Source organism: Glycine max, chromosome 1, assembly GCF_000004515.6.
Source record: "Glycine max cultivar Williams 82 chromosome 1, Glycine_max_v4.0, whole genome shotgun sequence".
In the NCBI taxonomy this organism is placed as follows: domain Eukaryota; kingdom Viridiplantae; phylum Streptophyta; class Magnoliopsida; order Fabales; family Fabaceae; genus Glycine; species Glycine max.
The window spans coordinates 4,717,359-4,789,072 of NC_016088.4; the positions used below are offsets into that span (position 1 = coordinate 4,717,359).

Here is a 71,714-nt window from a genome sequence, read left to right on the forward strand (position 1 = left end):
CGAATTGCACAAAAGTTAAGGTGAAAGGATCACATTTTTTTTAAGACTAACTGTTGATAAAAAGCAATTAAAAAATGTAAGGTGAGATTCGACGGAAATTAAGCTTCGTATGAATTTTACAAAGAGTTCGTAACAATTAACATTTCTGTTTTCCTAAATGCTGCTACTCATTTTAGTCAATGTATAATTTCATATGAAAAAAATAAAATAAAAAAGTCAATAACTGCCTTTTATATGTAGGTGACAAAATGGACTATTTGGTCTAACGCAGGCCGACAACATGCAGGTTGTATGGTATAATGGGCCGTACAAAAAAGTTTAAATTTAGTTCAGGTCTACAAAATGAAGTTTAAGTGATTTTTTTGAGTTTCTGCCACCTTACCTCTGGCATAGGGTCATGATTGGAGGGACTTTTATAAAAGGGTGTAAATTCTTTTCTGTTTTTTTTTCAATTTTTTTTAGTTGGGATCCATCTTAAATTATTATCTAAAATAAGATAAGTCATAATCGATATTATGACTTCTAAATTAAAATCATACGATCTGTTATGATTTTTTATTTTTTTTAATTAAAATTATAAAAATTTTTACGACTTCAGATTAATGTTTTCTATTTACGACTTCAAAATTATATATATTTTTATTTATTTATTTATGTACCATCTTCAAATTGTAAGTTTTTTTTTACTAAGTAGTATCTTTTTTAGTTTTTATTTTAGGATTTTTTATTTATTTGTATTTTCTTTTCTTTTGCTTTCAATTTTTTAAAAAAATTGTAAATAATTTTATTTATTTAATTATTAAATAATTATTTTAAGTTATACTTATTATTGTTTTATTTAATATTTTTTATATGATTTTATTTAATATGTTATATATTTTTTAATATTGTTTTATTTAAAATATTTTATATAACTTTTGAATAATGTTATATTTAATATATTTTGTATATTTAAAATTTAAATATTTTTTAAATAATGTTATTGAATTTAATTTTTTTTATAAATGAAAGAAATAATATAAATATTTAAATTTTTTATAAAAAAATTAAAACAAGTAAATTTAAAAATCCAAAACATTTAAATAAAAATTACATATTTTTTTAACATAATCATAGTAAATATTCATACAAACAAGTAGACGACTAATATAATTTCTACTTTTTATGTTTCTCTTCAATTTGTATTGTAAATTTTATATTCATATATTATGTTGTTTTTAATTTAATAACTACTTTTATTACTAAATTATTAGATGTTGTTAATAGTAAATTCCTTTATATAAAATAAATATATTATTTCATAAATTATAAGGTAATATTAGTAACAAAATATTTTAATATTTTTTTTTTAAATTTAAGTATTTAAAATAAAACAAAATATTCAAAAAAATATTAAATAAAACAATATTAAAAATACATAAAATATTTTAAATAAAACAATATTAAAAAAATATATAAGATATTAAATAAAACCATATAATAAATATATACAAGATATTAAATAAAACTAATAACAAGTAAAATTAAAAATATTTATTTAATAATTAAATAAATAAAATCATTAATAATTTTAAAAAAAACTTAAAGCAAAAGAAAAAAATACAAATAAATAAAAAATCCTAAAAAACAAAAAATTTTAAAAAAAATATGACTTTAAAGTCATAAATAAAAAAATTAAACTGAAATCATAATTTTTTTTACAATTATAGTTAAAAAAATAAAAAAATAATAAGTCGTAACAGATGTTATGACTCCTAATTCAGAACATCACTTATTCCATTTTTTATAATAATTTAAAATAGATCCCCAAATGAAAAAATGAAAAAAAAAATAAAAATTACACCCTGTTGATAAAAGTCTCCATGATTGGATCACGCCAAAAAAATCCCTATTTAATTTGGACTAAAAGAATTAAGGCCGAACTCTATATTTTATCGGATGGGTTTGCACTGATCGGATTAGTGTAATCTATTTTGTTACCTCTAATTTTACACCGTAAGATACGTGGGCCATTGGGCTTAGGGGTCAATTTTGGGCCTGCTAAGTTTGCTGGAGGTGTTTGTTGACGTGAAGATCAGAGGTAAAGAGTAAGACACGATCAAAACGGTATAGTGCTTCATGGAATGAAAAGCAATTAGCAGTTAACAAATGGTTCAACCAGCCATTGACACATTTCCTCTAACAACACTTGGCATTGCTAGAAACACCCAGCAGTCATTCAAAAAAACCACATATAACTGCTTTTTACAATAGACCACAGAATTAAAACTCCAAGGGTCTGAATCTGTTGGCATTCATTCACATACTGATAGGTACGTCATATTCTATCTATCTCCATTCATTTATCTTTTCATGTATAGTTTCATGGTTCCAAATCAAATTCTGTTATTCATGCATCATAATTTCAAGCAGTAAGTTCAATCGGTCTCCATTTATTTATCTTTTCATGATGATTTCATGTTTTCAAATCAAAATCTATTGTTCTTGCATTACAATTTAGAAGCATTTCATGAAACAATTTAGAAGTGTATTATTATTTTTGTGGTTGACACAATCATTTTATGTTTCCTATGATAAACAATTTCTCAACCAAATTATTGTAATTTAGATTCATCCGTTTATGATACACAATTATTTTGATTTCGCCATACCAATCAAACATCATATTAGGGGGAAATGCCAATTATGGCCTATCGTCCTATATGATATAGGAGATGAGTAATTATGAATACTAGTTCCTCTAGACGATGAATAGATCGAAGAGTTACATAGTTGAATCTTGCAGGGGTATCATACCAAGTCACTTTCCAATATGAACAGAGTATGACCTCCAACCAAAGAAAATGTAATACATAGAATTGCCACATGAAACCATGCTATCAAGCCATCTAGGATTTTCAGTCACGGGTCATTTCATTTTGATATTCGAGAGAAACAAAATCCAGGGGGAGATTAAGATCTGAGAGATGAATGAACCAAAATGACAATAGAATCTGTTCAATCTTAACAGTTCAAAAGCGTTGTGTTGGGTGTGGTCTCAAAAGCTGTAAAAAAAATGTAAGAACATCCCATTATTCCTGCTAACTTTTGACTCCAGAAAGCGATAGCTTTATTTTTTATGTAAACCATGTAGAGGGTCTAGATATTTCTACGTCTACAATTCTGTAATTTCAAGAAAATTATTGAAACATCAATCAATACCAATACGTGTCTTTAGTTCCAGATATGGCGCAAGAACAAGAGTTCAGAACAAGCACCCCACTTCCAAAGTGTGATGCCTATTTCGAAACCATACAATCCAGAAAGAAGCTACCGCTGTCACTGCAGGAGACCTTGACAGATGCATTTGCAAAGATTCCTGTTTCTTCTTTTCCTGCAGTTCCTAGCGGAAAAGGTAAGGGGTTAACCATAAAAAAAGCATTCACTCCATCACTATCACCTTATGCATTTAATGTGAATCAATGATCTTCATGGCCAAAAGCACTAACATGTAAAAAATACTTTGGTAGTAATTGAAATTCTAGCAGACACACCCGTTGGTGAAGCAGTTAAGATTCTATCTGAAAGCAACATTTTAGCAGCTCCAGTTAAAGACCCAGATGCATCTAATAGTTCAGATTGGAGAAGTAGGTATCTTGGCATCATAGATTATTCAGCCATCATTCTCTGGGTGCTGGAGGGTGCAGAACTTGCACAAGCTGCACTATTGGCAGGTACAGCAACAGCTGCTGGAGTTGGTGCAGGAGCTGCTGGTGCTTTGGGAGCACTAGCATTGGGACTGACAGGTCCTGCAGCAATTGCTGGGCTAACCACTGCTGCAGCAGGTGCTGCACTGGCAGGTGGTGTTGCTGCAGATAAAGTGATGGCTAAAGATGCACCTCAAGCTGCTGATAACCTGGGAGAGGACTTCTACAAAATAATACTGGAAGAAGAACCCTTCAAGTCAACAACGGTAAGCATGATAATGCCAGAGATTCTGGAACTAACTGCAAGTTCTCGGCTTTTATGCTTATGCTAACATTTTCTCTAGGTATGGGCATTTTTGTCTTGCTTGGTTGGGAAAAAATCTTTTTAAGTTAGGATATCTCACTAATAGAGGAGGCCAGTGCCAGCAGAGCTAGGCTAGTTAGCTATTAATTTGGCTTTTGTTGTGCTTGAGTCAATCATATCCATTTAACAGAAAAATGATGGTTGTATTCTTGCATAATCCATTTGGGAATTTTATTTTTACATAAATTGAGCTAATTATAGGTCAGTAGAATTCTTTCCATACCTCCACATTGGAAAGAAAAAGATACATTTATGTTGATTTTTGGTTTCAGGTGCGATCAATAATTAAATCATACCGATGGGCACCTTTTGTTCCAGTTGCAAGAAACAGTGCTATGCTGACTGTCCTGCTGCTTCTCTCAAAGTATAGGCTGAGGAATGTGCCTGTGATAGAACCAGGTAGACCTGACATTGTAAATTTCATTACTCAATCAGCAGTTGTCCAAGGGCTCGAGGGATGCAAAGGAAGAGATTGGTTTGACTGCATTGCTGAAAAGTGTATATCTGATCTGGGACTTCCATTTATGTCTACCGATGAGGCAAGGATTCATGTTTTAAATTTTTAGCTTCCTTTGGCATGAAGGTTTTGAAGTCTTCATTTTTCTTTCTGTCCAGGTTATTAGCATCCAGAGCAATGAATTGATTCTTGAAGCTTTCAAGCAGATGAAGGATAATCGAATTGGTGGTCTTCCTGTAATAGAGGGGCCAAAGAAGAGAATTGTTGGAAACTTGAGCATACGAGACATCAGACACTTGCTTCTAAGGCCAGAGCTTTTCACCAATTTTAGGTAAGACAAAGTAAAAAATCTTGAACCTGCATGGGATACTTCTTTGACAATAATTAGTGAGACATATATGCCACTCCGTACCAACTCCAAAATCAGATGAAAATGTATTTTACAGTTTCAACAATAAAATTCTCTTTGGGAGAAGGCAAGAAGCACATAAAACTGGTGATGAGGGAAACTCAAAAATACAAGATACTAGCATTTTCGGTAAAAACAAAAAAGAAGATAACCAAACAAATGAGAACAAATTTAAAAAGAATATATAATCAACCAGGGCTATATGATTATCTACCTCATATAAATGGGTATTAGTGAGTGTATGAGGTGATTTTTATTTTTTAAATTTAGGAAAACAAACAATTAGGGTGCACTTGGATAGAGAATTTTTACTGAGGAAAGTAATTTATCAGAGAATTTAAATTTTTTTGATCTAAAATTTATTATTTGGGTGTTTTTTTATGAAGAATTTAAATTTTTGGAATTTTAAAACAAAATTTTAAACAATAAAATTTGTGGAATTTTAATTTCCTTCTAAAAGGTGAGAAATTGAAATTCATTTCTTGACAAAAAAACTCTTCAAAACGTTCCTTTATTTCCATTATAACCTTCATCCCTTTTTCGCCCACACAATTTTAATTTTTTTTATTCAAACATAAAATTTTGAAAATAAAAGAATTTCAATTGAAGTAATTAAAATTCTTAGAATTTAAAATTTCTCAAAATTTAAAATTCTTTCATCCAAACACATTCTTAGCGCATCTCTGATCATTACAGAAACTTGTAACTTGTAAGTGAACTAATTACTTAACTGAAATGTTCTCCTTCACTGCTCCTCTATTTTGATTTTCAGGAAGTTGACTGTGATGGATTTCATGAAGAAAATTGTCTCGTCATCCCTTCAAACTGGAAAAGTTACCCAACCCATAACATGCAAGCCTGACTCGACACTACAGGGGGTGATCCATACTCTTGCTTCTCAGTCTATTCACAGGATTTATGTGGTAGATGGACATGATGAAGTAGTTGGAGTCATTACACTAAGAGATGTGATCTCTTGTTTTGTCACCGAACCTCCTTACAATTTTGACGATTACTATGGATTTGCGGTGAAAGAGATGTTGAACCAGTGATTTTTATGGAAGTTTAAATAAAGGAAACACTCCAAATGTAAGAAACTCTTATGTTATCTGAGAAAACATTTCATTTGAATTTTTATTATTTAAGTATTTCTCATGCAAGTTCTATCATGCTAAAGCCAGAGAGTTTGTCCAGTCCCTTATCCGTGATCATCCCTCTTATTCTTTCCACTTCCTTCCATCTTCCCAGCCCAACATATATGTTAGACAATACCACCAGAGGAGCAGGGTTTTCTGGTTCTATATCTAGAAGCTTCTTGGCCATTTCTTCCCCAAGATTGGAATCTAGGTAACACCTACAAGCACCAAGCAAAGAAGCAAAAACAGATACAGGAGGCTCTGCTAATTCCTGCATCAGGTCTTAAGCTTCACCCAATCGACCAGATCGACCTAAAAGATCAACTATGCAACCAAAATGCTCAGGCTTTGGCTGCAAGCCATACTCTTTTCCCATCATTCTGAAAAAATGCAACCCTCTATCAACCTGACCCATGTGGCTGCAAGCAGATAAATCACTAACAAATGTTGCCATGTTTGGTTGAACCATTTCTTCCAGCATTTCATCAAAAAGATTTCAGAGGCAGACTCATAGTCTCTATTTCTTCCATACCCACCAATCATTGCATTCCAAAATGCCGGATCATCTGGTTTTGCATCAAATTGATCAAAAACTCCTCGTGCCCAAGAAGGATGCCCAGATTTCATGTATATATCAACCAGAGCAGTTGCCAACAAATCATCCCTGTTGATATCAGTTCTTAAAGCAAACCCATGTATCTCTTTTCCACGCCGTAACATAGATGAATTTGCAGATGCTGACAAAAGGCTAGTAACAATTTTCAAACATGGAGCCACACCAACATACTGCATTTCCCTAAAGTACTTAAAAGCTTCTCCACACACCCCTAGTTGTGCGAACCCACTGATCATGGAATTCCAAGTAGCTGAATCAGGCTTCAACCCTTCAGATTCCAGCCTCTGAAACATATCAACTGCTCTCTCACTCTCTTTATTCAACATCATTCTCGCAATCATGGAATTCCAAGTGATCAAATTTCTTCTATTCCCTTCCACCCCCTTGAAAACCTCAAAAGCAAAATGCCAAAAACCACACTTTGAATATGTTGTATGTTGGTTCATTAACAACCATTAGTTAGTCTCTCTTAGATTTTACCAGCTTAGTTTCTTTTCTGTTTTTTTGTTATTTTGTTATAACAGTTAACAATTAGTTAGTTTTAAGTTGGTTAAGTTAGCTAGGCTTGAGTAGTGCTTCTATTCTTTTTCTGCATAATAGAGAGATTGTACCCAGAGGAGGAATCTGTAGAGTTTTGAATAAAAGTGACTGTCGTGAGTTGATTTAGTGTGGCATTTTTTACTCTAGTAAAAAAACACAGTTATGTGCAGTTTTTTTGTTCATCTTTTTCTGCATTTGCTTATTCTTGTTCAAACAAAAAACTCATATCTCTTATGAGTAAAATCTGATCTTGGCACAACAAATTAGTGCGGTGAGCGTGGAACGATTTTGAGTTCGATTCAAGAAATGGGCTCGGCCAAGTATGAGGTTGAAAAATTCACAGGGCAAAATGATTTTGGGCTATGGCGATTGAAGATGAGAGCCCTTCTTGTTCAGCACGGCCTGCTAGAAGCACTTGATGGAGAAGCTAAACTCAAAAAGATGATGGCTGATGGGGATAAGAAAACACTACTGCAGAAGGTACACAGTGATATTATCCTTAGTCTTGGAGACAAGGTGCTGAGGCAAGTCTCTAAGGAAACAACTGCTGCTGGGATTTGGTCAAAGCTTGAAGGTTTGTACATGACCAAATCTTTAGTTAATCGTCTTTACCTAAAGTAGTCTTTCTATTCGGTTAAAATGCATGAAGATAGATCAGTAGGAGAATAATTGGATTTATTTGATAAATTGATTCTAGATCTTGAAAATATCGATATCACCATTAATGATGAGGATCAAGCTTTACTATTGTTGTGCTATTTGCCTAAGAGTTACTCTCATTTCAAAGAGACTTTACTGTTTGGAAGAGACTTTATTTCTCTTGATGAAGTGCAGGCTGCTTTGAACTCAAAAAGAATTGAATGAAAGAAAGGAAAAGAAGTCCTTAACAAGTGGTGAAGGGCTGACATCAAGAGGCAAGATCTTTAAGAAAGATAGTAAATTTGACAAGAAGAAGCAAAAGACAAAAAACCAGAAGAATGGTGAAGGAAATGTCTTCAAAATCAGATGTTATCACTGTAAAAAGGAGGGTCATACAAGGAAAGTTATAACAAAGAATGACGCGATAATTAAAGTGCACAGTGGAAATTAAAGAGTGCAGGAAAGAAGAAGACAAACACAAGAGTTTTATACTGGTTCGGAAACAACCCGTGCCTACATCCAGTCCCCAAGCGACCTGCGGTCCTTGAGATTTCTTTTCAACCTTGTAAAAACCTTTACAAGCAAAGATCCACAAGGGATGTACCCTTCATTGTTCTCTTTGAACAACCAAGTGGATGTATCCTCCACTTGAACTGATCCACAAGAGATGTACCCTCTCTTGTTCTCAGTTACAACAATCCAAGTAGATGTATCCTTTACTTGTACCACAAAGGATGTACCCTCCAATGTGTTAAGACAAAGTTCTCAGGCGGTTAGTCCTTTGAAACTTTGTGAAGGGGAAACAAAAGATATCTCAGACGGTTAGTCCTTTGAAATCTTTTGTTTAAGGGAAGGGGAAGAATCAAAAGAATTCTCAGACTGTGTCGTTTTGAATTCTTTAAAAAGGGAGAAGGGAGACACAAAAAAATTCAGGTGGTTAGTCCTTCGTTCTTTTGGAAAAGGGAGAAGAGAGACACAAAAAGAATTCAGGCGGTTAGTCCTTGGCGAATTCTTTTTGGCAAAGGGAGAAGAGAATGAAAAAGATATAGCACACTTTTGTTTTCTGTGAAAGAACAAGGTTTGGAAACCAGAAAACTCAGAAAACTTTTGGCAAAGGAAGAAGAAAAAGAAGTTCAAGAAGATGTTCAAAAAATTGCATAAAAAGTTATTGAAATGCAAGTCAAGGTCTTGCTTTTATAGACTCTTCATGTCTGGTCAAGAAAAACCATCGTAAGAGTTATATCCTTGAGAAGAACCTGAAAACCATTGAAAGAGTTACATCTCTTGATTTTTATTCAAAACTTGTCACTGGTAATCGATTACCAAAACCATGTAATCGATCACACAAAGCATTTTATGAAAAGATGTGACTCCTCACAATTGAATTTGAATTTCAACGTTCAGATACACTGGTAATCGATTACCAATATATTGTAATCGATTACACCATTTAAAAATCAATTGGAACGTTGCAAATTCAGTTAAAAGCTTTTGAAATCAAACTTTGCCACTGGTAATCGATTACAGGAAACTGGTAATCGATTACCAGAGAGTAAAAACTTTGGTAACTTAGAAAATTTTGAGAAAAACTCTTTTGAAAAACAAAACTGTGCTATGTTTGTTTTTGAAAAATCTTTTCAATACTTCCCTTGTGAAGTCTTCTTGATTTCTTCTCTTGAACCTTTAATTCATCTTTTCTTGAATCTTGAAATCAAACTTCTCTTGAATCTTGAATCTTCTTGATTTCTTTTCATGAAACTTGAAATTAATCTTGATCTTGAACTTGTTGACTCAATCTTGAAATCATTCTCTTGAGCTTTTTGTCATCATCTTTGTTATCATCAAAACTACTTGAATCAACTTGATTCATCATCATGAAGCTTGCTTCTACAGTCAAGTGCATTTTTCTAGGATATCCTGAAGGAGTGAAAGGGTATAAGTTGTGGTGTTTGGAGACTGGTTTTAAGAGGTGTTTAGTGATTCGTGATGTTGTCTTCAACGAAGTTGAGATGGCCTACAAGACCAAGCTCAACATGGTTCAGTCCAGCACTGATCAGAGTAAGGAAAATGATTCTGAAAAATTAAATTTTGAGGTAGAGATTGAGGATAAACATGTTGAAACACAAGCTGTTAATTGGCCTCTTGATGAAGAGAAATCTGAAGAAGAAGAACAAGAAGAAGCTGGCTATGTGCTAGCTCGAGATAGAACCAAAAGGGAAGTCAAACAACCTAAGAGGTATGAATATGCTTATCTAATAGTATTTGCTCTGGTAGCTGCCAGTGAAGTTTTAGAGGAAGATCCAAAAATGTTGAAGTTGTCTTAGCTAGTAAGGAGAAAGAAAAATGGCTAAGTGCCATGAATGAAGAGATTAAGTCTCTCCGTGACAACCATACATGGGAATTGATTAAAAAAAACCCTGGTTCTAGAGTGGTCAGCTGCAAATTGATCTTTAAGATGAAAGAAGGCATCCAAGGAGTTGAACCAAACAAATTTAAAGCTAGACTTGTTGCTCGAGGATTCACTCAAAAGGAGGGAATTGACTTCAATGAAGTTTTCTCTCCTGCAGTGAAACACAGGTCAATCAAAATTCTTATGGCTATGGTGGCAGAATTTGATCTTGTGTTAGAACAAATAGATGTGAAGACAACATTTTTGTATGGAAAGTTTGATGAGGTGATATTGATGAAACAACCTGAGGGTCTTGAAGTCAGAGGTAAAGAGGATTATGTTTACAAATTAAACAAATCCCTTTATGGTCTAAAGCAATCCCCCAGGCAATGGAATAGGAGATTTGATGAATTTATGTCTCACATACAGTTTCATAGAAGTCACTATGATAACTGTGTTTACTTCAAATTTCCTTCTAAAGATGAGTTTGTGATATTGCTATTATATGTTGATGATATTTTGATAGCAAGTAACAACAAGAGTGGGTTGAAAAATTGAAATATGAGCTGAGCAGGGAATTTGAAATGAAGGATTTGGGAGCAGCCAAGAGAATATTAGGAATAGAAATCAAATGGGACAGAAAAAGGAAATTGTTGTATCTGTCCCAGGAGTTATATCTCAGAAAAGTGCTTGAAAGTTTTGGAATGTCAAATTCCAAACCTGTAACTACTTCTATGTCACTATAGTTTAAGCTCAGTACAAGTCAAGCACCAAAGACTCATGATGATATAATTTACATGGAAGGTATTCCATAAGCTAATGTTGTAGGGTAACTGATGTATGTTATGGTATGTACTCGCACTGACATAGCTCATGCAATGAGCCTAGTAAGTAGGTTCATGGCAAATCCAGGCAAAGCACATTGGCAAGCCTGAAATGGATACTCAGATATATCAAAGGATCACTTGGAAGAGTTTTGGTTTATGGTGGAGCTAGGAATAGCAGAAGAATAACGTTATTGAAGGTTTTGTAGATTCTGATTATGCTGGCTGTTTAGATTCAAGGAAATCCCTCACAGGATTTATGTTCGTTGCTTTTGGCACTGCAATTAGTTGGAAAGCTAGCCTTCAAAAGGTAGTGACTTTATCAACCACTGAAGCTAAGTACATTGCTCTTACAGAATCTGTGAAAGAATCTTTGTGGCTTGAAGGCATTGCAAAGGAGCTGAAGATACAAAATGAAGTGATCACAGTACAGTGTGACAGCCAAAGTGCCATTGATCTATCCAAAAATTTTGTGCATCATAAGAGGACAAAGCACATTGATATTAAGTTGCATTTTGTCAAAGAAGTTATTGGTCAAGGATCAGTTATAGTCAAGAAGATTTCAACTGATCACAATCCTTCTGATATGATCACAAAGGTTCTTCCAAGCAACAAATTTTTCCATTGTTTGGACTTAATTCAGCTAAAAGGTGATTGAATCCTGTTTTTGCAACCACTATTTCTGTTCTTGTTAGTGTTGTTATTGAATCAAGGTGGAGAATTGTTGTATGTTGGTTCATTAACAACCATTAGTTAGTCTCTCTTAGACTTTATCAGCTTAGTTTCTTTTTTGTTTTTCTGTTATTTTGTTATAACAGAAAAACAAAAAAGAAACTAAAGGGAACGGAGGAGCCCGAAAGCGCAGCATTGAGAGAGGCGTCGCTTGGTTGGTGCATTTCGTTGAACACCTTGAGTGCGTCAAGGAAATGGCGAGGGTTCGCAGCGTAGGCGGATGTGAGGGCGGAAGAAGCATAAGGGTCGGAATGGAAACCGATTTTGAGGAGATGGGCATGGAGGGTTTGGGTGTGGGAAGGGGAACGGAGGTTGGTGCATGCTTTGAAGAGAGTGGGGAATGTGAAGGAGTGAAGGGTGGGGGAAGGTGAAGAGAGGAGGTGGGAAAAGAGGGAGAGTGCTTCTTTGAAGAAGCCATCTGATACGAGTTTTGCTAATGTTATGTGATCTCTCCTCATTGATTTGTTCGCGTCATTCTTTGATAGGTTGCATGTTTTGTTGTGTCCATGCAACTCTGATTTGACTCTGGTCGCGACTAAATGAATGAATCAAGGGTGCATCTCCTTAAGCTATGCCTTTTGGTAAAATAGTCTTGCATAAAATAAAATAAAAGGAAAAGAAAAATATTTGACATCCTACACATTAAAAAAACGAAAATGAAGAGAGATGAGTAATTAATTATACTATTTGTAATATACTATAAATTTTGGATTGCAAAACAATATTTTTTTTTCTTGAGTTGGATATTTTTCCTAATCGAGGAAGAGATTATTGGCCTATGAGAATTGAACACATATTCTCTAACTGAATAAATTGTTCTTGTACATGTAAATCCAGATAGATTTTACACCATTGCGCCAAATAATATGCGTACTTGTTAATATTTTTTTTCACATCACATGTTTTGTTAATGTGTTATTTTTTCATATTATTCCTTTCATTTACCTTTCGCAGTGAATCTAATGACAAATTCATTCATAAAATTTCCAACTTAATATATAATTTATCCTTAAAAAATATAACTTATTGTTAAATTGGTTCTTAAACATTACAATTTAATGATAAAATAATTTCACAAATTTAACGAAAAGACTAATTTGTTATATTTTTTATACATTGAGAAACTAAAATTATATTTTTTATCTTTTAGAAACCAATTTGTCACCGTATCACACCTTTAAGGACAAATTTAACTATTTACCTTTTACCTTTCATACAAACTTCACCCCACTTCTAATAAAACTTATTTAACTTTAAATCTTTTGTAATTCATGTCTCCACAACCAATGCCATTACACTCATGCTTAAGTGTTGTAAATCTGGTTTTTGCAATTTGGGTGTTATAGTCATTACAGTTTGTTGCAATTGACATCGCGACAGGATGACAAAAAATATGTTAAAATCAAAGGAGTCATTATCATAGTTTATCAAGGAAAATTACAGAAAAAAAACCTTTAAAATAAAATGGTCTCAAAACCAGATTTTGGATTCAAAAGTCAATTATATGTAGGGAAAGTATTAATACCAAGGATGTCCATCCTTAGATGATTACCTCTAAGTAAATGTACAAAATTTTGAATAACTTTAAAATTATTTATTTTACCCCTCATAAAGAAAAGAAGAATTTTGGCTATTTTATTTATTGCTACTGGTATTTTTAAAACATGAGAATTTTTATTATCACAGAGAAAATTATTATTATAAAAAAGATTAATATTATATTTTTATCTTTTCAATTTATATATATTTTTTAATTTTTTTAGCTTGATAAAATTAATCTCATCTTTCTAGTTATCTTTAGGTATAATGGTATAATGGAGAATCAGAGTTACGTATTTCTTTTGTAAGAATATTTGTCTTTTGATATTTTTATTTATTTTAATCTCTCTTAATTTATTTTATTTTAAAAGTTTTGATAATAACCTAATCGGAAATACATATCAAAAGTGATTACTATTAACTTTTAAATAACTTTAAAATAACCAAATTAGAAGTACATTCAAAGTGACTATTGCAAAACAAAATTACTATATTTTTATTTTTAACTTAAAAACTGTTATGATAATTAAATCAAAAGTGTATCTAAAGTGATTATGATTAACTTTTAATGATATCCAAATTGGAAGTAATTTGTGACTATTGCAAAAACTCTTATTAATTATATTAATCTTTTTATGATTTTTTTAATCAAATTAGAAGTACATTTAAAGTAGTTATTGTTAAACCTTTATAGCTTCGATAGTAACTGAATAGAAAGTGCATCACCATAGGATATTGTATTTTTATTTTCTTTTTTAGAAATTTTAGCATACGTGGAAACTTATTTATAAAACATATTTTTTAACCTAACATTTCACTCAATAAAATAAGACCAAGGGAAACTAGCAAGAAGATCACATCACATTTTTAGCTTAACGTCGTGCATTATCGAGGAAAGAGAAAATAACAAAAGCAAAAGTAATGACAGACCCTCACATAATTTTATTAGGTTCAATTCATGAGCAGGAGGAAAAGATAACAAGAAAATGGCAGAAAACAAATCAAATCAGATCCGTAACATGCACATTATAACAGTCACATTCTGCATTTGTTATTGCAACTAAATGAAAGTAAACATATATAGTAAAAGAGAGAAAGGAAAGACGGCACCAGATACGGGACATAGGCTCGAGGTTGCTCGAGATTGAGTCTTTGCCAGTGCGTGAGTTGATGTGTTGATGCGTTGCTGCAGTTTCAGATTAAGGTGCTTGTTGTTGATGTAATGGAGGGGATGAAGGTTGGTTTCAAGGCAGTTCAAACTTCAAAGGTTTAGTGCCATGATATGTTTGATGCGTGAAAGGGTGTCGTGTGGTGTTGTTGAGAGAACGTGAGTTGGGTACTGGTTTTAGTGGGGTTGATCATTAATTTGGCACAAGGTTGTGTGTTGGTTTGAGATGATGTTCAGAGGTGAGGGAAAGAAAGAAGGTTTTGGTGGTGTGTGAGTGAGAGGTTGCTGGGACGTTTGTGATAGTGAGCGAAAGATGATGATGGTATTTTTTTGTGCTCGAGTACGAGAGTTAAGAGTGTCTAGGCTTTTGTGTTCTGTTAGGTATGTATGTGAGTGTTGTGATGGAAGATGGAACTCTCATGGAGAGTGATCACTGGGTGTTTGATTTGGTGCTAGAGAATTGGTTTTAGGTACACAGTTAATTTTGAATACATTTTTAATTTCATTTCATGTTGGAGAAGAATTCAAAATTGATTTTGGATCCAAAAGAATTTGAATTGAAATAATTTTAAGTAATTTTTATGCTGAATCCAAAATTTTATATTGAATTTTATTCATAACTTGATTTTATGATAAAACATCAAAACATAAATCACATCACTTCAAAATTAATTTTTACCAAAATCAATTCTATTCAAAAATCAATTTTACCAACATCCATTCAAACATACAACAAGTGAATATGGTTGTCTATAGTGAATGCAAGGGGTCATTTTTCTATGATTTGTTGGAAATAAATGTGTATGCCCAAGATCAAATTATTATGTAATCAAATTTAGCTTTTATAATAAAGTATTATGTTTCTTTATCATATTTGTACTAGTTGATAAAATGGTTATTAGGGCACACTATGATCATAATAAAGTATTATGTAATCAAGGGATATCCTCAAAAAGAAGGCATAGACTATGACAAAACTTTTTCTCATGTTGCAATGCTCAAATCAATTTGGTTTCTACTTGCTATTGTAGTACACTATGATTATGAAATATGGCAAATAGATGTAAAAAGAACTTTCCTTAATGGTGAGCTAAAAGAGGAGGATGTGTACATGACACAACAGGATTCAAATCTTTGCCTTTGTCTGATCATAATAAAGTCTGTAAGTTACAACAATTCATTTATGGATTCAAACAAGTTTCTAGAAGTTGGAACATTCACTTTAACAAAACAATTGAAAAGTTCAATTTTGTTAGATATAAGGAAGAAACTTGTGTTTAGAAAAAAGGTTAGTGGGAGCATAATTATCTTTTTTGGTGTTATATGTGGATGGTATATTACTCATTGGGAATGATGTACCAGTAATCCAAAGTACAAGATTTAGCTATCAGAACAATTCTCCATGAAAGATTTAGGAGAGACAACCTATATTCTAGGAATAAAGATTTATAGAGAAAGATCTAAAAGGTTATTTGGACTCTCCCAATCTATGTACATTGATATCATCCTAAAAAGGTATAACATGAAAAACCCCAAAAGAAGTTATTTGACAATAAGAACTAGAGTCACTCTTAATAGGGAGGATTGTCCTAAAACTCATGAAGAAAGATAATGCATGACTAGAATACCATATGCCAACGTAGTGGGAGCTATCATGTATATCATGATTTGTACACGTTCTGATGTTGCTTATGCACTAAGTGTAGTCAGTAGGTATCAAGAAAACCTTGGTGAGGACATTCGAAAGTGGTTAAGATCATTCATAAGCACTTGAGAAAAGCTAAAGACCAATTCCTCATCCATGGAGATTCAAAATTAAAATTAAACGGTTATACTGATGCAAGTTTTGCATCGGATAAAGATGATAGTAAATCTATTTTTGGATGTCTTTTCACCTTGATTGGTGGTGCAATAAGTTGGAAAAGTTCCAAGCAAGCAACAATTGCTGATTCATCAACTGAGGCAAAGTACATAGCTGTAAGTGAGGCCGCTAAGGAAGCAATTTGGATGAAAAGGTTCATTTCTAAACTTGGTGTGGTTCCTTCAATAAGAGAACTAGTTCCAATGTGTGAAAATAATGGAGCAGTTGCTCAAGCAAAAGAACCAAGATCGCACCAAAAGTCCAAACATATTCTACGAAGATATCATTTGATTAGAGAGATCTTAGAACATGGTGACATTAAGATTGAAAAGGTAGAAGGGAAGGAGAATGTGGTAGATCCATTCACCAAGGCACTTGGCATAAAGGAGTTTGATAAGCACAAGTGAAAAGTAGGAATGAAGTACATGAGTAATTGACTCTAGTGCAAGTGCGATATTGTTGAAAATAAATGTGTATATCCAAGATCAAATTATCATGTAAGCTCAATTCTAGCTTTTATAATAAAGTATTATGTTTCTTTATCATATTTATATTGTTTGATAAAATGGTTATTTTGATAAAGTCCTTGATTATAATTAAATATTTGTTATCATAATAGAGATTATGAAAATGAAAAATGGTTCCTTTATAATTTTAATTTAAAATGTTCTTGATCATAGAATTATTATGAATAGGACATAATAATATGCATAGATCAATATATGTGTGATAGTATTCATTGGATGAATATTAATAGGTCTCATTTATTAATTTACACATATAGATGATGCACATAAGAATGTAATCATTAAATTGACTCAAATGAGATTTCCTAATGGTACCTTAGATTCTCAAGAAGAAATGTAATTTTTTTTTACCTAAGTTTCTTATAGTAATTAATAAGTCATTTGTTGTATTTTAAGTCCAGACACTTAATGTTTCATAGCACTAGTTGAATGAACATTGGATATAATTAAATACTTATATGATTAATGATTATTCAGGAAGGGATCCATCTACTCTAAGTAGAGCTCTATAATAAAATTAAGATTTGGAAGTAATATATATATATATATATATATATATATATATATATATACACACACACACACACACACACACACACATTATTATTTCATGTTATTCCAACGTTAAAGACTATTGAACCTATGGATCACACAAACGAGAATTTTAATCTTTATTAAAAAATTATTTAATATTTGATGATTGATTAAATTAGATAATTTAATTTATTCAAATAATTAATTAATTTTTAAAATGAAATATTATTATATTCTTTGCTAGCACTAAAAATATAAATAATATTAATGAAAATAATTTTGAAAGAAACAAAAGGTGTACGTACTGTAGTGAAAAACATGTCCAAATATTGGACTTGGTAAAAATCGATGTTAACTAACTCACGTTAACATCGGTTTTTGGAAGAAAAAAATCGATGTTGTATTGTTCTATTTATAATTTTTTTCGCACTTCTTGTAGTTCACTTGTCTCTCCCTCACGAACCCTCCATTGTCAGTCTCACTCCCACTCTCGCGGCACTAAAACCATTGTTGCTGACGGTGTCTCGCTCACGATGCCACTCTCACTTTCACTCTCGCGGCGTTGAAACCACCATTCACTCTAACTCTCACTCATGGTGTAGGCATCACTGTCACTCTCGCTCTCGCGGTTTGTTTTTCTCTCGAAGCATTTTTCAACAGTGGTTGTTCATGGTTCTCGTTATTTTGGTTGTTTTGGTTGTTTTCGACAATGTTTTGGTTGATTCGACATTGTGTTGGTTGTTCATGGTTCTAGTTATTTTAGTTGTTTTCGACAATGTTTTCGTTGGATTCAACAGTGTTTTCGACATTGTGTTTTCGACATTGTGCATGTTCATGGTTCTCTAGTGGCAACATGCACAATGTCACATATAACCAAGATCTGGTGAATCCAGCTCTACTTACTGAATGGACAGAACTCAGAGAGTTCTATGAGCTCACGGGAAATCATCAAGTCATCTTGACCCACTATGGACAAAGTGTTTTCCTCCTTACCATCTTCAAAAACACCTCTGAACCAAAAGCTTTCCCTAAATAACACTCCTTGTATCATCAAGTTCCTAATTCAATGACTTTTAAAGTCCTGCTGACTGAGTACAAAGTGACTTGCAGCAGTTTGACGAGTAATTAAGCATTTCTCTGTATGTCAAATTTTAAAATGATATACATATCTAATATGAATTTCATGTTAATTTCAGGATGTGCAAAATATCATGTACTCATTTATAAAAGCTGCAAGATTCACCCATCTGAACTTGGAAGGGACTATGGAGTGTAGGATAGTTTATAATCATCATAAGAAGACTCTAAAAATTAGGAATGGATAGAGGAATTTTTCATAATCACAGAATTTTCTTCTTGGAACTCAACCAAATGCAACTTCTAACTTTGTTTTAGTTTGACTTTGTAATTAAAGTACATTACTACTCTGCTATTATCAATTTGTAAATTTTTGTTTATAAAAGTTATTTTGTGAGAATTATTGGAACATATTGAACATATTTATGGTATATTTTGTTTATAAATGTTTATAACTACTCTTGGTACATGATATATTGATATACTTTATTTATAACTTTTGGTGCATAACTAATTTTATGTGTTTTTTTACAACTTTGAATGATAAGTTGTGATTTGAATTAATTACAAGTTGGTAATTAAAAAACAAATTAAATAAGATATTAGAAAAACCAAAAAATAACAGGAAAACCAATGTTGTTGTTTACTGACAACATTAATTTTTTTTAAAATCGGTGTTGATGAGAAGAAAACAACATCAACTTTTCTTAAAATCGATGTTGTTTTTTGCTAAAACAACATCGGTTTTTTAAAAATCGATGTTAAAAGTCCTTAATAACTGATGTAAAAAACTTATTTTCTAGTAGTGGTGTGAAAGCAAAAGTAAATGATTTTTTTTTCCTTTTTTTGTTGATTTTAATATTTTTTCTCTTTTCTTTTTTTATTTTTTTGTTTTCTCTTTTTTTTTCATTTATTTGTGTTTGCCCGGACAAAATCCACACAATTATATTAAAACATTTGTATAACTCTCATCTTTACAATTAGTGAAGAAATTGTGAACTAAGTAGGGAAGACCAAAGTTGAGAACTTGGGATACTTCAATTAAGAATTAACTAAATTTTGCAAATGACATGAAATTACTACTAAAAAGGATATATGGTAATTTTTCATCCTCAAAATAAATTAAAAAATATGCTAAAAAGATATAATTCATGAGTTAACTCATCACATAAATAAAAAATATAAAAAATAAAAAATAAACCGTTATGAGATATTTCAACCATAAAAAATAAAAAAAAATTATGCTAGTAATACAATAAAACATTCAAATATTTCAATTTTAAATTAAAAAAAATCTTGTTAAGGCAAGTTAACTCTAACCCAACCATCATTGACTTGTCAAATTAGTAGGTATATTGAGTTGGATTATGTGGATTGATGGGTTTAAGCTTAACCGATTTAGGTGAGTTAAACTCAACCCGTTTTAACATTCCTATCTAAGGTATCTGCATTTGACATTTGAGACACATTTCTCCTTTGTATTTTTTACTTTTTTTTTCCACATTATTGTTTTGGTTGGTTAATGTGTGTTTGCATACACATCCAACACACATGTTTATTAATGAAAACCACGGAACGGAAATTACTTTCAATTACGTAGAATTTTGGAATTATCGCATATACTTAAATGTGCCTATATATAACACATCAAGACGCGAAAGCAAACACACTTTTAGTTTGTTTTGTTTGAGTTTTAGCAGTTGCAACTTTTTCTTTTCTGTTGTTTATAAGTCTATATATGTAAATGAAGTGCTCATTTATTAAAATTTATTAGTTGGTCTATAAGTAGACACCAATATCAGAGCCATTTTATGAAGTCTAGTTTGGCATGACTTGTTTCCACGTGTCATCGTTATAACATAGAAATGCTAGTCTGTCGTTGGCACTGGCAAGTTCATTGTGCAGAAGCAACGTACACAAACACAACACCTTACAACCATGGATGTTGCCATTACGTTATGGATATTCCATTTGATTAATTTTGAAGCATGGTGAATAGGTTGAAGGTTATCAACTTTATTTGTTTTTGTTGGGTATCTAAAGAGGTTTCCTATGGGATAATGGTAGAAGATATTTTTAATTTCATTTTCATGCATTAATTGATGACTTGAGTAATGAGTTCTAATAAAAGTCTTAAAGTTTAGCTATGAGTGAAGAGTTCTAATAAAAGTCTTAAAGTTTAGCTAGGTTAATATGTAAGGTATTTGAGCCAACAAAAACTATAGTTAAGTGATATATTATATTGACATAAAAATACAAAGTGATATATTATATTGTTGTTTATTTTCTATTGTTATTTAAGATTTTTATTTTATATTAATTTTAAGTTAAACCTATTCTCACCGAACGGAAAAAAGGCATGATTGAAAATGTTGGCCAGCCTAATAGGCTTTATTTTTAAAATTTGAAGCTTTAACTTTTTACTTGAAAAGGATTTTAAAAAAATTTAAATCTGATTTTTTAATAAATAGATCATTTAGGCAAAGCTTCACGCTAACTAAGTTGTAAGCCCGATTGGCCTATTTAATGTTGTTGATTTTTTTTTTGTTATTTAAGATCTTTATTTTATATTAATTTTAAAATTTAAATATATTTTTTATATCTCAAAATTAAAATTTTATATTTTTTAATTCTCAATTAAAATTTATATTTTTTATCTCTCAAATTCAAAAAATATTTTTTATCTCTCAAATTCAAAAAATATTTTTTAGTAAGATAGTATAACAATTCTATAGCGTCAAGAATGGAATTTCTACAATATACAAAAGGAGATTTCTGCATCAAATGAAGTGATATAGATCATTCCCATCCAACAATTAGTAAACATATCACATTTATCTCGACCAAAAAATTCAAGCTATGATTATTAAAGAGTTTCTTTTATTAATACAAATTAAAGACAATATTAAAAAATTTATAATCATTTATGTATTTTATTTAACCAATTCAACTAGACTCCTCACAATTATTAAATAATTGAATACTTTCTCATAAAATGAACTTAATTTAAGATTTACGCTTGTACTTGATTTTTTTTAAAATTAATTAATACTCAATATTTGGAAAAAAAAATATTTTATACTAAAAGGCTTTAAAGAAATTCACTTTTGTATTATTTATATGTAACAAAAAGTTATATAATGGAGGCGTTTTTAAGACTTCGAATATTACAATATAATTAATCCTTTTAATTTAATATTCTCATAAAAGTATAATCTTATGAGATTGGGTCAATATATAGCATATCAACTTGTTTATTTTTTCTTTCTCCCATTCACAATTCATAAATATGTATCCCTTATAATATTATTGCTGTCATGAATTGCCCCATGCAGTGCCGAAAGCATTTTTGTTCTGCACCAATGTAATTGATTGAAAAGTAGATTCCCACGAGAGAGATAAGTATCAAAGATAGATATATTCTTATATTCTCTATTAATTGCATGAAGCAGCAATAGAAGACAAATGTATAGATATAGATTCTTGGATCTTTTGCATGTATCTTTCCTTGCTGTCCAAATATAGGCCATACTCAATGATTTTGATTTATTTGTGTGTATAACGTCTTCTTCGACTCTGCAAAAGGAATCTAACTCCCATAGTTTTCCAATTGAGGCAAGTTTCGTGTTAGTTTTTAATTTTATCTTGGTAATAAATTAAGGAAAATGATAAATGGGTACAAAAGGGGTTTCGTGCAAAATGCACGAAAGCTTACACGGTGCCGTTCGTTTACTTTTTCTCATCATTGTTTTAACATGAAACAATATAATAAGAGGGTGTTTTTCTTCCCTCGAAAGCTTTGCATTATACTCATCAATTTCCCATGTTTTTACTAGTTAGCTTAAATAATTTAATATTCCTAACAAAATAGTATTTTGTTGAAATTTTCATTTTGGGTACTAAATTAATCATATTGTCATTCTTCTTAATCTCCATTATGTAAGATGACATTATTATATTGATCGATGCCAAGTTTTCAGGAGGTAAAAGTAATGATTTCTCTTAATTACTCTTTCCAGTAAATAGATGTTAACGATTAAGTGTTGGACGACTAAACATTGGTTTTCCCCATTAACATTTCGTACAAATTTGTTTCGTCCTATATAGCATAACTCATAAATTAAATCAATTCGACAATACATAAAAAGTTTAATGTGATCGTTGAAACATTTAAAAGACGGGCTAATTTTTGTGAGGTAGTTTAGACCCTTCTAAATGGAGTACCTGAGCTAAAGAGGGAAGAAATTGTTTTAGTACTATTATTTTTTAGATTTTTTTCTATATTTTATTCATTCAATTTTAAATTAATTTAACGTAGTTACATGTTCATATTCAAATTTATAAGCAATATAAGGTTGAATCGTTGGAGTAATTCTTGAGTATAATCTTTAGTAAAAATAATTTTTTATTAGATTTTACTTATTTCTTGATCGAACTCCGGATTAGTCAAGATTTTTTTTTACAATGAATGAGATGATTAAGACAAAAAAAAAATTATAATCAGTCATTAAACTAAAATAATTTTGTGTTCATTGTTGTTTTTTTTAACCATGTGTTACTTTTTGTTATGTAAAATTTGATTAAGTTATGAAAATTAAATTTTGATGTAATTGCTTGAAGACGAATGGAGGAAACCCTTCAAAAAAACAAGTAGAATAGGAAAAAAATTGAGAAACTTGATTGTGCAAATGAAGGAACTTTATTTTGATTGGAATTGTTCATTTCGATAATTTCATTCACCCATGTGAGATTGAAAAGCGTTGAAGAGTAAATTATTTTTTGACATATTGAAGTATCAGTTAGCGTGGTTGTGAAAAACTTATGCAAAGATAACCACCGACATTAGATCATTGTATAAAAAATGTCTTTATACACGTGTCGAAATCTTGTAATTTGACCATTAGTATTGCAAATTTATAAATACAACAGTTGACGGTCAATTTAAGGAGGTTGATACACTATCACTTAATTCCTTAAAATATCAACACGCCTACCATCAAAATTAACAAATGTTCAGCCGATTATGATGTATGTATTTAATTCTCCACTTTTACGAATTTATGTTTGTTTTTTTTAGTGCACATTTCTAAATCCTTTACTTTTTTCAATTTCCATTTTTTCTCAAAATTTGATTTTTCCAATCCATATTTTTTATTATTATCGAAATAACTTACAAACTAATTATTGAATTGAAAATACTTTTATCAAAAGTTGTTCTATTATTTTATAAACTACAACCTTATTATAACTAAAATGGATATGTTTATTGAAATTATTATAGTAATTTGTATTAAATATTAAACAATTTTCTATTAAGTTGAAAACTAAAAATTTACTTGTTTAACTAACAAAAATCATAATCAAAAATAGATTTCATGTTTCACTTTTAAATATTTATTTATTAATAAAATCATTGAGTGAAAATTGATTTAGTATCTTGAAAATATTTTCGTTTTGATAGATAAATATATTTTTCACAATTAACACCATGTTAGTACAATGGCGGAGCTTCAACAATAATACTAGGGGAGCCAAAAATAAGATTTAAATAAAAAAAATATTCATAAATTACTGATTATTCGATAGTTTCATTTAAATTCATAGATTTTTTTTATCTAGTTTTTGTTAAAACAAAAGAAAATATAAATTCTTAAAATGACTCATCATGCGATCATTTTCTACGTACCATGTTTTTCTATGTAATTTTCATGATACTAACATTAAAAAAAAAAGTCTAATAGCTAAGCAATATGTCCTCACTGTGTAAAATACATTTTTTTAATTTTTAACCTAATATTAAATTTTGACTATCCAGATGTAATTATATGATTAACACTTAATTTTCAAAAATATTAATCATAATATTAAATCAAGAAGAATAAAATATCAAATTACTGTGAAAAGAAAAAATGATATTGATCATTGATTTTATCATAAATAATCAAAATTAAAACACAATGTTTTTAAGTGGTCATAAAGTATTATATATTGAATATTTATAATTGTATGATTAACAATTAATTTTCTCACTTTTATATAAAACTGACTCTTTCATTACGGGGGATTGAAATAATTTAGGGTAAATGCAAAATAGTTAGGATTTTTAAAAAAAATAAATAAGGTGAAAATAATTTTAAAAATGTTGGAACTCATTGCATTATTTCTCACCTATTTATGATAATTTCACATGTTCTATCTTTCTTCAACCAAACACTTTTATTTTTCACATATTTTTTTCTCATCCTTCTTTATTTTTATCTATTTTATTTTTCTGTTTGGTAAGAAATACCTTAAACATTCACACAAATTTTTTTAAAATTTGGGAGAACATGGCTCCCTCCTATAATCAAGAAGCTCTGCCTCTATTAGTGGTGTAAAATATTTCTGATTTTACTTATGACTAATTTTTGTTAAAAAAACTCAAAATTTTACTTAAAAATAAAATCCAATCGCATCAAGATTTTTCCACAATTGTCTGCATTTTAATGGTTTTCTAACTCACTGCAAGCAACCGCAATCGCGAGTCCGCGACTTCAACCGAAATTTAAAATCATGATAATGATGATAATAGCAAGAAGAAGAATCTCTTTCTCTCAGTACTGATAATCATGGAAGCACTTTTCAAATGATCAAATCAAATTCTCTGTTCACGTTCACATCTTTTATAAGCCGTTCCATCTTTTGCTTTCTCCTGGGACTGCACCCTTCACCACAAGTCACAAGTATCTCTCTTAGGTTCTTCTTGTTCTTTACATTACCCCAGTTTTGCTTAAAAATTTGATTTTGATGTTCTAGGAAGGTTTGTTAATGAAACCAAGTGATTCCCATTTGCTTGGTAGTTAAACGGTTGGTTACTTTTTACAAATCCTGCATTGGAAATTTATTATTAGAAAAGTGGAAGAATTGATCTGCTGAGTGAGGAATTTGGGCTTGTGATTTTTGAGAAACCAAGTTTGTGTAGGAATGAATTTGCTTCCCCCCACGTTGCGGTTTTGACTTTGTCTGTGAAAAGAATCCAGCTTTAAACTCAATGATGCATACCAGGAGGACTAAATAACACTTCGTCTGTAGGAATTGGTTTTCCATCATACATAATTCTGGAAATTATGAACTTTGATAATTGTATATCAGTGTACTGGCTTGATTATTTTGAACCAATGTAAAATCAATTTTATCTCTCATTGTGTGTGGGTTTTGATTCCTTTAAACTTTTAATGTTTTGTGTAATATAGATTGCTTCTTTCTTCAATCAGTTGCTTGCTGATACTGCTTTCTCTCTCTCTCTCTCTCTCTCTCTCTCTTGTTTCTCTATAGACAATGGCTTGTCAATTACTGATTGCCAATGCTTGTGTTGGATTTGATTGAAAAATAGGTTGACTTGTGAGAATGTCCACTCCAGCAAGGAAGAGACTCATGAGAGATTTCAAAAGATTGCAACTAGATCCTCCTGCTGGCATCAGTGGGGCTCCCCAAGACAATAATATTATGCTTTGGAATGCAGTTATCTTTGGGTATGATAGTAAACTGAAGAATTTACAAATCCTAAGATTTCTTTTTTCCTTAGGGGTTTGTTCCCTTTTGTGGTCTAATTATGCTTTTCTTGTTTTTCTAGACCAGATGACACCCCTTGGGATGGAGGTACAACAATATCTTCTACCTTATTTACTCAAAAAGACTTTATATATTGTTTCAATATTCATATGAAAATTTCTTTGCATGTCCTAAGATACTGTTTTGTTCCTCCTCTGCACCACTCACTAACCAAAGATTGCACAGTCCTTTTCTATGAAGAACTTCAACACTTTAAACCAAATCATATAACTGGGATAACCCCTGCTGCACATTTAACTGAAGATTCACGTATTATAATGATCAGTTGTGATTGTTTAGTATGTGATTAGCCCCTGTAAAATAGCATCTTTCTATTACCCGTTGATATGATAGCGCAACCATGAGCCTTTGTGGATTAGTAGGAGACTTGGGCTTATTTGCATTTACAAATAATTGAGAAGAAGAAAGTTCAACTTTGCATCCAGCTATATATTATTATTATTTTGTTGCTGTAAAGTACAATCAAATGATTTTTTTAGCATGCAAGTGCTGAAAATTTTCAAGAATATTAGAGTTTCTTTATCTGTCATCCAATTTGGAAGCATCTAGAAAGATGGTGCTCTTTTATTTGATTCATGCAGATATTTATAGTGCTACATGTTGTGGTATTGATTTTAGGCTTCTTTAAGAGATTGATTTTACTGTTTGTTAGATTCTTCATGTGAGGGTATTTTAATTATACCTGGTTACTGTGTTTTCTAACTTCAGCATGCTTATCTGATCTAATTTGTGTGTCTTTCAGGCACATTTAAGCTAACACTTCAGTTCATTGAGGATTATCCTAATAAACCACCAGCAGTGCGCTTTGTTTCTCAAATGTTTCATCCAAACAGTAAGTAGGAAACTAGAACTCGCCTTGTCTGTCTTTCTGAGCCAACATGTATAGGACCCTGCAATCAATAATGGAATTGAAATGCAACCACTTGAACTATTTGCATATTCACTATTCAGCACCCAAAAGCTTACAATCCAACTCAAACAGAACTGAAAATCATTATTTAATTCTACCAAATGAATTTGGATTTTGGAAGTCACTGGTAAATAGTTAATAAAGAGTTTGCTTTTGTCTTTCTTTCTATGGATCAATGAATCTGTATGGAAATCAGTACTATTTTCTTTTGTCAAGTAAGGTAACTTCCAGTTCTGAGCCCCTTTTCCTTGTCAATTTTAGTTTATGCAGATGGAAGCATATGTTTGGACATTTTACAAAATCAATGGAGTCCGATTTATGATGTTGCTGCAATACTTACCTCAATTCAGGTCACAGTGATTCTCTATATTTTGGCATTGCTTTAAGACTATTAATGTTAACACTAATTTGATTGTATCCCATCCCAAAATCTGTGTACCTTTCTTTTGATAGCAGTGATTTATTTGAGTCATTGTTGTACTTGTGTGGAGTTATGATGGTGTAGGAGCCTTTACCTTCCTTGTCTGTTAAGACTAAGAAATAAGAAATAAGAAATATTGCCTTTCAATTAGTTTTGCATACTCACAACAGTTCAAGAGTGTATCATATGTAGATTCATGTGCAAGTGTCAGATTCGTCTGTCAACAATACCGTTATCAGTCAGTTTTGACCTTGCAGTCTTTTATTTTTTCCATTTCATCTTATTCTTCAGTTATGCCTGTGCATGCCTTCTTGTTTACTAACAAAAAAAGTGGTTAAGAATCTAGGAAGTTCTACAAGGTTCAATAACAACTGGCTGTATCATAATCTCAGTTTTTTTTCTTCTTAAAAGAAAAAACTGTTGTAGTAGGCTTCTAGAAAACAAATCATGTCCTCCTTAAAAATTTCTATTCTCTCCTTTATGTAAGAAATCACTGTATTTTTAGTTCTATCACTGTTTTCTTTATGATAAGAGATGGAAAAGAGCTAAGTACAAGATAAGAGGATTAGATATCCTCCAAAAGCCTAGGTAACAAGAAAAACACATGACTAATTAGTAAGCATTTTGAAGAATATAATGTGTTGCTTGTGCTTTTGCTCTGAATACTTTCTGCTTACATGAAACTGAGTTTCTTGTTGCAGAGCTTGCTTTGTGATCCAAACCCAAACTCTCCAGCAAATTCAGAAGCTGCTCGGATATTTAGTGAAAACAAACGTGAATACAACAGAAGAGTACGAGACATTGTTGAGCAGAGTTGGACTGCTGATTAATTATCTTGGAGCCTCTATTGCTGTTAAAAGGTTGTCAAAGGATCTGATTGAATAACAATATAAGTACTTAAAAGAACAATTGTGTTTTGTAACCCTTGACAATGTGTTTGTTCAAACTTATATGAATGGACATTCCACCCTATGATCTCTATGTTGTGCAGAATTATGTTTTGTTCAATACTCATTAGCAGACTATGTTGGACCTATGATCTAAAAAAAAAGTCATTCCCCCAGAAGGTTCAAGGAGGGGAACAAGGGATTGCTTGGTAGGAACCTAAATAAAAATTAGATAGGTACTTAAATAATAGTAATATTGAAAAGTGTCGGCCTGTTTTAAGAAATTATATATTTACAACTCCATTTTAGGCTTTGTTTGTTGACTGTTTGCAAAAACAGTTTTCTGTTTTATAAAGTTTATACATTTCCTCAGCACATTTGAGTGTTTGTCCCATAAACACATTCTGTTTTCTAAAATTTTGTCCCCAACCATAGGCGCTTGTAGAAGAGGATGAGGAAACATCTCAACTGTTTCTGTTTTTGGTTTTTAAAATACTTTTTTTGGAAACAATTTCGAAACAAAAAAAAAAAAGATTTTGGACACATACAGAAAAGGTCCTGGGAGGTACCACTGAGAAGAATAGTTTTCATAGTTTTTAATCTTGTAAAGAGGAGGACAGTGGAGGAAGCTGTCAAAAGAGATCTAATGGTAAATAACATCTCTGAAACTTTTGTCTTGAACCAAGTTGAATCGCGTCATGTTTTCCATATTTTAAAATTTGATTTGGATGAGATTACCGAGTAACAGCAGAATTATTTTAAAAAACTCTTTTTAAAACTAAAAGTGAGAAGTGAATCAAACTAGCCCTTATTCTTTATGATTAAATACTTATGAACTGTGAGCAAACCATTTTGTTACAGCAAGTTTACATTTTTGAAAAGAGGTGTACACCGCTGGTCCTTGGCTCTTGAACTTGCATGGAGTACTGCAAATTCCAGAGAACATCCTCTATTGAAGGGCGATTACTTGAAACCTTGCTGAGACAACTGATGGTGATCTGAACTGCAGTCTTCAATGATTCATACACACAAGTCTCCCGGAGGGAAGAATCGAACACGCCCTTTAGTATCGGTGATGTACCCTTTAGTGATGGTGATGCACCCCTCAGAGATGGTGATGCAGCTTCTGCTAAACCTCTCTCCAGCTGAACAAGACAAAGAGGACATTAAAAATAGGAAAAACAAATCCAACAATACAAATCTGGCTAAGAATAAAATGTCATACTCATGCATACCTCATCCTTCACCTCCTCTACTTCACTGGAAGATGTAATTAGTTTGCCAGTGATAACTTGAAGTAGAATAACACCAAACTGATAGATGTCTTCCTTTTCTGCATCATCAATGCTGCATATGGGGATAACATGTTATACTTTGGATGCATCACTGGAAGAAATATATAGATTAAACTGAGAAATATACCTTCCAATTTGATTAGTGGATCTTTGTTCACAAAGTTTGCTGTTATGACCTTTCTAAATATTGACAAAGGCAGATTTCATCGAGGTTAGAGACTTCAAGAGAGGCACTTCATGCAAATATTACTGAGAACTAGTCAAATTACATATATTGTTTTCTAACTCTAACCTTGGACGGCCATGGAATGCTGTATCCACTAACTTTTCCGTTGAGACAATCATCCAACAGAATATTCTCAATCTTTATATTGTTGCCAAATATGCCAGGATGAACTCTGGTGTGTAAGAACTGGATTCCTCTTCCAATGCCTATGCTGATTTCCATTCTTTGTGGCCATTTCAGCATTTCCCTTTTTCTCCTATCTGTTACATGGAATTTCATGTTACATTTTTTGGTCATACAAGTGTTAATTTGCCTTTGCAGTTAATTCTGTGCGAATGTTTTGTTTACCTGCAAGGTAATCCCTCAATGACACGTTTGAGACATGTTCAAATACAATGAATACTGTGCTTATCATTTGGGGACGGTCCTGATGAGTAATGATACAGTGTCCTAGAACACTCACCAAATTCCTGTGCCTTAAATAGGGCAATACCTTCAAGCTCTGAATACTGTTTTTGTATAAACTTTTCTGCTTTAGTTTCACGCAATTGACCATGACCATTGAACCATCTATGTGCCAACCTTTATATAGCTGTGCAAATGCAAGCAAGAGTATAGGCCATTACCACTTGATCTTGTAGAGATTATCATTATGAAACAAATGAACAAATAAAAGATTCTTTCACCTGTCCCTGTGATCCTTCTGCTATAAGATTTGATGGGTCAAAGTTGTTTGTAGCATCTTCAATTTCTTCTAATGAGAAAATGCAGTATGGTGGGAATCCAAGAAAAGGTTGCCTCATTGGTAGAGGAGGACGTCCTATTTCCATAGGGGGAAAATTAACAATTCATGCATGAGTTAAATAGAAGGCCAGGAATACGAAAACCACCATAAGAGGTACGAAAATTATGATCTGAATTTAACATGTGCACGATTTATCATATCATCATACAACAACAACCAAGCCTTTTGTACCATACCATTGTATTAAAATAGATGTTTAAAGTATATAGTATCTAATTTTAAAGATTTACTCTCTCTTTTTGAGAAATGAAATGTACTACATTTTAATCTATTTGAAACTATACAAATGTCATAGTAGTGATAAATAATTATAAATGAACCACCCAAAACATTTTTTTCTTCCTCTATTACATTTATTCTCAATGACAACTAATCTTATTAGATACTCTGTTGATTTTAGAACTTTAGGAAATGATGTTTCAAACACCCTTTATTATCGACTTGGAAACTTTACTAAAAAAAAGACTTTATTTATACTCCAAAGTTTCAAAATTCATAATAGAGATGAACGACTAGTTGTCAATAATATCAACAATCACATAAAGGCAAAAAAATGTCCCTAACAAGTTCTTTTATATAAATATGGATCGAAGTGAAATACATATTAATTTCCAACTGAGAGAAATGCGGTGCAATACTGTAACGTAATTATGTAAACATACCTCTAGACACCAGAGTGCAATTTATAATTAAATAATAATAATAATAATAATAATGTCCTTACTTGCATTAATATTTGGTCTTGGATAAGCACGGACAGAGAAATTATCTGGAGCAGAGATGTCTATGCTATAATCACTGTCTGCTTTTTCTGGTTTGGACTTTCTGAAGATGCACCAAATGAGAAGAGCCAGAAGCCCGGAAATTCCCACAACACCTCCAACAATACCAAGAATTTGGCCTAGTTGCATCTCTGGTTCCTTCTTCTGGCTTTTAATTGATGGCTTAATAACAGCTAAGGCCTCCACTTTCTGGCAATAAGAAGATGGATATTGATCACTTAAGCTTCTGTTTATCAAACAATTCCCATAATAAAGTGTTGTTCGGTTTGAAGCCTTTGAACCAACGCAAGATGGCAATGTTCCCACCAAGAGGTTGTGTGAGATATCAACAAAAGTCAGAGAAGAACTACATGACACATTCAAAGAAAGGGAACCACTTAATTGGTTTGAAGCCAACTTTAGGTACTTGAGGGAAGGAAGAGAGAAAATAAATGACGGGATATTTCCAAATATCACATTGGAAGAGATGTCAAACAGCTCAAGTTTATAAACATGCATGAGTTGAGGAGGGATTCTACATCTCAAAGAGTTGTTTCTCAAGATAACCCTCACAAGATTCTTGCTCAATGAAGGGAACTCAGGGCCTAATTTGTTGCCACTCAAATTGAGCTCTTCAAGAGAAGCTAGTTTTCCAAGATCAGGCACACTTCCATTGAAAAGATTATCAGCCAAAACAAGACTTTTTAGATTCTTCAAAGAGGACACTGAAGGTGTGATTTCCCCATAAATGAAGTTTGAGCTAAAGTTCATCACTTCAAGAGACCAGAACCTGTCAATCTTGGAGGGCAAGGGACCCCACAAACCAAGTGACACCAATGACAACACCTTCAGATTTGAGAGCTTTGTCAAGACAGTAAAGAAAGACTCAATGGAGAATCTTTCTGAGAGAGTCTCAGATGAATTTCCAACGACAGTTAACTCGGTTACATGGCCATTGGAGCACACAATATTGAGAGAAGGAGAGGAAGGGAGGGAGCAGAAATTGGTCAAGTTGGTCCATCCATGAAGAGCTTGAGGGTATTCAAGAAGCTTCTGAACTTGGAGAAGGATTCTGTTCTCACTTGTCGTTAGCTGTGCACTTGGAATTGGAGTGAGCAGCACAAGAATGATTGCAATGATTGCAGGAAACAAGTAGTACAAAGAAACCAAGAAATTCTTCATTTTCTGAGGGTGAAATTGACACCTGTGTTGTAGTGAGACAAAGAATGGTGAGTGAGTCTCAGAAAGAACAGTGTATAACTATATATTGCAGTGTTGAAGCTAACGAATTGAAATTCTCTATGCCACCAAGAAGCTTAACTGTAACAGCAGCAGTTATTGCTCCAAATATTAATGTTCTGCAAAATTCTTGACTTCTTCTACTACTATTATTATTATAGTAAAACACATACTTTTGGAAACATTTATTTCTATTTTCTAATGCATTTCTTGTTATCAATTAAAATTTATTATAATCAAATATAAAGTAATTTTTAATAATTTTCATTTAATAATAGAAAGTGTGATAAAAAGTATGTTAGATAATTTGCTGCTGACATTTCTATTATTATTTGGTATAGTATTGCATAATTTAATAACTTATTGATTTGTTTGCATGATATGAGGATAGAAAGTTTCGATAAGGTGGAGCTGGTAGAAACTTCGTAAAGAGAATCTGGGATTCTAAAAAAGAGTGGGATTTTATGATTACATGTAACTGAAGCCACCAAAGTTGTTGATGGAAACCTTTTCAAAGAGTGTAAGTCAAGAATCCTGATCAGATGCTACGCAGACTACATCATCTTAATTACAACCAGGTTTTATATGCTGCCACGTGGACCCATGAAGCCCCATTTTCCACGATGCCAAATTCAACAGTTCAACACAGTTTTTTACTTGGGTGTTGGCATGTTATTGTGGACCTGCCTATATGTTAATGTTGACCCAATTTTTTCTTTTCTAAAAAAGAAAATATTCATGTGAAGCCACGCACGAGTATCACTATATCACAGTTATACTCCAATATGATACGTGATTTTGCCGCAATGCTACATAACAATTTAGCATTACATTGTAATTCACGGGAAAGTTATGTTTTTGGAGTATGAAATTGTATACGATACAGGCACATTGTAATTTCAAGATTGTTGCAATTTTTTTTATATAAAATTAATTTTTTTTTCTTTAAATTTTTTAGGTATCTCGTATGAATCAATAAGTGCATCATCAATTTTGAAGTAGTCGTACATCGATGTGGGAGAGTATTTTCCTCTAAACAATATTTTAATTAAATTCAGGAAAATTTTAAATAAATAATAGTATATGTATTTTGAGAGATGAGAATGGAGTTTTCTTGTGTGTTTCTCTGCCAAATTCGTTGGTTGTTCTGCTCTCTTTACTGAACAAGTTGGTGTGAAGGAGAGGTTTTCGTAAAATTCTTGTTTATTCGGATTCTTCAATGCTACAGTTAAGCTCCTATCATCTGGCTGCTGTAGACTTCATCCATGTTCCAACTAGGTTAAAATTATATTCATAATATTCATCAACAGAGGGGAACTATATTTCCTGGGTTTATGTTCTTAGAAAAACTATTCGGTAACTGATTTATGTTAGAAAAATAACTTAAAATTGTGGTCATTCTTAGATAAAGAAATGTGTTAAAAATTTCACATCTCACAAATAGTCTTGAACAAAAGTAACATATTAAAATCTCAAATTAATTAAAAATAATATCAAAATAAATTATATAAATGAGAAATAATTTTTATTTATAAGTTAATTTTATAAGATTAAATTAGATTTAAATTCATTTTTTTGACATGATATTAGAATCTATTATAGAATCATTGATGGATCTCTTGTATTTGTTAACTTTTATAATGTATGTCTATTTAATTGTCTAAATTTGAAAATATTAAAAGCTACGAAGGAAATATAAATATCTAATTTAGGTAGTAAAATTTAAATATATAACTAAAGAAGGAAAATTGAAATTATAAAAAAAAATATGTGCATAATATTTAAAAAAAAGTTGAATTCAAAATTTAAAAAAAAAGTTAAAATTATGTGTCCTTAAAGAAAAGTTTACTAAAAGATTAACTTACTTACATTGACTTTCCTTGAGTTCAGTATTAATTGCACTTACACTCTAATTGCAAATTTAAACATACTTCCCTTGTTTTATTAAGAACGGATGGAGTATAACAAAGTTAAACCTTGAGTTTTGGAATTTGCTGATTGTGGGTTTGTGTCGGCAAGGTGTTAAAAGGCATAGAGAAATTTAAAGTCTCGGGTTGCTACTTGCTACACATTATTACCTTTTAATGTGCCCTGAATTAGTTACACCTAATCCTCTTTTTGATGTTTCCAGCATCAGAAACTAAGCCTGAAATTTTGACACATTACTGGTTGCAACATATCAGTACAACAAGCAGCCATAAAGATTGAAGTTCAGTATGACAATTCTAGCATGGTCTCTTATGTCATTATATTTATGGACATGAGATTTCGTCAACTTTCTATGACTTCCAACTCAATTTCTATTTGCGCAGAAGAAGGCCACACCCAATTAATTTCTCACAGCTTCCATACATAGAATGATTATCAGAAAGAAATACTAGATAATAGTAACATATTCTTTTAAATACACTCAGTATTATTAGATTAAATTTAAGAAATTTGTTCGTAATTATAATATTAAATAAGTTTTACTTCCCATTTAATAAGTTTTAGCATGATTTTATAATTTTTAATATATTTTAATCAATAAATAAACTTAACTTAAAGAGTGTGTCTATTAATATTCCTCTCTGGCTAGTAATCAAATAGTGGCATTCAATAAATTAAAAAGAAAAAAAAAACAGTGGAGGTCAAATTTCAATAACTCAATAGTACCAACTAAATTAATAATTACTATCACAATCGATCTCATTGTAACATATTTATGTAACGTCAAACAAAATAAAAAATACTGTTATAAAATTTCTCACTATGGCGAGGGTTACTACTTAGTACTCTGATGATAGTAATTCGGGGCCGAGGTAGTGCAATTTTTCTTGAAAATATTTGAAATGATACATTTATGATTTATATATAAGTAATCAATATTATTGTTTCAGAAAAGTCTAAAGAAATGACTTTGTCTCATTTTTATTTTTATTTTGTTAACTGACTTTGTCTCACTTCAAGTTTTGGCATACCAACGGCAAAAATGGTATGAGTGTATGACCTATCATTGAATGTGTTTTGTGTTAACTTCAAATGGGAAAGAATCAAACTCATAATATGTTCAATTATGTTGACGCTACTGGTCATTTAATCTTGTCTTTTATGTTGATATTGATAATGCCCTGCTTGGTTGGAACTCGAGTCGAGATACATTAGAAGTTACATTTGGGTCTTTTTTCTGCCTAAATTAGAAAGGGAGTTAGTATTGATTACATGATAATTACTCACGGTCCCTATTAAAGGACTAAGAATTTTTATTCCAAAAGTAGCTTTTTTACACAATTATAATTCCGTTTTATAAAACACACAACAAAATGATGATTATATTATAAATTAATCTTTGTTCCTTTATATACAACGAAATTATAATTTTGTTATATTTTTTTTTTGTCTCAAACATAACAATGATATTATGATTCTGCTGTTATATTTTGTGGCACCTCTCGTAACAAGTCCATTGGGATGAAAAAATATCCATAATAGTATCTTGTTTCCATTGTATTTAAAAAAAAAAAAAAAGAAACACACATTTATGTGAAGCTTAAATGTGTTTTTTTATTGAACACTACAACGTTGCATGTATTGCCCATTTATTAACCGAGACTATCTTTTTAAAACGTATTGATTGAACACCACTTTTCGCAAGACCTATTTACTGAACAATCATCTTTCTTTACACGCATACCAATCGTATTAAATATAGACGCAATCTAAATCGTTAATGTTCTTGGTGTCATTTGAACCATTGATATGATATGGGTCACGAGAGAATGATAGATCATCTAATATAAATAATAGCAGGGGTTTGATGCAACTCAACATCTTTGTTTGATATTTACCATATTGCTTAAAACATGATGACTATATCAGCTCTTGTGTATTGTGATGATGATATGATTCCATCATCTGAAGGGATATTGTTTGAATGTCCTAGTAGTCCTCAAGTCATCACAATAACTAACCACATGTCGCTTGGTGCCTTAAGGAAAACAATTATTGACATTGAATGTTACATAATATTACTTGATCTTTTTTACCGTTAACAAATTTATGTTGGTGATGGTTGTGTTGAATACAAGTGTATGAAGTTTAAACATGATGATGATGTGAGAAAAATATTTTTCATCTTTTTGGAATTTAGTAGCAAAGGTTTGATTGAGTTGAATGCAAATTTTGGTCAATCTACCAATGAGATCATTGCTCTAATACATGTTAAATTTGTGTAGACATGTTTTTACTTTATCAAGATTGTATGATGTTTGTTTATTTTATTTTCAAAAAAAATTGTATTATCAGTATTTATTCAATTGTTGCTTATCCAGATGTTTGTTTTATGAATCTATTGAAAGGTTGTTGCTACTACTAGGTGCGTATTGGTTCAACAGTCGATGAACACAAAAAATAAGTAAACGAAACACACCTTCAACTAAAAAAATATATATGTCAAAACAATAAAAATTTGTATGGATAATAATTATTAGATAATCATCTGCCTCTACCAACCTTTCTACCACCCTCTTGCTTTGCCTCTCTAAGCTGCACCCAACTTCAAAGCCTCCCTGTAGCAATTGCAGAGCTTGTTGTATGGTCTGATGATAACTTGTTCCCTCTAGCACAACTTTGAGGTCTAGCAAGCTCTGCATGGAGCCTGACACCATTTGAATCCTACAAGAACAATATCAATTAGTAGGGGACATGAACAATGGTCCTTCTTATCATAAGGAGGTGCAGGAGACATGACACATCATCCAGAGTGATGGTCATTTCTTCGACAGACAGGTAGAAGGACAACTCTCCTAGTGTCACCCCTCCATAAGGGCATTCACGAAGCCCTTGTTTGTGGCAGGGTACCATGACATAACTAAGGTTGATACCCCTGACCACAACACATAAGCCCTCACTATCAGCTCATTGGGGAGTGGTAAAATCTGACCACTATGGTTGACCAACATCATCTCTGGTCGTGGTTGTTGGATCAATACATGACCAACACAGTGGTCCCTTTAAGATTGGATCAATGACAAATCAACTGGACCTCCTCCAAATGGAGGTCCACTAATCATGTCAAATGCACGTGCCACTGCCTATGACTTTGGCTTTATCGATGAATGTTGTAACATTCCATTTTTCGTACACTAATTTAAAAAGGATTGTTATTTATAAATAAATAGAGTTTTAGAAAAATGATGAGGTTTTTGTAATTAAATAAATAAGGAGAAATAACTTTATTAAAATAATGATTTGAAGGAAAATTAAAATGATATTTTATTTATTCATTTGATAGGAAATAAAATAGAGTATTTGTTTATAAAATAATAAACAAAGAAAAATAGAGTAAATAATAGGTTGTGAGTATCCTAATTATAAATAGAGGCATCTTAGGTCATTTTTCAAACAATACTTCCTACGTCTCCTCTTTCTCAAAATCTTATTTTCCCTTCTTCTCCTCCTAAGACTCTCTCTTTTTCCTCATACCATCAAATCTGTCTCAGAAAAACGACGATCTCAAAATCATTCACCGTTGGATCATCGTGAAATTTGAGCACCAGGTTCAGAATTCATTTCCTAAAATTCTCACCATTGGGAATTACGAAAACATGTCGGTGCTGAGAGAAATACCCTTTGTATAATAACTTTTTCTTTTCCCCACAGAAACTCAAAGCTGTCTCAGTAAAACTACGATCTTGGACTCGTTAACCGTTGGATTATTGTGAAATTGTGATATGTGATTCTCGATTAATTTCTGCACATCTTCACCATTGGGATTTGCGAGATACACGTAAACATAAGATGGTTGATTGTGACATAATGAGATGTGAAGTTGTGAAAATGAGTTTTAGTTGTGAATAAGTGTGTGGTTAACACTTGATGTGACATTACCTGTGTGTGAGCTGTGAATTATACAATAATCAGACCAGTGTTTATCTTGAGAAAAATGTTGATGCATAGTGTTAAAGGGAAAATGTAGGTTTCCTAGTTAGGAACCAATGTTAAATTGTAGCGCAATGTTTTAAACGTGTTTGAAACATGAGTGTGAGGTTGTGGATATTGTATAATTCATGAGGAGTGTCTGCTTATGATATTATTGTTGAAATCGAGTATAAATACAAAGTTAAACATGTGTTAATTTGTGAGATACATGTAAGTCTATGATGGTGGATTGTGACATTATGAGATGTTAAATTGTAGGCATGATATTTGGTTGTGAATAAGTGTGTGTGTTTAACACTTGATGTGACAATAATTATGTTGTGAGGTGTGAATTATCCAATAACCCGACCAGTGTTTATATTGAGAAAAATGTTTATGCGCAGTGTTAAAGAGAAAGTGTAGGTTCCTAGTTAGGAACCAGTGTTAAATTATAGCGCAATGTGTTAAACGTGTTTGAAACACGAGTGTGAGGTCATGAGTATTGTATAATTCATGAGCAGTGTCTACTTGCAAAAATTATTTTAGGGGTTGGACCTGAATTAGGAAAGTGAGGCCCTAATGGATTCTTCAGAGTTTAGGCCTTGGGGGTAAAGACACTCTATTTGAGTGCTCCTTTAAGCCTATGTTGATCCCATATGATTGGAACATTCTCGCAAAATGGAGTGACCTTAACTGGTCACCTTATGATTTTACTTAGTAAGAGTGACCTGACATACCTATTGTGTGGTGTGTCTTGTTATGTACTCCTAAGCGCCTCATAGTGGTTTTTCAGTGATGGGGTACCACATTGCATGTAGACTTGAGTCTTAGTATAATTTTTGCATAATGCTTGCTAGTTGTTTATTATGAAATTAATGAGTGTTATTACATCTTGACTCGAGTGTGTGATTCATGTATAATGTGATTAATGATTGAAAAGTGAATTTTAAAGATAAAGTGGTGAAGTGACGTAGGTTGTATTAAGTTATGTTATGTTATAAATATTTCCATAATTTATTTTGATTACGTCTTTTTTATTTGTTTTGTTATTTTTTTGTGTGATAACTCACTCCATGTGTGCTATTTGTGTTTGGATCCTATGATGATCTCGAACCTTGTGTTCGTGGGAACAAATGACTAGGTGGATGACTTTAAAGAACCTCGTGACAGAGGACGTTGAGACACAATACGCTAATAAGATGTGACATTGGGGATGAGTTTTTATTTGAATTGGATGGTGTTATTTTATTTTATTTTACCTCACTGATTTAACAAAATTTTTTTTGTAAACTTTGATGGCCTTGTTTTGAGCCGAATATGTTCTTAATAAACCTTATTTGGTAATAGTGAAGTGAATGTGAACATTTTACTCACGTGAATTTGTTGATCAATATTTTTATGTTTTATTTATTTATATGTATGTCGGGGTAGAGGGTGTTACAAATGTTGTCACCCACGTGCTTATGTAGTCAACCTCTGATGCCTCTCTCCAGCATCCTCCTCTTCATGTGAGGGGCTCGAGCCCTCATCAGAGGGATCACGTCGAACCATGTATAAAGCTTGTTTGGTCAAAGTCATCTGAAATTAAAGGAAAAACAATTAAATTGTTAATAAAAAATAACAAAAAATTAATTATTAAAAACAATAAAAACTTTAATAACCAAAACGAAATCATGATTCTATTGTGGTTCATGCCAAAAACCACAATAGAATCACGACTATGTTGTGTGTTTTGACATGAACCACAACAGAATCATGATTGTGTTGAGGTTTATGGCAAAAGCCACAACAGAATCTTGATTCTGTTGTGGTTCATACCATAATACACAACAAATGAACGAAATCGTGATTATGTTTGTGTTATTCAAAACAAAAAAAAAAGTAATGGAATCATAATTCTGTTGTATAGAAATCTACAATGAAATCACGATTTCATTGATTACAAAACACTAGAAAAAGTACCAAATCATAGGGGGTGTGCAAAAAGAGAGAACAAAAGGGTTAGGGAGGAGAAAGGAAGGTTCGTTTGGGTTGGGTAATGAAAGGTTTGGGTTGGGGAGGAGGAAGGAGAAGGAAAAGGAAGAAAAAGAAGGATAAGGGACATGTAGTAGGAAGAAGGTAGGAGAAAGGGAAAAGGAAGAAGGAAGAGTGGGGAATTTTGAAGTTGGGGATAGAATGATAATTTCAAAAAGGAGTAGGGACCAATAATAATTTGTTAAGGGGACAATGTTAACACCCAACTAGAAATTATATTTAGGCCTCACTCTTGTAAAAAAAAAAAAATGATAGCTCTCATCATTACAACTTAATATATTACGTACATAGGTTAAATTAATTCTCTACTTCTCATATTTTTACCAAATTTTTAATTGTTTTTTATTTTTTTTAATTGGTTTCGTTAACTTTTTTTGAATTAGATCTTTCCATTTAATGGTCGTTATAAAAAATTAATGCAAACACTTAATTAGATGTGTAGAAAATGGATTAGTCCTTCTAGTGTGTTGTAAGCACAATTAATACTCTAGAAACATCAATCCATTATCTGCACCTCTAATTAGGTGTTTATGATTAATTTTCATAACAATAATTTAGACAAGAGAATCCAATTTAAAAAAAATTAAGAACTCAATTAAAAACAAAATTTAAAAATCAACTTAAAAATTTGATAAAAATATGACAATAGGTAAAACAATTAAATCTATTATATATATATATAAAGTCAATGAGGATAAAATTTTAAGGTAAAGAGTCACTTTTATCCCTTAATGTGTAATTCGCTGACAAATATGTCCCTAAAAGATGAAAATATAAAATATAGTTTCAGAAAGTGTAAAAAGTGCGACAAATATATCTGACCGTTAACTTCCATCCTTCACCATTAATAAAATAGCTTACGCAATATAGACGGATAAACTTGACACTGTAATGATGGTCAACATGGTCATCTCTAATTGTCTGCACATGGATATATTTGTCATAATATTTTTTTGACTTTTTATCTTCCCACTCCGCTGACAAATGCATCCCTGAAAGATGAAAATGCAAAATTTAGTCTCTGAAAGTATAAAAAGTGGGGAAAATATATCCAAACGTTAATAATAAATAGACTAATTATTATAATTTTGAAAAATTTATAATGACTACGACAAAATTTCGGGAGATCTATATCACATCAGTAAGTATCTATTTTCGTTATATAATTTTTAAGCTTCATTAACAGTTGATACATGCATAAAATATTACCAATAGAAGTGAATTTTTATTACTTTGGCGAATTCTTCTTACTTTTCTTCAACTACAAAAAAATCAATCTTTTGATTGTTAACTCTTAAATAAATGCTATCAACATAGGAAAAAAAAAGAAATTTTACTATAAAACGATAAGAAAATCATTGTTTCTGTTTAATCAAACACTATTTATTTAATTATTTTTTTATAAATTTTTTATAATAAAATATGAATGTTTATTAGTATATCCAATAACATCAAATTACAAATTATGATAAAAGTTTGTTGATTTTTATTTTTTTTAAATCATACACAATTATTTTTTATTAACTGATCATTTAAAAAATCATAACCTTAAAAAAAAATCATTCCAAAGGAGGTGAGTGTTTTTACAAATTAAAAGTGTCATTGTAATTGTAATTTTTCCTAAAAATTATTCATGGATCTAATTTAACTATAATGTTTTATAATAAACATTTTTTTTACTTGAACCTTTCATAAAGTATGAGAATGTAAAAAAAAAAATATAGTTTATAAAATGAATATTCTTTTTTATTCTAGACTCAATTTAATTTACGAGTTTGTTAAAAAAAAATTCACAATCATTATAATTTTTTACAAATTATAATAATTATTTGTCAATGAAATGAGAAGATGAAACGTTAAAAAAAAATATTATATGACAAACATGTTTTTATGCTGACAATTAGAGATGATTACGTACAATTATTTCAATGACAAATTTGTCTCTTACGTAGACTATTTTATTAACGGTGACGAAAGTTAACGGTCGGCGGATATATTTTTCGCACTTTTTATTCTTTCAGGGAATAATTTTATATTTTCACATTTCAGGGACATATTTGTGAGCGACTTATACATTTAGGGACACAAATAATTATTTATCCTAAATTTTATAAGGAGAGATGTTAGGATTTAATACTAACCATTGGATCTAATCTAACGATCCTAATAAAATTTCTCATTAATTAAAAACGTCACATGACCTATTTGTCATCTTCTCACGAGCGTCCCTCTCTCTTCCAATTATTGTGAGGCATTCGCTTCGCCATTCAAGTTTCTTTAACAAACACCATTGTGCTGCAGCGGGAAAGCAAGGGAAGATCCAGATTCATGCATTCTTATTTCCTTTTCTCGCCCTTTAAAGGTTCAACCGTTCCAATTTCTAGACAATCAAAAAAGCTTAATTTATATTGTTTGAGCATGGCCTGATATCTGTGGATTCAGAACAAAAAAGCATAAGCCACAAAGGTGAAAACTATTAATTGTTGCACTGTGCAGGACTAGATGCACCCAAAAACCCAAAAAAACAAAAATGCTTATATCAATAAACAAATCTATGGGCCAAACTAGAATAAAAAGGCCATGATTGTTTTTCCGATTCCATTTCTGAACGATCAACAAACAAAAGGGTAAAATTAATTTGAAATTCTTCTCAAGTGGGTGAGAAACAAAAAAGGGTAATATATTGGATTTGAAGGCACCATTTTTAATGTCGCACAGTTTAATTACTTCCCATATCATCTTCTGCTTTTCAAGCACAACGAAAGAGGGATTGGGGGAGTGTGGAACGCGAAAGAGCAATATCCTCTCGTAATACAAATTTTCTCACTTCATATGACCTATATATATATATATATATATATATATATATATATATATATATATATATTATGAAAATAATTACAGCATGTTATTTCATGTACATTTTCATATTTTTTTTTGTTATTCGTCTAATTTCACTTGAAATTCATTGAAAACAAATTGACTTAGGATATTTTGTAAGTTGTATATGAAATAAATCTAATAATATAAATATATTAAAAAAAGTCAACAAGTATATAATTTTGTCTACTTCATAAATCCCCAATAAAAAAATTAAATAATTTTTTTTTTATTTTTATAAATATTAAACATTTTAAACTTGTTTTAGTTTTAAAATTATTGTATTTGGATTTAAAAATTTAAAACGTTTTTAAATCTCAATAACTTTTTATTAAGTGATAATGTGATAAATACAACATCATATTATCATATAATGTGTATTAGAATTTTGTATAATCTCACTTTATTGTCATATTATCTTATTCTTTCATCAATTTCACTATTTTCTTCTTTTCCCTTTCCTTTCATTTTCTCCTACTTCACAATAGTTACCCTTATCATTTTTCTCATTAAGCCACCAAGATTGGACGATTTACCCATTACAAGACATCCCACCTCATCCATCATTGTTGCCAGCTCCTTTCATCCATCATCACCATTTTCCATTACTTACCTCCATGGACACTAGCAAATCAACTACAAACACACCTTAAAATGACTTCCTAGTTATTAATACTTAGAACTGCCACTCTTAACTAGACCTAGATGGTTGCAACCCACATATACTTTGTAATGATATAGACAATTTGAGTTAAGACTGACTAACCAGCAAAAATGATGGGGCAAACTAGATGACTCAACTCATCAATCTACTTTACCAGCAAGCTCGGGGCAAAGTTGGCTTGCAGTCAATACTATTATTATTTTTGCAAAAAAAAAAAATGATTTTGCTTTTGCTACTTAGGGTCATTTGTTGAGGAGAAGGATGTTTAATACTAAGAAAAACCGTATAGTTAATATGATATGATTGACATCAATTTATTTATTTAAGTTTTTAGTGTTCTTCAAAGTATATATTTATTATTATCGTTAGTTTATTTTATAAAATCAATTTCTTTAATAGAAAAAAGGGGACAGGTTAGCTTGCCAACCCACCCTAAAATAGGGCATTCCGAGACTTTCAATCCGCCAACAACAAGCTTGCCACCCCTAATAATATGTAAATCATCTAAATGTGAGTTTTTTTCAACCCGATCTCCCTAACTTGCGAGTTTAATAGGTTGGTACGTCAATTATGTGGGTTGACCCTCAATTATTTTGAATTAGTTAAAATATTTTTTTTGTTATAATGTTTAAATAGGTTGATTTTTGTTAATTATTTACTTAAATATTGATTGATGTGCTCGAATCTTTGGTTAGTTTTTATTAATTAGCATATGCTTAGTATTTAACTGAGACTTTTTTTTTGCCTAAAAATAAACTGATTTTTTTTAGTTATTTGGTTTGCATTTCATTATTATAGATACCATATTATGAAATCTAATAAATTATTAACAAATAACAAACTATAGAAGGAAAACATAATTTTTTTTTGCAGAATATACAAAAATAATAATTATTTAGCTTTTATATATATATAAATAAATATATATATATATATATATATATTTTTTTTTTTTTAATTTTTACCTAATTCTACTATTCTCTTTATTTTTTTTTATCTTTAATTAGAAGCCGAGACATTTAAGTTTTAACTACAAATTATGCAAAACAGGCATAAAAACAAAATAAAACACCAGCCCAACCTATTAAAATTGTGGGCCAATAACTTTAAGTAGGTCCAACCCTTATACCCCACCTTTTCTATTAACCCATCCTCAAACTCTTATGTCCACAACAGCCGCCGAAGATCTAAGCCTCATTTTAGAGAGAGATCTCATATCACTGAAAACCCGAAAGTTATTAAATTTTACAAACACATTAATGAAAATAGTTTACGAATTGTCGACCAATCTAATCCGGTTTAAATACTTTTTCTTCTTCTTTTATCATATTATAAGTATAACTAAGATAAAACAAGAGAAATGGTTGTTATAGCGATAAACTATTCGCTTTGTGAACAATCCGTGAAAATTGCTTGTTGTTACATAGCACAGCTCAGAAAATTATTTTAATAAAAGTGTTCCATATTTTAATGATAATGTTTATATATTTATCCAATATACTTTTAAAAATACAACACAAACTAACCAAAGTTCTTAAAGCATTTTTTTCCCATTGCGGTTTCAAAATGGATCCATATATATAATACTTAACACAATAGGACAAATATCATGTGCCATCGGCACAATTATTATATATTTTTACCTTAAATATTGGGAAGAAATATTTAAGAAAGGCATTATCCGATTATCGTTATCCAAATATCAATTCGGTAATTTGTTAATTTTTGTTTTTTAGAAAAAAAATACGAGATCTATTTTTCATTGTTCAAAACTGAAACCTCGTAAGAGGAATCTATGACGTTGTCGCTTTTCTTTTCAGCTTCAGAGCCATACTTTCTCTTCCTTCTATGTCCATTCAGCTTCTCACTTCAACCAAAAATAAAAACGGCAACTTTGATCCAAACCTCACCTTCCCTTTCTTAATTGAAGAACCTTTTAAATCCCTTCTTCTTTAACACTACCCTTTACTCTTCTTAAATCTCTATCTTGATAATAACATTCACCCATTTCCTCACTTGTTTCATTTCTTCACATTGGAGGCTTAGGGTTCTATTTGTGGGTTTGACCCTCTTTCTCTTCCCTTTTGTGTGTTGTTGATCTGAATCAGTTGTATTGTGTTTCAACTTGGCTTCATTGGGTTGAGTTTTTAATTTTTTGAAGATAAAAATTTATTGCTTTTTATTATTTTTGGGTTGGGTTTTGCTGATTTTAATGCTGTTTTTAAGGAAAGACATAAATTGACTCATGGTTGGTGCTGTGTAGAATTAATTGCAGGTTTTGTTTGGTTTGACTTCTAGTCCTAGTTCTTGTCTTTTTTTTTTGAAAATGCCTTGCACGGTTTGGTTTTGGATTTTTCAGTTACTTTATGGTATTTTATTTTCTGTACATTAACTGCTAACTCATGTTTCCATTATTAATTGATTATTAATTATACTAGAAAAATGCATTTATGTTTGGGTATTAATGTCTTTTTCAAATTAAAAATTTATGGCTAGCGAATTTAATATAGTTTGACATTTAATTAAGATGGAATTGAGGGTCAGTTGTATATGCTTCTTGCAGATTTTGATGCTTGAGTTCTGTGGTTTCTAAGGCATTGACATGGGGAAAGGAAGAAGTCCTGGGAAATGGTTCAAGAACTTACTCTTGGGGAAGAAATCGTCGTCAAAGTCTACTTCATCAAAGAAGAATGATATTTTTGTAAGTATTTTGGTGGTTGACATTCGTTTTTGTTTATGATTTGTTATAAAAGAAACTATGGAAGGGAGAAAGTCTCATTGTTGTTGCCTATAATCTGTGACTGTGAATGCTTGGTCTTTTGAAATATGCATGTTCTAATTTTTATTTTATTTTGTGTGTAAAGAAACCTTCTAGTGACAAGGATGCGCTGGTGTCGTCTGAGGTGCCCGTGTCTGATCCAACCGTTGATTCGTTGCAGATATCCGCACCAATATCTGGAGCTAATGATTCTAAAGGAGTGCTTTCCGAAAAGGAGGTAGTTAGTAGGTCATCACATGATAGGGATGTTCTTTCAACTGGAGTTGAAGAAGCTAAGGTGCAAGATGTTGCTAATTTTGGATCTCAAGAGGATCTTGAGAAACTCCAGCTTACAGAAGCAGCTATAAAAGTTCAGGCTGCTTGTAGAAGCTATCTGGTAATCACTCCCTTGTAATTATACAATTTTGTTATACTAACTGATGTGTCTAAGTAATAATTATCTGAAAGGCTTCATGGGCATTCTGTATATAAATGCATTAGAGATACTTACAGATGCAAATGCAACCACAGTTATTTCACTTTTAATATTTCAAATTTTTGGTAGTAGAGAAAAGAAAAATATAAGTATTTTATTTATAGTTAGTGCCTTGTCTACCCTGCATGTTTATTTGAAATTCTCTCTGTACCCATTGATTCTTAATTTGTATGCTATTGCATGCAAGTTTCCTAACCATCAATTCTGCATGGGGAAGTTTCTTTATTTATGTTAATGGATTCATAAAGTGATTCCTGCATAACTTCATTGAAGGCTCGTCAAACATTTAAAAAACTCGAAGGTGTCATACAACTACAAGCTTTTATTCGTGGCCACTTGGTTCGAAGACAAGCTGTTTCTGCATTATATTGTGTGAAGGGAATAGTTAAATTTCAAGCATTGGCTCGTGGTTACAATGTTAGACGTTCTGATATTGGGCTTGCAATCCAAAAAATTCGTAAGGTAAAAGTTCTTTAATTTATTCATCAATTTAGTGTTCTGTCCATTATTTTCCCCGCCTTCCGGGTGGAAATGTTTCTCCTAAATTAGTATTAAGAGGTGCTTTCTACCATACAGTTGTTACATTCTAGCGATTTGTTGATCTTATTCAATGGGGTGAATGTCTTAAATTGCATTCTCCTTGCCCTTTTATTACTTCACTGACTCCTTTTTTCAACATGTTTTTGTCAGGATACCCATTGCTCAAATTCTGTTCGGGTAGCTTCATCCACACAGGCAGAGAAGCTGTCTGAAAATGTCTTTGTTTGCAAGGTAAGAAACTGCTATATCATGCCTACATAGAGGATAAATAGATTCTTACAGGTACTTCTAGTATCTGAAATATGACTCATTCCAGTTAATTGAAACTTCCAGACATTATCAGCTAAAAATGTTACTGTCCATGAAGATTTCTTCCCTTGATTATGTGTGAGCTTGGTGCTTTTTTCTTTCTCCTAATCTGGTGTATGTTTTAGGTTACCAGTAAAAGTACTTATTGCCTTTAAAAAGGATAAATTTGTCTCAACTTTTGGGCTCATAAACTCGTCTCTAATTCTATTTGCTATGTTATTAAAGTTTTCAACTTGTTTTGGTTATATTTCTAGGGTTGTGTTCTTGTTTTACTCCACATTATATTCATTGTATGCTTCATCTGAAGTTTCTCCGTCCTGTAATATCTGATTTTTTTCTCAATATGCTTGTCTTTGCCATGCATTGTGGAGAATGATTTTAATGTTCAATGATGGTTCCAGTAATTATTAATGTCAAATGACAATGATAATAAGTTATTTTTGGTCACTGAATCAGTGAATCTCATGACCATTGTTTGTAAGTTGATTTAGCACATTTTTGGGTCAATTGCCATTTTTACTTTACACACATTGATATGATTTTGAATATGAATGGTATGACAAATGTTGTAAACAAATGGTGTACTTTTTATTCTTATCATTCCCTTTTAATTCTTATTGTTTTGAAACTAAGTTATCTCATCATATTATTTTGGTTTTGATTAAAGCTCATAACGTATGCTATCCATTTTAGCTTCTGGCTTCATCCCCATATGCAGTTCCTCTATCACTCAACAGTGATCCTGGAGAACCTAACATGGTTCGGAAGTGGCTTGACTATTGGACAAGGTCACACTTTTGGGCACCTCTTCCTGAATTAGAAAAGAAACTTGGCTCAGCGTCTGATGAGAAAAATGGCAGTTCTCAGACAGTTCAAAAGGGGCAAATTAAAAAAATTACTCGGAAATATCCGGCTGTGAAAGCTAAGAATGGCTCAAATTTAGGTTCTAACAAATCTAAACAGTGTCCAAAAAAGGATTCAAGCCACCCATTGCCTTCAGCGCAGGAACACCCACAGAAAGAAACGGAGAAAAGTAGTTTTGAAAAGACTCACGCACATAATGTTTCAAATGGATCTGAGGTTGTTAGTGAAAAAAGGAAATCTGGCAATAAAAAGATTTTGGATCATGCTGTCACTGATGTTTCAGAGCAGGGCCCAAATGCCTCTTCAGAGAAAAAGAAAGATTTGACCGTGCCAAAGTCAAAAGAGTCTGATCCTGAGAAAGGTGATGGACAGGAAGCAAAAGACAAGAATGATAATGAGCTACATCGTTACCCTGTTGCCGTCTTAAAGACAACTGTGATGAAGGGTGAAAACGAAGGATATCAAGGAGTCAGTGAGAATTTGAATGGTGGTGACAATTGCATGAGTAACAATAGCCAAAGAAGAGCTTCATTACCTGCTAACTTTAATGATCAAGAGAATGAGTTATATAACACTCCTGTTACTCCAAGACTGCCAAGTTATATGGCTCCTACTGAATCAGCAAAAGCTAGGCTAAGAGGACAAGGCTCTCCAAGATTTGCTAATGATTTGGTAGACAAAAACAGTACAACCAGGCGGCATTCACTTTCATCTTCACTTAATGGCAGGTCAGGTTCATTTTCCCCAAGAGCTGAAAAGCTGATAGGCGTAAGCGGCAGAGGAGGGATAAAGTCTGATAGATCTCTGTCATCTTCAAGGGATGGGACTGGTAAGCATTTAAGATTTTTTTTTTGTATTTTTTAATTAATTGATTGGTTGGTGCTTTGATTTATTGTCCCCTTCCCACCAACAAAAAACAAAACTAAATTGATTGTGATAGACGTGCTTTTGGAATACAATACAGTGACATGCATAGAGACAAGTATCCATATACATAAATGCATGCTTATATTATTTGCTTGCATGTTTTGTGGTGAGGAAAAGTTTTGCTGTTCTTATGGATGACCGACTAATACAAGACTTTGCTTGACTACTAAAGCTCACTTGCCTGTTTGAATTCTTTAGTTTTCTTTCTTTTTTATTAACAAAAGGTTTTTCCAATCCAAGTTGCATTTTCTCTTCACCCTTGCAAAGCAGGAATTCCACTAGTTGTAATACTCATAGGAATGAATACACAAAAGCAATTTAATAGATGGAAGGCACATTAAGAGTCATGAGAAATTACTCTGGATATCTCCAACAACTCTTGCTTCCTTCCTCTTCCCCTAGGATACTTCTCTAGCCACCATGCATATAACTTTTACCCTCCTAAAACATGAACTAGCCTCGGTTGTCTGCATGTATGTTGTAGGATTTTTTTCTTAACTTTCCATAGACATCAAAATCAGCTCAATCCGAGGTTTGTAGCAAAAGTTACAATCAAAATAGTGTGTGAAGTTTAGAGGTCTCTATTAGAATTTTGGTAATTTGGCTCACATTTTTATAAAAAACCATAAATTTCTAGAAAAACAATAAAAACACTTTTAACTTAATAGGCCAAAGAATTCACTTAAAATAAGTTATAAGTGACGTGATCTTCATTAAAATCACTTATGTTTCTTTGCTACTTAAATCAAATTTGATTGTTATTTAGTCCTTTCTGTTTCCCTTAATCACTGTGTTCTACGGATATTATCAATTTCAGAGAAGTTGATCCAACCTCAGTGGAGAAGGTGATTCTACCTTTTTTTTCGAGGCAAGGTTACTTGAAGGAGGTAAAAACTTGAATAGTAAAAACATGCAGAGACTTACATTACAGCGTTTCTTTACTTTTTATTTTCATTACTATTTATGGTCATGGATACAGAAAGGGATATGATATCAAATTTCTTTTAATAGGAGTATTTTGGTGGGTATATATTAACTATTAAGGATCTAAGCTTATATGCTTCTTTTTCTAGTTCTAGCTTCTGTGATGTATTGCTAAAAAAATTGTTCAGTGTCATATTTGCAAAATTCGAGAAACTTTTTCATTTCAAAGTTTAGCAATATCAGAGGAATTATGAGCAATCGGAAGAATTTGTAGTCACATTGCGTGAAGCTTAAAAGTGATTGTGATGCAACTTTTTCAATAGTTTTCTCATTTCGGAAGTTATTTTTAATTTATTAGAAAATTAATTAACAAAACCGTTTTTTTTATTGCTTTTACTATTTTTTTTAAAACAGTTGTTTTTATTTTTGAAAACATAATTTAGTTAAAAAAACTGTTAAGAAAATGCTCAAATAAACGGGTTTTAGATTTAAACACATTATGCACACTTATTATAATGATCTAGGCTAGTCGCATTCGCTGGAAACTAAAATAGAAAAAAAGTGGTGTAACAATTTGATGTCAGTTATTCCTCTTAAAAATTCAATTCGAAAGACTATGAGAATGAGGGGGAAAAAAAGAAGGAAAAGAAACGAAAGAGTGTGAAGTTTGATTTCGAGAATATTTTGTTCTATATTTTCTTTGAATCTATTTAATTTGTCAATAATTTTTATTTTTGGCTTCAATCAAGTCTCCAATTTTTTTAATTAAACAACTCAACTCAAGTCCTTCATCCAATGTGGCAAATGAAGTATCTTCGGTATCCATCCTACTTTGAGATCAATATACCTCCAAAGGACAACAAATGTTTATAATAGAGAAAAGTACCTAATTTGAGATCAATATACCTATAAAAGAGAGCAGAGCTTCATAATAGAAAAAAGTACTCTTAACTTCAGACAGATCTAGTTAAGCATATTTTTTGGAGCAAAGCTTCATTATATACTTGTGTTGTTGTTTTTAATGTGATTGTATTTAATTATCTATTATTATGTAAAATTTATTTTGATTGTTACATTTTTTTTCCCAATGTAATGTAATTCTCATTGTTTTTTAATTGAATATTATTATGTATTGTGAATTTTTTCATTATTTTCAACTTATTATAAAAAAAATTAATAGAGTAAATTTTCATTAATTTTTAATATTTAATATTTTTATACTAATAATTTAAATTTGAATTAATTATTTTATTTGAACCAGTGAAAATAAAAAACATATAAAAGTGAGTTTCTTAAATTTTTTTACCATTAGGACAAAATTATATATGGATTTTGTAAGAATGACGTGAGATCGTCAAATCACAAAAAATCACTTTACTTACACTAAGAAATTCTTATTAGAGATGCTCAAACTAATGGACCAACCTAAAAAAAATGTGACACACAATAGTTAGATGTAGTGTTATGAAAATCGATTTGTCATCAATCCGGTTGAGACATTGAGTCAGAGGTCAAATTGATGGGTTACTTATTAACCTAGTTGATTTGGTATATATTAAAAAAATAAAAATAAAAATATATATAATACTTAACATAATGTGATTGATCCATATTTTATACTCCAAAATTAAATTCATTGTTATGATCAACCTATAAAATATTATATAGCCATTTATTACTACAAATTACTGTTATTTTGTTGGGTATTATCATTAAATTATTAAGAATTCTTATTTTCCAACATTAAATACAACTATTGAAGGATCATAAGAAAGTATGTTTTAAAATATATAAAACATATAAATATTGAATCATATCATGATCAATATGATAATAATTACTTATTATATATTATTATCAAAATAAAAAGAATATTAGAAGACCATATTATATGTTATTCAATAATTAGTTATTAACAATATAACATAGTATAAGAACACTAAAAAATAAAAATAAAAGTTGTCAGACTGGATCAACTCGGCCTAGATCACCGGATTTGACCAAATTTGACCGAGTCGACCTGGGACAATTACATTTTTTTATCTTACGTCTTAATCGAATCGCCTAAGATATTAAGTCTCGATCAAACTTGTCTAACCGATCCGTCAGGTCCAACTTTTATAACTATGGTTAGATGTGATATAATATTAATTTGGACCCCTCGGATCCAGAATTGGAACATATGATAGGATATAGTTACAATGGATTGATAATTTGGAAAAATAGATGATGCATTTCAATCTATTTTAATCTTATGTATACCAGTAGATCTGTGAATGATTACTAACATATCCATGTCGTAGGTGAAGTGTACTATAAAAAAATTAGACTTGAATATAACAAATTTGTGAACTGAGTCGAGTGATGATGACAATTTATAAGTAAAATTTAATTTTTAAATTATGAATTTACAAATATTATATTATTTTTATTTAATTTTGCTTAATATATTATGTTGAAAATTAAAATAATATTATTTAATTATTATTGATTCAACTACAGTTGGACTATTAAATCTCTTACTAATGACTTTATCAGTGCAACTACTTGTATGATTTTAGAAACATTGGTAATGGATGGGACAATATTTTATCATGGCCAAAATAGGTAGACAACATGGCAATTTTCTTTTTTTCAATAAGAAATGAGAAAAAGTATCAGGAAATTTACAATAAAATATAGACCTTGATTAATTGAATTAGACCTATTAATAAATAACATGGTATTTCCTGAAATTCTCTTAAACATTTTACTTTAAAATAAAATAAATATTAATTTGTCTCAAGAAAGATTAAAATATGATCAAATGTGTTAATTTGCTCACATTGTAATCCTTTCGTATTCTCTTTTGAAAATTAGTTAGTCTCCAAAAACACTAAATATGATCAAATTAACACATTCAAAAACAAATTGTATATACCAACACTCAAAGACTAAAGATATTTTGTTAGAACCTAAAAAAAGACTAAAGATAATGAAATTGTTTAACTTGATCAAATTATTGAATTAAGCCCAATTCAATTTAATTTAGATTTCATCAGGTCCAAGTTGGATAACGGATTTTTTAATCCAATCCAACCAATACCATTTAATTTAATTTATTATATATATATAAATTAATTATTAAATAAAAAACATTAATAATTTTTAACTCACACTATATTAAATTAAACCACTCATAATTTTTTTTCTTTTTTAAGTTATTTTTTATCTTTGTCTTACTTTTACTTATTTTTATCTAAAATAAAAATATCATATTATCATTAAAATCATTAATTCTATTAATTAAATATTTTCATAATTTGATATCTTTTGATTATATTTAATCATTATATACATATAAAGTTTTACGAAAAAATAAATTATTATTCTAAAAAAATTATTTTTTAAATATTCAGACTCAATTAATCTAACCCGATTCAATCCGTTTAGCATTGGATTTAGTTGGATCAGATCTGAAAAAGAAAGTGTAAAGGAAATGGATGGCTATGCTGTATGTAGCGCCCACAGCAAATGTAGAAGCAGCTTAAAATGTGATCTGAGAAAAGACAGTTTCAGTCCCAGAGAGAATTAGAATGTATTGATAATTCCCTCACATCATGATTCAGTCAAGGTTTTTAATTACTGTCACAGTTTCATTGGGATTCTTGACATTGTGAGAAATTGCGGAAAAATGTAGTCCATGCGTCTGCAATGATGGTTGCAACAAGTTTGCAGAGTCCTAAAAACTTGACATTTTGGCCAAACCAACCTGTCATAGTCTTCCTGATTCCGGTGATGGCAGGATGCGTTTGAAAGCGTATTGGTGGCGGTCACATTATGATTTTGTCACATTTGTTGATATCGCGGAAAATTGCGAATAAATGCGGCTGATATGGTCCCAATTGAATTCTTGGACAATTAAAAAACGTTTATATTGCAGCCCAAATCACTGTGGTGGATCATTTTTTTAAATCCTCGTGTATAGGAATTGTCTTTCGTTGTCAATAATAAAACTTCGTTGTCTACCATATAAAACTCGGACTGTGTAAATTGAATATCTGCCAAGTTTGCTTTATGTTCCTGTACATGTACTCCCATCCATTAATTCAATGTGTGTTAATCTTCCAATGAAATCTCAGTACTGTGCCATTCATTCTCAATATGCAATATTTCAAATTTATGACTGCTGATTTGACAAATCATACTCTAAATTCAAGAAGCAGATCAGACAGAATTGTATGATTTGTCTGAATTGAATATTTTGTAGCAGCAAATAAAGTTATTTCTGGGACATGTAGTATGGCAGTTAAGATCGGGTCCAACTTACATTTAAGCAACCTAAAAAAAACTCCAACAACACAGAGAGTAATTGATGGGAACTTGTTACGAGGGATGAACCCTTACACCTGTAATTAAACCAACTTGGGATAGCTGCATGATCCTGGGAATTTAAAATGTGTACCCCCAGTCTCATGTAGTATCTGTGAATCAATAACATGATTTATTTCTGAAAGTTAGTTTTTATGATATACCGTTGCTGGTATATGTGTGAGGAAATCGCTATTCTTTAATTTTTAGTGTAGAAGTGGATTATATCTTAGTTCTTATTAAATTGTGTAATGAAAGGTTAAGAGGGTGCTCAATTTTCTCATCATAAGCTTCTAATTCCAATGCTTTCATTTTCCAAAAATCATTCATTATTTCCAAATATACCAGCAAACCTTGCACTCAAGCATCACAGCGATCGAGCTTGTAGACTAGACACAATTAAAGAAAATGTTGAAATATAATCTTGATTTTGGATTATTTTTTTTCCTAAATAAAAGCTCAATTTCTAGAAACATGTTAGTCAAAATTCTAGAAGCATGTTCCAGATAAATTTATTTTAGAACATAAGTCGAAAGTAACATATAGAATATTTTAGAGTAGGTGAATAGGTTTGCATTTATGAAGAAAATTCTATAGAATCATTTGTAGTCATTAGATTAAGTTTGTGTTGGTAAAAACCTAATCATTGATTTAAAAACAAGAAGTGATCAATTATATATACAAGTAGTCTCTTCCTTCAAAACTTACTAATCTCTCTTATTCTCAAATATTTCATTCAATACTAAATTTCATTCCAACACATGTAATCGGAGACCTTGTCAAAGCTTTTGATTCAATGAAGGCTACCATCAAAAGAGAAAAATAAAAATAAATAAATAAAGAACAATAATGGTGCAAAATGAAATACCACTATAAGACATGCACTTGATCAGAAACTACACAGCAGACTTGAAAAAACTGATCATAATAACTAATGAACATCCTTTCTGTTAAAAAGCATCAAGTGGCTCCTAGAGTTCCCCAAAACACTTCAATAGGACTAACTATAAGGCCTCACTGTTAGTGAAACCTAAGGAGTTGCTAATGAAGTGGTCAGGGGAATTCAAGGGGACAACTGACCTTCCTTTCTTGAATGCTAGCATTCTTTGCAATTACTGGCATTAACTGTTACTATAAGCATTCTTATTTATAGTGATGCAAATTTGTTGCTTCACCTTCTATGTGTAGTCACAATGGCCTTTCGGTTGGGGAACAGTCACTGATCGACTGATAAAAATTCTAGTATATAATTCATAAATTAAGAAAAAAAAATTATTGTCAACAAGAACCTAGTCGGAATTTGTTGTCAAGGGAGAAGTATATTTAGTGATTGCAATTTCCTTGTCATTCCTTTTTGACATATTTTTCACTGAAATCTGAATACATTGTTTTAGCTACCAGTTGTGGAATATGCCCAAGGAAAAGTGTGGTCCATGTTTATGTTGCATTTGCCCTGGCTCATGAGCAGGGAGAGATATTCTAAGGGGCCCTGAAATTCTGAAGCTTTTTTCTGTGTGTTTATATACCAAATTCTTCTAAAAAAAGGGGGTTTATATATTCTCTAGTCATTGAATTCTTTCTTTTTCCTTTTTCCCGTTTATGTTGCTATATCTATATTTAAGAAATCTCAGTAGCTTTTATTTAATTGACCAAGTTGAAATAATGGAACATAAGAATCTCTGAGAATTACCAGGAACGGAAACTCACATAAAGTAGCATGTTTAATTGGTTGCTTTGCTAGCCAAATGACATACTAGAGCTGTTACACCCCATCTCATGTTTTATATAAATTACTAATGAGGAAAATAAAATTAGAGAAAAATTTCCCCGATAACATTTTAAGATGACATTTGAGAAATATAATCGTGCATGTTACTAATTTTAAAAATTTCCTCGATAATATTAATCAATCTTAATTTATTTTTTTAAAAAAATTGAATTTTGACACACACTAATCAATAATGTCATGTCTTAATTTAAATAGTTTATTTCCATAATTTTATTTTTAGCTTTTATCTTTAGTTGATGTTTATTTAATATAATTAAATATTTATTATAGATTACCAATGAAACTATCCATTTTATTTTATTTTTAAATTTAAAAATACTTGAAGAGAAACTTACCATAATTAATCTTCAAATGCTATTGTCTAGAGGTATTATTTTAGGTTACATTTGACGTGATTTTTAGTTGAGTTTTTAAAATTTAGTTTAAATTTTTATTTTCAATTTTTAAAAATACAGTTTTTAGTTTCAATTTTTATTATTTTTTCTGCTTTTATAAATTTACTAATATTTCTTTAAAAAATATTGAATAATACAACAATAACTCTTCAAATCCTTTTTTTTTTAATTCTTATTAAACAAATTTATAAAACAACAATAATAATAATTTATAACTATGAGAATTATCCCCTTACATATTTTGAATTCCTAATTTACTCTTCAATATATAACTACATTTTTCATCCTTCAATTCCATGCTCTCTGAATACTTTTGCATAGGTCATGATGCTGCCACTAGCTCATTACCACACGTTCAACTGCTTTAGCAAAGCAATTCAAAATCTAAACGGTCATGGCCTCATTTATAACCCTTTCTCTTAACTGGTCCTCCATGTTCTTGCTCACTATATCCCTTTCACTAACCTTCCATTTTCTGCTTCCATAAACCGTGCCACCACTCCGTCACTCTTCCAATGGGTAAATAATCATTTTTTTCTTTAAATGTATAGAGCGTCGACAAATTCGTCCCCAAAAGATGAAAAATCAAATTTTAGTCCTTAAAAGTGAAAAAAGTGCGACAAATCCATTTATTTGTTAACTTTCATTTGTTACTGTTAATGAAAGAGCTTACATGACACAGAGGGATGAAAATGTCACAAAATGATTGTCAACATAGTTGTTGAATAGATTGAACCAAAATGTCAGTAAGTTTTCATTGGACTAATTTTTCAGACCCTAAAATTTATTACATTTAAGGATAAAATATAATTTAATCTTCATCTTTCCCACCTTTTTGAGGTTTGACAAATTAGTCCAATGGAAATTTACTGACATTTTGGTCCAATGGAAACTCATTGACATTTTGGTCCAATCTATTCAGCAGTCATATTGGCAATTATTTTTGTGATGTTTTCATTCCTCTGTGTCATGTAAGCTCTTTCATTAACGATAACGGACGAAATTTAATAGATGAATGAATTTGTCGTACTTTTTTCACTTTCAGGGACTAAAATTTCTATCTTTCAGGGAAGAATTTGTCAGCGCATTATACATTCAAGGACAAAAATGACTATTTACCCCTCTTCTAATTGTAAAACACGTTTTCTCTTAACTTTTCATATAAAGGGAATATCACTTTGATAACTATTTTTTGGTTTCTCTTTTTACAATATGTTTTTACAATATATATATATATATATATATATATATATATATATATATATATATATATATATATATATATATATATATATATATATATAAAAGGGATATGGTTCACTTTTGACAACCGCAAATATTATGTAATTGTACACTATTAAAGATATGAGAGTTGTGACACCTATCCCAATATACATATTTATATAATAAAATACATGGAAATGTGAAATTACATAAAAGAGATTTTATTTTCTAAGTATAAAAGGATTCATGTGGGTAAAAGGTTCACATCCACATTAATCATCAAATTAAAATCTTATCAAATAAGGGTATGAAAATATCTCTGGCCCAAAACAAGGCCATCCAATTTTTTTAAAAAAGGAAAACAAGTTAAGTAGAAGAACAACATAAAGTTACATGTTTAGAATATTATGCAAATAATATAAAAACTCATGCCCTAATGCCACATTCTATCAGAGCATTGTGTCTCAATGTTTTTTAGTACGAGGTTCTTTAAAGCTATCCACCTAACCATCTGCTCCCACAAACACAAGATTCGAGATCATCACAAGATCTATACACAAACAAAACACATGGAATGAGTTATCACATTCTTAAACAGGTAGAGATAAACAAAAGTTCACACAAATACACACAAACACACACACACACATACACACACATAATACAAGTATAACATGCTTAACTTAGTACAATTCACATCATTTTACCACTCATTGCGTAACATCACTTGTCCCTAGGATTTAATCACAAAATCACATTCCACACATTCACATTAATCACGTGTTTAAAACAACACATCTTAAGTACAACACAACATCTCACACTCAGACAATTCATTACCCACCATCACGTAACAAGTCACAATGATCATTACACAGGCGTTATGCAATTGATACCCTAAGACTCAATCCTATATGCAATGTGGTACCATGTCAGTGAAAAATCTTGTTGAGCGCCTAGGAGTACATGACAAGACGGACCACCCATTTTGCGAGAATGCTCCAACCATGTGGGGTTGACACATGCTTAGAGGAACACTCAAACCGGGTGTATTTACCCCCAAGGCCTAAACTCTGAAGAGTCCATTAGGGCCTCTCCCTCCTAATTCAGGTTCAACCCATAAAACATTTTAACTTACATACTTTATCTATGAAGTATAGAAAACACACAACTCCTCAATTATTCTCAAATTAATTTTAACTTGTTACGCCTCAAAGTGACTCAACTCGTCGAGTACCCACAGTGGACCTCATCACAATACTCGTCACACATTAACTTGTCACCCTTAAAGGGTCTTACAGTAGTGTGATTGTACAATTCATAACTCACAACTCAATGCACACAACATCTCAATACACATGTGATCTCACTATTTAACACATACTCAACTTATCACATACACCAAATCTCAATCACAACGTTATAATCTCAAAGTAATATGTTATCACACCTCATGAATCATATACACATCACACAATATTAATATATACATGGCATAAACACAAACTTTACCTATGAACTATACAATACACACAACTACTCAATTGTTTTCAAAATCATTGTAACTCATCGCACCTCAAAGTGATTCAACTCGTCAAGTTCTCACAATGGATTCCATCACAATACTTGTCGCGCAAAAACTCGTCGCCCTTAAAGGGTCTTACAGTTGTGTGATTGTACATTTGATAGCTCACAACTTAATGCACACATCTTAATACATGTGTGATATCACAATTTAACACACACTTAACTTGTCACTTACACATAGTTCATCACACTTCCATAATTCCAAGACAACACGTTATCACGCCTCATGCATCATATACATGTCACCCAATAATAATATTAATATGTTATGTTTATATGATTAGACCCCTCAAATAGTTTCACATAATCATATCAAAATCAAAGGAATCAAAATCTTAGGTCAAAAACACGAAAACACCAAGAGCACTCAATTTTATCAACCAATTCGCATCAGGACATCAATTGGTCCGTTCAAACACAACAATCTCGTAATTATAATCGTAAAGGAAGAATTAAAATATAATAAACATCCCAAAATAAACCCCAATTTGATTCTCTAAGGATCCCTACACATGTTCATTCTAAACCCAATTGCGATAAACTCATTTTTTACCTCTAAACGGGCTCATGTCTGTAGTCCGGCAGAGATAGCAACGTCTTTAGCAGTTCCCTAGGATTCCTCAAGCTTTTTCTCTGGTTGCTTTATTAGGGTTTCCAAGCGTTAGAGAGAAGGAGAAAGGATTAGAGCCTCAATTTTACCGTCTTCGTACGAGGAACATTTCTCTCTCCACAAAAATTATTTAGTAAATCACAATGGTGAAGATGTGCGGAGATAAGTTCCGAAGGTGGTGTCAAAAGTTCAAGATAATCCAATGGTTAACGAGTCTGAGATTGTAGTTTTACCGAAACAGTTTTGGATGTATGCGGAAAAAGAGAAGGTTTTAGGAGAGGAAGAAGGGAGAACGAATTTGGGAGGAAGAGAAAACGTAAAAGCATATCGTAAATGTTAAAACTGACCTAATATGTTTTTATTTATAGCTAGGGTACTCTAAGGCTATTATTTACTCTATTGTTTTATTTTATTATTTTATAAAAATGAATTATATTTTACTCTTTCATTAAATAAATAACCAATTAAAACATCCCTTTATTTTCTAAAACACCATTTTACTCTATTTGTTTTCTAATACAATGAAACCCTTATTTTAATTAACAAAAACCATTTTCTCTCATTTATTTAATTTCTAAAACTTCTATTAATTTTTAAATAATTTTTTTTTATTTATTTTACGAAAAATGGGGTGTTATAGGAGTAACCCCACAATCACTCTAGAGTCTCCACTTACAATCACTCTCCACTTACCATTTATAACCACACACTTTATTATTTGTATTTGTTTCAACTTTCATTTGGCTCAATATTTTGTCTCTGTATCTTTCCATCTCTCTCACTCCAAATTTCCTTTTCTTCAATTTTCTTTGGAGTCATTTTCACTTTTTTTTTGTTTCATTTCACATAGGTTTTTTTATGTTGAATTCCGGAATTAAGATCCTAAGTAAGTGTACTTACCAAAATCTGGAGCTGACACACGTCAGGGGGGATATGGCTAAGGTGGGCTCCTAGACTTCACACATCGGCTTTGAAAAGTATCTTTGTTAGAAGGATAGGAGGGGTGACATGCAAAACAAAGGACTCCGACGCTCAAGTAAGTATATAAGTTAAGAGATAAAGCAAATATATGCTTAAATGTAGGCTCGAGTGAGCGATAGAGAGAGATGTGCACATGCGTGTTTGCTTATGTGTGGAGGGTTCGATGAAACCTGATATTTATAGAAGTAGAGTGAAGTTGCGGGTCCTTGTTTGTAGGGGTTGTTATAGCCTTTATAGATTGTTCCCGACTTATAGGTAATAGCCGGTAGCTTGAAGATAATGTTATAGATAACATGTAGATTAAAAATAATTTCTAGTAGATGAATGTACCTTGTAGATAATGTGACTTGGTAAATAATTAACTACCTGTCAAGAGATAAAAACATTCAAATGTATTAAAATATTAATAGGTTAGAGATAACCTGTTAGAATATTAAGGGTCGAGTGTCCATGCTTCTATTCTAGGACTGACGTGAAGAGTTGACACGTGTCTCGGAGTGTTATGTAAGATGTCACATGTATTTTGTGGACTTTGAAGAATAGAGTAAGTATTATTGTAGCCGTGTCATTTGGAAATCACTTCACCAAACCTAACATCTCACTAACTTTGCTATTTCTTTTATTCTATTGCAGGTCATCAAGGTGCTTAACATTATTAAACTTTATATATGGAAAACCCATGGGTGTAAATAAGGTATTCACGTGAAGCTTATACCTTTACTTTTGTTCTTTGTGTGTACGTGATAAGTATAAGCTTTTCCAATTCAAAAGCTATGAAGGCAAAAAAAAAACTTCTTAGAATTCAAAAATATGTTTATTCTTCCATAATAATATGAACTTCGGGATATGTTTATTGTTCCATAAGAGTGTGGGTTAAATGTACTATTAAAACTTATTTTTTGCACATGAATGTCCTTTCTAAAAAATTTCTGACTTTTCAATATAATTTTTTTAAAACTCTTAGCTACTTGATGATATATTGATGCAGTTGATGCAAAAGGCAATCACAAAAGGAAGCTTGAGACATAAAGCTTGCTACAATCAGGGGATGCAAAAGACTGGAGAAGCATTATATTTAAGAAGACAATATAATAACTACAGACAAATTCACTGGTTTCTCTTTCTTACAATGGTTTGAGAACTTTCTTATTGCATAAGCTTGATAATTTAGATAAGGACAAATGCCTAACAATGATATCCACACTACTAAAAAAATATGTTTTAACATTGTTAGATTTAAGTCGATTTTTAAAAACTGAGGTAGACAAATAAGTGGTGGTATTTTTGAAATTAAATTCAACTTTTTAAAAGCGGTTACGTAGAAACCATAGTTGATAAAAAGTATATGCAGTTACGAGGTTGTTTTTTACTGGTGACCGTCTTTGATTTCAAATTAAATAATAAATTAAATTTTTATTTTTCGGGCCTCCCTCCGTCCATTGCGCTTCTTAGGGAAAACCAAAAGTCTCAAACCCTCCATCCTTCTAACCTTCGTCCATAGCTCTTCACGCTCACTCCAACCTTCCAAGGAAGACCCCTCAAATTCCCCACCACCACCACCACCACCACCACCACAAACACCCCTAAACTAAGCGCCACCTAAATCTCCTACACCAAATCCACCACCAAACCCTAATTTACTTCTCTCTTCTTCACCCCATGCACCACCACCCCACCAATCTGCTGCATCCTTAAAGACATCTCCCTCACCGCCCTCCCCTCCAAAATCCTGGCCGCGGTGGGCCCCAGCGGCGCCAGAAAATCCACCCTCCTCGACATCCTCGCCACCCGCACCCTCCCCTCCCACGATACTCTCCTCCTCAACTCCACTCCTCTTGTCCCCTCCACCTTCCGCAAACTCTCCTCCTACATCCCCCAACATGACCACTGCCTCCCTCTACTCACCGTCTCCGAAACCTTCCTCTTTGGCGTGGTCTTCTATAAATAGTGTAACACACAGTAGGGAACAGAACACAGATCCACTCGAAAGGGTTAGGTTTCAGGAGAAAAAGCAATCCACTCAAAGGTAACTCTTCTCTTCTTTCTGTTCCCTTTTTGATTTCGCTTCCTTTTCAATTCAATTTGTATCTACAGTTTTCAGTTTTTGATTTTCCCGTTTCAATAAAGGAGCATTTTAATTATTCATTGAGTTTAAGTTTAAAATTGATCCTAAGGGTTGAAATTGGATCTAGCATCATGTGTTCCAATTTGTTATTTGTTTCATTCACAGAGAAGGGATCTCTGGGTTACCTTTTTCTTAGTTAATTACACAATTCTAGTTGTTGATTTTGTAGAGCTAGAAGAATTCAACGATGCTCGCTATGATGATAAATATGACAATACCCGCCTCTATTATATGGAGCGTGCCTTCCTTAGATATGGAAGGTAATTCCGCCTTTTCTTATCATTCCATCGACGAGCATGGTCTTAGTTATTTGCTATGTGCAATAACAACATTTTCTGAAAGTTTTAATTTGCATACAACTCCTAATTATTTATTTATTTTTTGTATCTTTTCCTTGTATGCTCTATTATATGTTTAGTGAATGATTTTTATTTGTACTAGTCCCGCCTTTCTTTTTGAGATCCGATAGGAAATTTCCGTAATCAATTTGTGAGGAACTAATTGTCAGGTCTCCTTGGTATATAAGCAATGATTTTGAAGATAACCTTAGTTGATTTATATTAACATTATTTTTTTGATTGATTGATCGTATAATTTTTTCACACATTGCATAGAAATTAAATTCCAAATTGAATTAATTTCAATTCATCCTAATCAAATTGTTTTGTTATTTAATTATTGAATGAACAGAAGCATGCAGATGTAAACTCACTGCTTTTGTTGATGGGGTTACTGTGCCATTTGCTGCCGTTGCTATTCAAATACGCCTTAGGAGGAGGCAATCATTCTATAACCACTAGCACTCTTCAGTTGTCAAGAGCAAGCAACGTTGTTATGCTTCTAGCATACTTTGCTTACATCTTCTTCCAATTGAAAACCCATAAAAAATTGTTTGATGCATAAGAGGTGATGATGATTATTGATAATTTGACATTTACTGTTTAGGCACAATTTATTTATGTTTCATTTTTACTGCATATAATTATTACATCATATTTGTAAATTAGAGAAGTATGTGTATATATATATATATATATATATATATATATATATATATATATATATATATATATATATATATATATACACCCCTAGAAAAGTATGTAATAGTTAATTAATTATAAGCTAAAATAAATATTTAGATAGGATGGTTACCGTAGTTTTTCAATACAATAACTCTACCACACACACTAGTACACTCTGTCTCTTTCTATGGAAATAGTGAAAGAAAGTAGAAATCATGAGTCTTTGCTTTACGCTTTACAAGAGTAATTTATGGAAATAGTGAAAGAAAGTAGAAATGATGAGTGTTTGCTTTACGTCCTAGTAGAAATGAGTAGTCTTTGCTTTACGCTTTACAAGAGTAATTTCAAGAAATAATGAAAGTGAAATTATTTCTATGGAATATGTCCACACAAAAGCTTATTCGAATATTGGTCTCTCTTTTTCATTTTTTGTCTTAATTTTTCAACAAATAAATAATTAAGTGAGTGAGTGTGTGTGTGTGTGAGAGAGAGAGAGTAACAGTGACATGAGACAAATCAAATTCATGGAGAGACAATACAATTCAATTAGCAGGCTTTAAGATTTGGTCTGATATTCCCTACCGAAGCTGCTGCTTACTCCTTACTTTAAGGTGTTATTTTAACGGCTACATCCTATCTTATAAATAACATATTTCTACATTGGTCCTTAAGTAAGCACCGATGTGGAAAAATACTTTTTTTACATCGTTCATGAATATAACACTGATGTAGAAGGTCTAATTTCTACATCAGTGGTCAGGACAACACCGTTGTAAAAATTGCGATGTAGAAAACGTTGTCTTTCTACAACATTTGTTTGGGGACCGATGTCAAAACTTTTAACTTTCAATGACATCCTATTCAACATCGGTTGACCACCGATGTAGAATGTCGTTTTCAACCGATGTAGAAACTGTGTTTTGTAGTAGTGCCACTAGTTTTTACTGTGTTCATGACACCTGCAACAAGAATATTTTTTTTTGTTAATGTGTTATGGTGTCAGACTTCGATATGTTTTTCATGAATTTCTAATTATTTCACTTATTTTCAATGTAAAACTCGATAAACATATTTTAAAATTTTGATCACATTTAGAATGTGTGACAACACATGTGTTTTTAATAATAATAATAATAATAATAATAATAATATAATTTTGGTATAATAGTATAACTAGATGTAACACTCGTGTAATGCACAGGTTTACTTCACTATAAAAAATATAATTTAAATATGTAAAAATATACTAAGAAATTCGACTTTTAACAGCTATAATTTACTATAAATGGTTTATTATAAATGACGGTTAAGATAATATATGTATTTTTTATTTATTAAGATAACAATATTAATTGTTAACTTTTTTTTATGATGAGGTTATAGTTAAAAAAAATATAACAAAAATTGTTATTCATTAAAGTAATTTATTAAATACTGACTATGTTTTTAATGTAATTTGCAGTTGCATACTTCTAGTTTTGTACAATAATAGTAATTGCAACTCTTTTTGATATAACTCAATAAAAGATATGTTTAACTTTGCATTTATGAGTTATTTTTTCAATCCCATTTAAGTTTCCTTGCAAGTCCTCCGGATGTTTTTTTTTTTTCCGACCAATATTAGTGGTTAATTTTTGTCAGTTTTGCTAGCAAATATAACCCTCCAATTGTATGTGCTTTGAGTAAATTATTTATCGTCTTAAATAAATCTTATAAGTTTGATACATTTCTCTCAAATTTTTTTCTCCTTCCTATAATATTATCACCAACTTGCTTAATCATTAATTTGTTAAATTTACTTGTCAAATAATTTACTATATCTATAATAGTGTCGACAATTTTTAATATGTCAATATTTAGTTATTTACTTATTTTTTTGTCTAGACACAAAAATTTAATAATGTTTAAATTGGACCACCGGAAAATAGTGCTACTACAATAGTTATTTTAAGCATTTTACAACGATTTTTGATCGTCGTCATATACAACATCGTGGAATGTCCTTCCATTTTTACGACGGTTTCAAAAAAATTGTGTTAAAATAACTATCATTCTAAGACGATTTCAGATTAATAACCGTTTTAGAAAAGATACTTTTATAAGATGATTTTATAATGACAACCGTCTTAAAATATGTTTTTTTTTAAAACAAAAAAAACACGAGGATTCTGAGACGATTTTTGAAAAACCGTCTTAGAAAATAGACCTTCTAAGACGGTTCTCTAAAAAACTATCTTAGAATTCTCATTTTTTTTAAAAAAATAAAAATGTTTGAGGATATAATAAACCGTCTTAGAATGTCTTAGAATATTTTTTTTAAAAATAAAAATGAAAAATATTATTTTCGTTATAGATATAATAAAAGTAATATTATTAAAAAATTATATAGATATAATAAAAATATAAAAAAATATTACTTTCTTTATATTTTTAAACAAGAAATAAAATAAAAAATAAGATGATTTTAAGTAGAAATTAATAAAACAAATAAAAGCATGATCAGGTGAAGTAAAAAGAGAAAAAATGAATTAACTTTCCTCTTTCATTTTGTTTTTTCAGCTCATTATGTTATTTCCAAGATAGTCTTATCATATTTCTTCTCGGGTGAATATAATATTTATTTACTTGAAAGGTTATTAAATTTAAAATTTTTCCATTAATAAAATAATCTTAACAAAATTATAAATATATTTTCTCTTAAATATAAATAAATTGTTTTCATTTTTACATATGTATGAAGGAAGTAAATTTAAATTATGTCTACTTCTATCCGGAAAAAAAAACTCAAATAAGGGAAAGTTTAAAAAGTAGAATAAACAGTTAGACAAAAGATGTTCCACTAGCACTCATCTCTTCTTGTCCCATCTAGTAAACACTTAAAAGTAAGGAAAAAGTGTCAATTCCATGTTCAAGTTCAACAATGTTTGCCCTTGTTAAGGTCTCACAATAATCTTTGCCCTTGTTCATGTGTAAAGAGGTCAATATGCAATTAGAACCCATCACAAAGCTCAACTTCATCATTGTTTCAAGGGTCAAGCCAAAAAGCAATGAATCTAATTATATTACACTATATTTTTAGAGTAAATAATATATGCACCAACAATGTAGAGAGTTTTTACACAGTTAATCAATTAGAAATTATCATGTACGATAATTTTATTGACTTTTATAATATAATAATTATCTTAAAAGTCATCTTTGACATACTTTTTTTTTTTATCAATTGACAATATAAAAAGTTTTACACTGTTCGGAGATAGATTTTAACCTCATTTTCATACGAAATGTCTATCTATCATCTTGGCTTTAGAACAAAAATGATACCATGGTTTTAAGGCAGTGCCAATCATCAACAAGTGTCGATCTCATTGGTCTAACAACGTTGAGTACTTGTGGACCCTTTTCAATGCCAAATAAAAACTTCTCAATAAGTTTTACACTGTTGTCTACGTGCATTCTGTGAGACATTGCTTCCAGAACTTGTTTCTGAGCTGTATTTTTTCTGAGAGAAGCCTCAGGAGCTTTGCGGAATTGGCAATAAATAGTAAAGACAGAGTCAATAAGATATACTTATACAATATATAATAAGCAAAATTTAATGACCCACATAATAAAATGTGGCATTAGATTACAAGCTTTACTTTCTTGTAGTTTTAGCATTTGGTGCCAAACATCCAAGGGAAAAGAGTGTTACTTGCTTGCAACTCCCCCATGTTTCAATAGCAACAAGACATGAGATGCACATAACTTTCCAAATCTATTGATTTTACTTCCTTATATCTGATATCTTACTACTTAAGTTTTACTGCATAAAAATACTAAAAATATCTGGTTATAACTCTTCTACTTTACTCTTAACACTCAAGAACATTAATTTTTTTTCATCCATAGAAATTAAACTCAGGTATCAAGGAGTTCATGACAACTCACGCACACTATTCAACCAATTGAACTAGACCTCTTTTGTCAAGAACATTAATTTAAGCAAACAATACGGTTTGTTCCCATTATCAGTTCGTCACATATGTTCATTGGTTGTCACTGGTGATGACATGATCAAACACTTAATTCACAACATTAACATAACAGATATTGCACAAACAAGATACCTTATCCCAAAAATGGATGAGATCAGCATCACATTGGTTGACTGGTTTTGAAGGTGACCATAAGGAGTTTTTGTTCACAAAAGTGAAATTATCATTAACAGGATCTATACCCAAATAATGGAAGAGAACATCACTGCTAAGCCCTACATCACCATACTGCATCACGTGAGAGCCATAGTATGAATCTCCCGATATAGTCCTCTCTTTAACTTGTAAGCACAAGCGCAAAGAAGACATCATTCACACATTTCTTAACACAATGTTTCACCCATAAAATTAAACCAAGAGTTAAATTAAGAAAAAAAAAAATCTCACTTGTAACTAAGCAATCAAGCTATTGAATTATATTCTCCAATTTATATCCATCTAATTTAAAAAATCAAATCAAGTTAGCAATAAGAACTTGCCAATTTATATTGTTGATACAGAGTTTATGTTCACAAATTGTGCTTGTCACTGCTCACAAGTAAAGAAAATTAAAATTAATCCCTAAAAAATTTACATTACTTATATAAAATAAAATTCTTCTGATCTAACAAAAAAATGGTAAGTGCAAACATAAATATAATTTTACCATAAAAAGCTTTTCAAAATACAAACAATTAGTATATACAACTCTTATAGAGACAAACATAATACACTAGTCACAGGCATTGAACTACTCCATTGTGATTGCATGGATCATGAGTATATAAGTATCATCACATATTCAGACTAATCTCATTTATGATCTGACTATGATTCTTTATTATGCACATACTTGTCTTCCATCCAAGCAACACTATACAGATTACCCAAGCAAGTTGAATATTCTAGGGGAGGACTAGGATACTCCCCAGGGCAATATGTTCCCCAACTACTTTCTTCTGCATTGGAAGTTGTGGTTGCATAAATATTAATATCTTCAGGAATAAGACCTTCAAAGATACTTCCAAATTCACATGCCTCCAGATAAAATACCTGCACCACCATCATGTAAATCCAAAGATAATTTAGTGTCTGGTCAAATTAGCTTATTTTGTGTTCAAAACAACTTATAACCAAAACTTAAAAGTAAGGAAACAAAAACTAGAATAACATGATGATGAGGGAGCTCAAGGGATCTAAAAAACTACTAATGCTCAAATGGACCTACCTGTTGTGAGATCTCCACATAACATATAAACTAAGCTAATGAATATCTAAAAGTATAGTTGTACATGTTAAAGAATTAATGAATAAAAAAATTAATTAAAAATCACACTGGAAGTGCATTGAAAGTCATAAGTGATATGTATTAATAATACTTTTAAAATAAAAACATTTCATTTTTAATTCCTTAACATGGCCTTAACATTTGCCATAAGTTTAAGGCCATATGAAACTACCAAAAGATACTACACAATATCTGCATAATGGTGTAGAATGGATATTTAACATACCTATACAACAACTGGAGAAAGCTAGGGGGTATGATTTGCCTCCAATTTGGAAGTCTTGTGTTCCTAGACATGTATGCTCATTTATTAGTCCAAAATTTCATAAAATGACAGAAAGCACAGATAGTCTCTAGAATATCAAAATGATATGCGAAAAGCTATAGCATTTGAAGATCGAGGCGCAACTAAATGAAAACAAAATGTATTATCGAAGAGCTTAGAATGAGCTATCTCACCTTAGAATTTTCTTTCTCTTCCTCACCTTGTGACACACTTTTTTTTTTGAACATTTGTGATCACCATTTTGAACCATCTGCATTTGCATAACAGTAAGTTTAGGAATCTAGATCCATACATGGTACATGAATTATCAACTAAAGTTCTAAGTTGAGAAGCAAGGGGAAAATGCAAAATAAAATGGATTGCAGGCCTACCCTCATAATTTTTGCATCCTTCCAAGGGCCCTTATCAGAGCGCATATAGCCTCCTTAATCAACACATTTACAAGTACTTCCTAAAAATTCAGGCAACTCACTAGAAAAGTAAAACCACGAACCTTCTCAATAACCTTTTGTTAGTTTTATATGAAGACTTTAACATGGAGAATGAAATCAGAGGAAAGGAAGGCAAAAAAGGGGAGGAAAAAACTGCTTGAAAGCTTTAGTTAAATTGGTTAGCTCTAACATAGCTACAACTAAAAGAAAAAACAAATATCCTCCAACAAGTCATGAATTCACTATACAATATATTGATTAGTGTCTCATTGTCATGTACTCACGTCACCAGGAAAAAATCAATATATTGTTAAATCATTTAAAGAAGGTGAGAGAGAAGAAAAAAAATTAGAAAAAGAAACAACTATCTCAATTCTCAAAGTCACAAAAATTGGAGAAATACCAGTAGGATTGCCAAGAGTATGATATCCCGGTCCTCTGTCTCCTCCATTGTTGAGAGGGAATATTTGCATATTCACACCGGTGGCTACATGCGTCATATATGTTCATAAGCCATTTGTTTTAGAGGCACTTAAACTTTAGAATTAGGAAATGTAAGAAACAAGAAATTTGATATAACTCCTTACCCACATGTTTTATGGCATTATTTTCTTTAGTTATGATAGCTTGAGCACCAAACAGGTAAAACACAAAACCAAA

General features: G+C 31.2%; 5 protein-coding genes, 1 long non-coding RNA gene and 1 pseudogene across 15 annotated transcripts in view; 4 read left to right on the forward strand and 3 right to left on the reverse strand.

The window, feature by feature from the left end:
* The first annotated feature begins 2,162 nt into the window (after nt 1-2,162).
* Nucleotides 2,163-7,334, forward strand: LOC100800376 (SNF1-related protein kinase regulatory subunit gamma-1-like). Of its 6 annotated transcripts, none has more exons than XM_041005190.1 (7): nt 2,165-2,312; nt 3,218-3,394; nt 3,510-3,952; nt 4,323-4,589; nt 4,666-4,838; nt 5,689-6,005; nt 6,098-7,334. In XM_041005190.1, the coding sequence occupies exons 2-6, from the start codon at nt 3,226-3,228 to the stop codon at nt 5,966-5,968; spliced, it is 1,332 nt and encodes a 443-aa protein (XP_040861124.1). In that variant the 5' UTR covers nt 2,165-2,312; nt 3,218-3,225; the 3' UTR covers nt 5,969-6,005; nt 6,098-7,334. The 6 variants fall into 6 exon arrangements, with proteins under 6 accessions (XP_003517936.1, XP_040861124.1, XP_040861120.1 ...); XM_041005186.1 differs by having other exon boundaries at nt 6,165-7,334; XM_003517888.5 differs by lacking the exon at nt 6,098-7,334 and having other exon boundaries at nt 2,163-2,312; nt 3,224-3,394; nt 5,689-6,047.
* On the reverse strand, nt 6,069-7,114 carry LOC100798966 (pentatricopeptide repeat-containing protein At2g02750-like; annotated as a pseudogene).
* Nucleotides 7,335-24,894: 17,560 nt separating the features above from the next.
* LOC100500581 (uncharacterized) lies at nt 24,895-28,412 on the forward strand. Of its 3 annotated transcripts, none has more exons than XM_006572768.4 (6): nt 24,895-25,220; nt 25,871-26,009; nt 26,111-26,136; nt 26,852-26,941; nt 27,281-27,369; nt 28,142-28,412. In XM_006572768.4, the coding sequence occupies exons 2-6, from the start codon at nt 25,885-25,887 to the stop codon at nt 28,268-28,270; spliced, it is 459 nt and encodes a 152-aa protein (XP_006572831.1). In that variant the 5' UTR covers nt 24,895-25,220; nt 25,871-25,884; the 3' UTR covers nt 28,271-28,412. The 3 variants fall into 3 exon arrangements, with proteins under 3 accessions (XP_006572831.1, XP_040870458.1, NP_001236381.1); XM_041014524.1 differs by having other exon boundaries at nt 24,986-25,344; NM_001249452.2 differs by having other exon boundaries at nt 25,073-25,233; nt 28,142-28,296.
* A 709-nt stretch (nt 28,413-29,121) lies between these two features.
* Nucleotides 29,122-32,737, reverse strand: LOC100800018 (probable LRR receptor-like serine/threonine-protein kinase At1g14390). Its single transcript, XM_006573034.4, has 7 exons — nt 31,378-32,737; nt 30,535-30,668; nt 30,197-30,440; nt 29,915-30,108; nt 29,750-29,802; nt 29,563-29,674; nt 29,122-29,472 (listed from the first exon to the last, which is right to left on the reverse strand). The coding sequence occupies exons 1-7, from the start codon at nt 32,594-32,596 to the stop codon at nt 29,194-29,196; spliced, it is 2,235 nt and encodes a 744-aa protein (XP_006573097.1). The 5' UTR covers nt 32,597-32,737; the 3' UTR covers nt 29,122-29,193.
* A 13,143-nt stretch (nt 32,738-45,880) lies between these two features.
* Nucleotides 45,881-51,175, forward strand: IQD2 (protein IQ-DOMAIN 2). 3 transcript variants are annotated; one of them, XM_006573036.4, is made up of 7 exons: nt 45,881-46,189; nt 46,693-46,830; nt 47,069-47,284; nt 47,657-47,845; nt 48,074-48,154; nt 48,926-49,925; nt 50,841-51,175. In XM_006573036.4, the coding sequence occupies exons 2-7, from the start codon at nt 46,732-46,734 to the stop codon at nt 50,870-50,872; spliced, it is 1,617 nt and encodes a 538-aa protein (XP_006573099.1). In that variant the 5' UTR covers nt 45,881-46,189; nt 46,693-46,731; the 3' UTR covers nt 50,873-51,175. The 3 variants fall into 3 exon arrangements, with proteins under 3 accessions (XP_006573099.1, XP_006573098.1, XP_003517776.1); XM_006573035.4 differs by having other exon boundaries at nt 45,884-46,189; nt 46,994-47,284; XM_003517728.5 differs by having other exon boundaries at nt 45,884-46,185; nt 46,994-47,284.
* Nucleotides 51,176-63,305: 12,130 nt separating this feature from the next.
* LOC113001144 (uncharacterized) lies at nt 63,306-64,985 on the forward strand. The gene is made up of 3 exons (XR_003266427.2): nt 63,306-63,909; nt 64,178-64,268; nt 64,699-64,985. It is a non-coding gene; the product is annotated as an uncharacterized lncRNA (long non-coding RNA).
* Nucleotides 64,986-69,723: 4,738 nt separating this feature from the next.
* The window catches only part of LOC102669670 (uncharacterized), a 2,144-nt gene continuing 153 nt past the window's right edge, over nt 69,724-71,714 (reverse strand). The window contains exons 1-4 of the mRNA XM_041005199.1: nt 70,995-71,714; nt 70,797-70,873; nt 70,564-70,626; nt 69,724-70,102 (exon numbers count right to left, since the gene is read on the reverse strand). The exon at nt 70,995-71,714 is cut by the window's right edge and continues 153 nt beyond it. Coding sequence (XP_040861133.1) covers nt 69,955-70,102; nt 70,564-70,626; nt 70,797-70,873; nt 70,995-71,039 — 333 coding nt within the window. The 5' untranslated portion in view covers nt 71,040-71,714 and the 3' untranslated portion in view covers nt 69,724-69,954. The remainder of the gene's footprint in view (nt 70,103-70,563; nt 70,627-70,796; nt 70,874-70,994) is intronic.

What these genes read in the sequence shown, in the direction of transcription:
- LOC100500581 (XM_006572768.4), top strand. Translation starts at nt 25,885, where the DNA reads ATGTCCACTCCAGCAAGGAAGAGACTCATGAGAGATTTCAAAAGATTG. An exon ending in TGGAATGCAGTTATCTTTGG is followed by an intron (nt 26,010 to 26,110) that starts GTATGATAGTAA and finishes TTGTTTTTCTAG; the next exon opens with ACCAGATGACACCCCTTGGG. An exon ending in TCAAATGTTTCATCCAAACA is followed by an intron (nt 26,942 to 27,280) that starts GTAAGTAGGAAA and finishes TGTCAATTTTAG; the next exon opens with TTTATGCAGATGGAAGCATA.
- LOC100800376 (XM_003517888.5), top strand. Translation starts at nt 3,226, where the DNA reads ATGGCGCAAGAACAAGAGTTCAGAACAAGCACCCCACTTCCAAAGTGT. An exon ending in TGCAGTTCCTAGCGGAAAAG is followed by an intron (nt 3,395 to 3,509) that starts GTAAGGGGTTAA and finishes ATACTTTGGTAG; the next exon opens with TAATTGAAATTCTAGCAGAC. An exon ending in GAGCTTTTCACCAATTTTAG is followed by an intron (nt 4,839 to 5,688) that starts GTAAGACAAAGT and finishes TTTGATTTTCAG; the next exon opens with GAAGTTGACTGTGATGGATT.
- LOC100800018 (XM_006573034.4), bottom strand. Translation starts at nt 32,596, where the DNA reads ATGAAGAATTTCTTGGTTTCTTTGTACTACTTGTTTCCTGCAATCATT. An exon ending in GCATTCCATGGCCGTCCAAG is followed by an intron (nt 29,803 to 29,914) that starts GTTAGAGTTAGA and finishes GTCAATATTTAG; the next exon opens with AAAGGTCATAACAGCAAACT. An exon ending in TCCACTAATCAAATTGGAAG is followed by an intron (nt 29,675 to 29,749) that starts GTATATTTCTCA and finishes CCCCATATGCAG; the next exon opens with CATTGATGATGCAGAAAAGG.
- IQD2 (XM_006573035.4), top strand. Translation starts at nt 46,732, where the DNA reads ATGGGGAAAGGAAGAAGTCCTGGGAAATGGTTCAAGAACTTACTCTTG. An exon ending in CAATCCAAAAAATTCGTAAG is followed by an intron (nt 47,846 to 48,073) that starts GTAAAAGTTCTT and finishes TGTTTTTGTCAG; the next exon opens with GATACCCATTGCTCAAATTC. An exon ending in AAAATGTCTTTGTTTGCAAG is followed by an intron (nt 48,155 to 48,925) that starts GTAAGAAACTGC and finishes TATCCATTTTAG; the next exon opens with CTTCTGGCTTCATCCCCATA.